The 71263-nt window shown below is 45.1% G+C and overlaps 4 protein-coding genes across 12 annotated transcripts; 2 read left to right on the top strand and 2 right to left on the bottom strand.

The window, feature by feature from the left end:
- Positions 1-20544: 20544 nt before the first annotated feature.
- Positions 20545-28666, bottom strand: LOC118397133 (rho-related GTP-binding protein RhoU-like). Its single transcript, XM_035791621.2, has 3 exons — positions 28180-28666; positions 26337-26395; positions 20545-22993 (listed from the first exon to the last, which is right to left on the bottom strand). The coding sequence occupies exons 1-3, from the start codon at positions 28394-28396 to the stop codon at positions 22538-22540; spliced, it is 732 nt and encodes a 243-aa protein (XP_035647514.1). The 5' UTR covers positions 28397-28666; the 3' UTR covers positions 20545-22537.
- A 5785-nt stretch (positions 28667-34451) lies between these two features.
- On the bottom strand, positions 34452-49983 carry rtn2a (reticulon 2a). Of its 7 annotated transcripts, none has more exons than XM_052467297.1 (10): positions 49965-49983; positions 46097-46150; positions 44873-45514; positions 44100-44312; positions 39596-39803; positions 38735-38873; positions 36007-36076; positions 35666-35712; positions 35506-35564; positions 35075-35272 (listed from the first exon to the last, which is right to left on the bottom strand). In XM_052467297.1, the coding sequence occupies exons 1-10, from the start codon at positions 49966-49968 to the stop codon at positions 35197-35199; spliced, it is 1512 nt and encodes a 503-aa protein (XP_052323257.1). In that variant the 5' UTR covers positions 49969-49983; the 3' UTR covers positions 35075-35196. The 7 variants fall into 7 exon arrangements, with proteins under 7 accessions (XP_052323260.1, XP_052323257.1, XP_052323255.1 ...); XM_052467295.1 differs by lacking the exon at positions 49965-49983 and adding an exon at positions 47275-47422; XM_052467296.1 differs by lacking the exon at positions 49965-49983 and adding an exon at positions 47275-47422 and having other exon boundaries at positions 44100-44309.
- Positions 49984-50100: 117 nt separating this feature from the next.
- ppm1na (protein phosphatase, Mg2+/Mn2+ dependent, 1Na (putative)) lies at positions 50101-59518 on the top strand. Its single transcript, XM_035791620.2, has 6 exons — positions 50101-51282; positions 52056-52627; positions 57951-58068; positions 58303-58417; positions 58548-58611; positions 58737-59518. The coding sequence occupies exons 1-6, from the start codon at positions 50877-50879 to the stop codon at positions 58764-58766; spliced, it is 1305 nt and encodes a 434-aa protein (XP_035647513.1). The 5' UTR covers positions 50101-50876; the 3' UTR covers positions 58767-59518.
- A 592-nt stretch (positions 59519-60110) lies between these two features.
- On the top strand, positions 60111-66269 carry si:dkey-202g17.3 (4F2 cell-surface antigen heavy chain). Of its 3 annotated transcripts, none has more exons than XM_035791612.2 (10): positions 60111-60551; positions 61314-61699; positions 63096-63260; positions 63567-63670; positions 63772-63849; positions 63982-64037; positions 64436-64634; positions 64762-64869; positions 64976-65044; positions 65255-66269. In XM_035791612.2, exons 1-10 carry the CDS (start codon positions 60529-60531, stop codon positions 65651-65653), a joined length of 1587 nt encoding a protein of 528 aa, XP_035647505.1. In that variant the 5' UTR covers positions 60111-60528; the 3' UTR covers positions 65654-66269. The 3 variants fall into 3 exon arrangements, with proteins under 3 accessions (XP_035647505.1, XP_035647507.1, XP_035647508.1); XM_035791614.2 differs by having other exon boundaries at positions 60114-60468; XM_035791615.2 differs by lacking the exon at positions 60111-60551 and adding an exon at positions 60673-60868.
- The last annotated feature ends 4994 nt before the right edge of the window (positions 66270-71263 follow it).

Below are 71263 nucleotides of genomic sequence, written 5' to 3'. Positions count from 1 at the left end.
TGGACGGATGGAGAGAACCAGAGTAGGCCCAAATGAAAGGGAGAGATAGAAGGACGAGAGTTTAAAATGGTGAAACGGTAGAGATTCCTCAGCACAGGGCAAAGGGGACGATTTTCTCTCTCAGCTGATCTTCTTCCCTTTCATGTTTATGAAGCCAGACATGATCCTCCAACTTCATACCGTATGAACCCAGTGTACCTTAGTTTCCGGCGACCGAATAGAATAGAATCAATCACTCAAATGTATTTATAAAGCCCTTTTCACCTCAGCAGATGTCACAAACTGCCATACAGAAACCCAGGACAAAAACCCCAAACAGCAAACAGTGCAGATGTAGAAGCATGAATGAGTTATAGGTATCATAGTAAAGGACACAGACTGTTGCTCCAAGATGTCTAATTGTTGTCTCAGACCATCATAGTATTATCTAGCGAGCATGAAAATAGAGTCTGTGTCAGTGTATCAGATTTACATCAGAGGGGTCACCATGAACTCACACTCATGAACAAGCGCTTACACACCGACCCCTACACTCACGTACGCACCTACGCACACACGCACACTGTCTCAGACGTCCACAGCTTGGTTTAACAGAGAGCCCAGTTGTTCCCCCAGTTCCTCCCTCCCCTCCTCAGACGAGACGGCGCAGGTCTACATTTCAAAGGCCAAGGTCACGGTGGCCTGCATGCGTACACGAGGAAGTCAGACGCTAGTGAGAGTAATTAGGGAGCTGGGGAGTAGAAGCCTTCAATCTCTCTCTCTCTCTCTCTCTCTCTCTCTCTCTCTCTCTCTCTATATATATATATATATATATATATATATATATATATATGCCCAATTTCACCCTCTTTCCTCTTTATTGGTAACTCCTCTAAAGATTCTCCAATGATATAACAATCCAAACATTTGATTTTGGCCATGTTTGAATGAAACATAATGGAATAAATCCTTCTCCTCTCTGTTCAAACTTTCCCTGTTAATTCTCACAGGTCGTTCCAAGATGTGCGTTTTGTCCCGCCGTATCCCGTGTAAATATAGTTTTCCTTTAATATATAATAATAATATATGCCATTTAGCGGACGCTTTTATCCAAAGCGACTTACAGTCATGTGTGCATACATTCTACGTATGGGTGGTCCCGGAATCGAACCCACTACCCTGGCGTTACAAGCGCCATGCTCTACCAACTGAGCTACAGGAAGCCTTTGTTTTTATCCGTATATATTTCGTATATACTTTAATCTCACTTTCCATCTACGGACTGAATATACTCTCCTGCAACCCGTCTCACCCAATGTGGTACGGATCTGCTATTTTTGTACTTTAGAACCAGAACCCCCATCTGAAGCTAGCCAGCTAACTAGCTACTAGCTAGTAGTCAGTTAGCCACTGCTAGCGGTCTTCACCGTTAACTCGGACACCAGCCAGCCTCAGAGCATATTGGACTGCTTTTTCTCTACCACATCTCCGGATTCCAACCGTAAGCTCTGATCCTTTACACCGGATCATCGCAGCTAGCTAGCTGCAATCCGAGTGGCTACTCCTGGCTAACGTTTCTGTCCCGAAGCAAGCACCAGTTAGCCTTGAGCTAGCCTCGAGCTAGGCCCATCTCCCAACTAGCCGAGAAGGTCCACCAGCAAATTCTTGGGCTACAATACCTCTTTTGTCAATTGGCCTGGACCCTTTACCGCCGATCCATCATGACTGGGCAGCCGACGTAATTGACCGAGGTGCTAGCCCCAGCCCGCTAGCTGTCTGAATCGCTGTGTCTCCAGCTCGCCTAGCGTAGGAGCGACTACTGAATCGGCTCCCTGACTCACCTATTGCTACTCATTGGACCCTATGATCACTCGGCTACACATGCCTTTCTCTAATGTCAATATGCCTTGTCTATTGCTGTTTTGATGAGTGATTATTGTCTTATTTCACTGTAGAGCCCCTAGCCATGCCCAATATGCCTTATATAGCCCATTTGTCCCACCCCTCACACATGCGGGGACCTCACCTGGCTTAACTTGGGGCGGCAGGGTAGCCTAGTGGTTAGAGTGTTGGACTAGTAACCGGAAGGTTGCAAGTTCAAACCCCCGAGCTGACAAGGTCGTTCTGCCCCTGAACAGGCAGTTAACCCACTGTTCCTAGGCTGTCATTGAAAATAATAATTTGTTCTTAACTGACTTGCCTGGTTAAATAAAGATTAAATAAAAAAATAAAACTGGTGCCTCTAGAGACAAAACCTCTCACATCGTCACTCAATGCCTAGGTTTACCTCCACTGTACCTGTACATTATAACTTGAAAGCAGGAAGCAGGAAGCAAAAGTGACTCTGTCTATAAAAATAATGGTCAAATTAAGCAGATGCTAAACTACAGGACTGTTTGCTATCACAGACTGGAACACATTCCGGGATTCTTCTGATGGCATTGAGGAGTACACCACATCAGTCACTGGCTTTATCAATAAGTGTATTGAGGACGTCGTCCCCACAGCGACTGTACGTACATACCCCAACCAGAAGCCATGGATTACAGGCAACATTCGCACTGAGCTAAAGTGTAGAGCTGCCGCTTTCAAGGTGCTGGACTCTAACCCGGAAGCTTACAATAAATCCTGCTATGCCCTGCGACGAACCATCAAACAGGCAAAGCGTAAATACAGGGCAAAGATTGAATCATACTACACCGGCTCCGAAGCTCATCTTATGTGGCAGGTCTTGCAAACTATTACAGACTACAAAGGGAAGCACAGCCGTGAGCTGCCCAGTAACAGTGACACGAGCCTACCAGACGAGCTAAATCACTTTTATGCTCGCTTCGAGGCAAGCAACACTGAGGCATGCATGAGAGCATCAGTTGTTCCGGACGACTGTGTGATCACTCTCTCCGTAGCCGATGTGAGTAAGACCTTTAAACAGGTCAACATACGCAAGGCTGCGGGGCCAGATGGATGACCAGGACGTGTGCTCCAGGCATGTGCTGACCAACTGGCAGGTGTCTTCACTGACATTTTTAACATGCCCCTGATTAAGTCTGTAATACCAACATGTTTCAAGCAGACCACCATAGTCCCTGTGCCCAAGAACACAAAGGCAACCTGCCTAAATGACTACAGAACTGTAGCACTCACGTCCGTATCCATGAAGTGCTTTGAAAGATTTGTAATGGCTCACATCAACACCATTATCCCAGAAACCTTAGACCCACTCCAATTTGCATACCGCCCAAACAGATCCACAGATGATGCAATCTCTATTGCACTCCACACGGCCCTTTCCCACCTGGACAAAAGGAACACTTATGTGAGAATGCTATTCATTGACTACAGCTCAGCGTTGAACACCATAGTGCTCTCAAAGCTCATCACTAAGCTAAGGATCCTGGGACTAAACACCTCACTCTGCAACTGGATCCTGGACTTCCTGACGGGCCGCCCCCAGGTGGTGAGGGTTGGCAGCAACACATCTGCCACGCTAATACTCAACACTGGAGCTTCGCAGGGATGCGTGCTCAGTCCCCTCCTTGTACTCCTTGTTCACCCATGACTGCATGGCCAGGCATAACTCCAACACCATCATTAACCTCTTTGGGCTAGGGGGCAGGATTTTGACGTCCGGATGAAAAGCGTGCCCAAAGTAAACTGCCTGTTACTCAGGCCCAGAAGCTAGGATATGCATATAATTTGTAGATTTTTATAGAAAACACTCTAAAGTTTCTAAAACTTAAAATAATGTCTGTGAGTATAACAGAACTGGAATGGCGCACCTGCCTGGTTGAAAAAATGTTTTTCATGCTTTTGTATGCGGGGCGCTGTCCTCAGATAATCATATGGAGTGCTTTCGCCGTAAAGCCTTTTTGAAATCTGATACAGGGGCTGGAATAACTTGAAAGCACTCCATTATTTTGATGTCTGACACTTGTATTTTCATGAATGTTAAATATTTCTGTAATTTGAATTTCGCGCTCTGCAATTTCACAGGATGTTGTCGAGGTGGGTCGCTAGCGGAACGCCTGCACCAGAAAGGTTAAGTTTGCAGACAACACAACAGTGGTAGGCCTGATCACCGACAACGAAGAGACAGCCTATATGGAGGAAGTCAGAGACCTGGCCGGGTGGTGCCAGAATAACAACCTATCCCTCAACGTAACCAAGACTAAGGAGATTATTGTGGACTACAGGAAAAGGAGGACCGAGCACGCCCCCATTCTCATCGACAGGGCTGTAGTGGAGCAAGTTGAGAGCTTCAAGTTCCTTGGTGTCCACATCAACAACAAACTAGAATGGTCCAAACACACCAAGACAGTCGTGAAGAGGGCACGACAAAGCCTATTCCCTCTCAGGAAACAAAAAGATTTGGCAAGGGTCCTGAGATCCTCAAAAGGTTCTACAGCTGCAAGATTGCATCACTGCCTGGTACGGCAATTGCTCGGCCTCAGAGGGTAGTGTGTACGTCCCAGTACATCGCTGGAGCTAAGCGGTATCAGAGTGCAAAGTCTAGGACAAAAAGGCTTCTCAACAGTTTTTACCCCCAAACCAAAAGATTCCTGAACAGGTAATCAAATGGCTAACCGGGCTATTGTGTGCCCCCCCAAACCCTCTTTCTACGCTGTTGCTACTCTCTGTTTATCATATATGCATAGTCACTTTAACTACAGTATATATTCATGTACATACTACCTCAATTGGGCCAACCAACCAGTGCTCCCGCACATTGGCTAACCGGGCTATCTGCATTGTGTCCCACCCACCACCTGTCAACCCCTCTTTTACACTACTGCTACTCCCTGTTCATCATATATGCATAGTCACTTTAACCATATCTACATGTACATACTACCTCAATCAGCCTGGCTAACCGGTGTCTGTATGTAGCCTCGCTACTTTTATAGCCTCACTACTGTATATAGCCTGTGTTTTTACTGTTGTTTTATTTCTTTACCTACCTATTGTTCACATAACACCTTTTTGCACTATTTGTTAGAGCCTGTAAGTAAGCATTTCACTGTAAAGTCAGAGACCTGTTGTATTCAGCGCACGTGACAAATAAACTTTGATTTGATTTTAATATTTTCTTCCACGCCCAGAAATCTTCTCTTTTTACTCTCTGCTCCGAATGCCCTAGACGACCAGTTCTTATAGCCTTTAGCCGTACCCTTATCCTACTCCTCCTCTGTTCGACTGGTGATGTAGAGGTTAACCCAGGCCCTGCAGCCCCCAGCACCACTCCCATTCCCCAGGCGCTCTCATTTATTGACTTCTGTAACCTTAAAAGCCTTGGTTTCATGCATATTAACATCAAAAGCCTCCTCCCTAAGTTTGTTTTATTCACTGCTTTAGCTCACTCCGCCAACCCAGATGTCCTAGCGGTGTCTGAATCCTGGCTTAGGAAGGCCACAAAAAATCTTGAAAATTCTATCCCCAGTTACAAAATATTCCGACAAGGTAGAACTGCCAAAAGGGTCGGAGTTGCAATCTACTGCAGAGATAGCCTGCAGTGTTCTGTCATACTATCCAGGTCTATGCCCAAACAATTCAAATTTCTACTTTTAAAAATCCACCTTTCCAGAAACAACTCTCTCACCGTTGCTGCTTCTATAGACCACCTCAGCCCCCAGCTGTGCCCTGGACACCATATGTGAATTGATTGCCCCATCTATCTTCAGAGTTCGTACTGTTGGGTGACCTAAACTGGGATATGCTTAACACCCCGGCTGTCCTGCAATCTAAGCTATACGCCCTCAATCTCACAAAAATGATCAAGGAACCTACCAGGTACAACCCTAAATCCGTAACCATGGGCACTCTCTTAGATATCATACAGAACAACGTGCCCTATAAATACACCTCTGCTGTCTTCAACCAAGATCTCAGTGATCACTGCCTCATTGCCTGCGTCCGCAGTCAAATGACCAGCCTCATAACTGTCAAACGCTCCCTAAAACACTTCAGCGAGCAGGCCTTTCAAATCGACCTGGCCCGGGTACCCTGGAAGGATATTGACCTCATCCCGTCAGTAGAGGATGACTGGTTGCTCTAAAAAAGGGTTTTCCTCACCATCTTAAATAAGCATACCCTGTTCAAAAAATGTAGAACTAAGAACAGATATAGCCCTTGGTTCACCCCAGACTTGACTGCCCTTGACCAGCACAAAAACATCCTGTGGCATTCTGCATTAGCATCGAATAGCCCCCGCGATATGCAACTTTTCAGGGAAGGCAGGAACCAATATACACAATCAGTTAGGAAAACAAAGGCTAGCTTTTTCAAACAGAAATTAACATCCTGTTGCACTAACTCCAAAAACATTTGGGACACTGTAAAGTCCATGGAGAATAAGAGCACCTCCTCCAACCTGCCCACTGGTCATCTCCAAAGCCAACACTTCCTTTGGCTGCCTTTCCTTCCAGTTCTCTGCTGCCAATGACTGGAACGAATTGCAAGAATCACTGAAGCTGGAGACTCGTATCTCCCTCACTAACTTTAAGCAACAGCTGTTAGAGCAGCTTACCGATCAATGTACCTGTACACAGCCAATCTGTAAATAGCCCACCCAACTACCTCATCCCCATATTGTTCTTTATCTTCTTGCTCTTTTGCACCCCAGTATCAACATCATCATCTGCACATCTGTCACTCCAGTGTTAATGCTAAATTGTAATTATTTTGCCTCTACGGCCTATTTATTGCCTTACCTCCCTAATTCTTCTACATTTACAAACACTGTACATATATTTTTCTATTGTGTTCTTGACTGTACGTTTGTTTATGTGTAACTCTGTGTTCTTGTTTGTGTCGCACTGCTCTGCTTTATCTTTGCCAGGTCTCAGTTGTAAATGAAAACTTGTTCTCAACTGGCCTACCTGGTTTAATAAAGGTGAAATATATATATATTTTTTAAACTCATTGTTTCCATCTTACTACCCCTTATGTAAAAACCACATTAATTTTATGTCATCTCATGTCATTTGTTCCAATATCACATGTGATCTTAGGTGAAGTTAATGTTATCACGTGATAAAGTGTAATGCATCGTGAAAACATGAAACCACATGTGATTTTCATATGGGAAATCATGTGTTTTTGTTTAAGGGCCCTCACAGTCTTCTACGCCATCTCTCCCCTGTCTATCTCTATCTTTCCCAGCTCCTCGTTATATCACTCAATCCTTCACTAACTCCCTCTCTGTCTCTCTGTGTCTCACTCCCTTTCTCGCCCTGCCTCTCTGTCTCATCCTACCCTGACCCCTGTTCTGACCTGATTCGGGGTAACCATGCCCTTGGTCTACGGCTCACTGGCCATTCTTGAATGCTTTACGGAAAACTATCTCCATGGTAATCCTCTTAGGCGGGTCAACATTCGACAATGGACCACCAAGAGAGGCCCAATCCATCCCAACACGCTAAAACACTTACTTTATTGATTTAAATTGGGTGAAAAGGTGGTCCTCCTTGCTCTACTTCTTCGTGTGACTTACGGTCCTAAAAGGAACTGACACACATAGACATCATCATGACTCCAAACCTCACAAACAACAACTCCACAGGCCCTGGTGCTTTATCAGGCCTCACAATGGGAGCAAATGGGAAAGAAACAACAAAAAAACAAACAGGCAAAAGAAAAGACACCGGACAAAAACACCTCGATCAAAGGCATCAAAACCTTCTTTTTTTTCTACGATAGAGAGAGACAGAAAGAGAGAGGGGGATCCTGCTTTTCAATGGGCCGTTCTGGGAAAGCATCGGCCAAACAAGAGAGGGACCAAAAGCAAACGGATGATATGGATTTACGTTGGCCAGTGGAATGACCGAGGGAGTTTGTTCTTACATACTTTGGTGGCAATGACGCATTCACAAAGGGGGGGGGAGGGGGGGGGGTTGAATGAATAAGTGAAAAGAAAAAGGGAGAGAATGGGCTGACGGAAACGCTGGACAATAGTTTATTAATGTTTAAGGGACAAACGTCAGTGTCTAAACCACTTTAAGATTTAACTCAAACATTCAGTTGAAGTTTGGAAGTGATTATTCACACATCCTCATCTAAAATGAATTTAGGGGGGACATTTTCCTGGAAACCTGTGGAGTTGATGACTGCAACATAGAGTTGTCAAATCTCCATTGTCTGTTTGTCAAAGAAAGACCAAACCACCCTTACAAGAGGCTGTTCAGCATAGACTGTACTGTACTGTTTTCAACATTCTGATAATAATCTGCTAACCCCTATAGATTTTAACCAAGAGAATGCAACAAGTAGATTATTAGCAGACTGCAGGGACAAAGTGCAACTCTAAAAGGACACACTGGGAGCTTTTACATCTGTTTAGATTAAACCGGGTTCTTAGTACAGGGGCAACTCAGATACAGCAGGCCAATGGGCCAAGAGTTCACCGAAACTAAAGTCATGAGCACCTCATCACCTTACAGGATTGAGAGTTTGCAACATTCTCATGGTAGAGCTCAACAAAAACGGCCTTTCTGAAAACATAAACAACTCTCTGAAAATAGCCTGAGACCGAACCCTCTCTCTCTCTGACTTGTCATGTTGTCCAGGTACAGACACCAGGCCTGGATAGTGTCTGGGGTCCAACAGAGCCTCCAGAGAGGGCACATCCTGTCCAAGGGGGGACCAGGGGGAGCATCCCTAACCCCGGGAGGTGGGAGGGATCAGGTCAGGGGTCAGGGCTACTCTCCCAGGTTTCAAAGCTGGCTGGGGGCTGGGGGGTCAGAGGTGAGGAGAGGGGGGCTCAAATTTGGGGGGTCCCCCTCTCAGGGGTCAGCTCTAGTTAAGGCTGCTGTGTTTTTGTGGAGCGAGGCGAGGCGGCAGACACACTAATGGCTTCCGCAATTAAACACTAAAAGTGGAAGCGATTAGCTCGTCCGCTTAAAGAGGCAATGAGCGCCTTGACGACGGCCGCATGGACCCAATTACCTTGTCTGTCTCCGAGAGCTTGTTACCCAGCATGCATTGCATGCAGCGGGGCTTAACTCAGTGATTGAAGTTGGTCATCCAGAAATCAATCACTCAGGACCAGGGCACCTCTCCTATTGACCCCAGTATATAAACAAAGTCACTGTGTGGGACTACTACATATGGGACGTGTTTCAAAAGGGGATAAAGAGTAAAGACACTATTAGCTTAGAGAGGAGAGGGAGAGAGAGAGAGAGAGAGAGAGAGAGAGAGAGAGAGAGAGAGAGAGAGAGAGAGAGAGAGATGAAGGGGCATTGTTAGGGAGAGAATGAGAATTGTTGGAAGATTGGTAGGTAAAATACTTTAAGGAGCAGATCACTCTGAGGGGGGCGAAAGGAGGATAAAAGAGAGAAAGAGAAGGCAGAGAGAAAGAAAGTGAGAAACTGAATGCAAATATTTAGATGTGGGCTCCAGAGTGGCGCAGCGGTCTAAGGCACTGCATCTCAGTGCTAGAGGTGTCACTACAGACACCCTGGTTCAAATCCAGGCTGTATCACAACCGGCTGTGATTGGGAGTCGCATAGGGCGGTGCACAATTGGCCCAGCGTTGTCTGGGTGTGGCCGGTGTAGGCCGTCATTGTAAAATAAGAATTTGTTCTTAACTGATTTGCCATGTTAAATGAAGGACAAGACAGACAGAGTGTGAGGTGTAGGGAAAGAGTGAAATAAGCAAAGTAAATGAAGTCAATAAAAGAAAGAGTGGGTGCAAAAAGAAGGATAGACAGAAGCCGCAGAAGGAAGATTAGAGAATCCCTGTGAAAGGCTACAAGCTCAACCCTGCTGTTGTTAGTCTGGTCAGCGGGACTGTGACGTGAAGAGCTTCTGCGGGTGTTATCTCGGAGACAGATGAAGCCTCTTTTTGCTCAACATGGTGTGAGCGAGGAGTCGTACTGCAATGAGAAGAGAGGGGCACACTTATGTAACCCTCTCCATTACTGCCAACAGCTGGGTCTGGGCTTGCTGTAAACCTCCATGGGTCCACAGGCCAGACTTCATGTGTATGTTACTAATAACATCAGAAACTGGACTGAGAACAGACATGGTCCTGGTCTTGATCCTTGGCAAAGACACGTTTTTGGGAAACTCTTATAGAGGTAACTGAGGCAGAGGCAAGTGGTCGGGAGAATGAAGTAGTACAGGCGTCAGAATCCAGCTCTCAATAAGCGTCGGTCCACCCGTTGATTGTAATTTGCATTTGAAAACGTACAGGGAATGAGCAGGCGATCTGGAACAGGGACCGTTTTTGAGCACCCATCACTGACACCGACAACTATTGAAAATATTTCCACAGTAAACACACACGCACAAGCGGAACATTAGACGGAACACAAACAACTGCGTAGGGGTTTACGAAAAATACTTGCGTGTGTCTGTTTGCTCTAAGATCGATTCTGGTCTATTTGACCACTGAGCAAGAAAAACCTAATGCGTCATAGGAGTGAATAATGACCTTCTAACAGTGATGTTATCACTGACCAACAACTCTGTTTACTGGTTTCAATCAGTATCAATCAATCTGTGTTTTCTTTGTGAATGAAACTGCACTTCTGGCACAAACAGCTATGAGATCATTTCTTTTCGGACTCACAAGAAAGATTAGCTGGGCGGTTGTAACATGTCTGGCTTGCTTTCTTCCAAACACACAGCCAGGGAAACGGAGGATAGGATCAGTACTGAGGCCTGGGGGGAGGGAGGGAGGGTCATTAGGTCGGTAGGTAGGGTTGCTCACACAGACACACACACACACACACACACACACACGCACACGCACGCACACACACACACACACACACACACACACACACACACACACACACACACACACACACACACACACACACACACACACACACACACACACACACACACACACACAACTTATCTGTCCCATATGAGAGATCAAAGAGCAAGACCATCAAACAAAGAAGGGGGAACGCCAACAAAAACAAACTACTGTAGAGATACAGGTTGAGAAGGAGGGAACGGGAGAAAGAGAAAAACTGAGCGAGAGGGAGAGAGAGCGGAGAGAGCAAGAGAGAGAAAAACTAACTTGAGCGAGAAACTATCGCATAGCTAAAACAAGGTGAGGTCACCACACCGACCCGCTCAGCGCACACAAAACAAATACTAGGCACCTCCCAAAAGGTCAATCAGACAACAACATCCAAGTGGGCCGCTGCCGTCAGCCAATCATACATTCCGGTTGTGACTTCAGAGGTACAGTTGGATTCAGACCAGGAAATGTGATCTATGCTGGAGAGCAAAATGCTCCAAAGAGTTCCTCTTGGAAATCCCAACCTTATTGAATTTAGGCCCCAGAGCCTCCACTCTCGGGCTCCGGTTTCACCAGCCATTTCATTTACCAGAAATGAGGCGGAGAGAGAGAGAGAGAGAGAGAGAGAGAGAGAGAGAGAACTTTTCATGCCCCAGATACAATTTGGCACCAGGGGCTGAAACTGACTACAGTTCAGGCAACTTGTCGTCAGGAAGCACGTACAGTGTAGACTCGTATGGAAATGTGAAACACACAATAGCATCATATTTAAACTTTCATGTTCGTTACTCAACTTTGAGGGCCGGGTTTCGAAACATCGGGAGAGTTCTCACTTCCAGGTGATAAGCAGACAGTCATTAACTTAGATCCACAATGCAGGGGAGTTTCTACTGTCCATAACAGCCAAGGTAAGGCTGAGAGATATTATTCTTCTTCCGTCAGATGGTCTATTTTAGACAGCACAGCATGAATTGCCTTTTCAGCTGGGTGCGCTGTAGCTTACACACTGGGATTACATCTCCTCCTATTCACAGGAGGTGGACAACAATACAAAGCCCACATGTGACCAGCACTCACATGACAGCATACTGTTTGCGTGCAAACGTGCTCAAATTCAAAGAACAACTGGAATAACAACAAAAGGTCCACACTGAGTTTACATACAAACGCATACAGACATGCATGTATGCTTGCATACACTCACACAAACGCATACACACATTAATGCACACAAACTATGACACGTAGTACGTAGACCAGCGACCAGCTGGTCCAGAGTCAGAGATAGCTATTTTTATGGCCTATCAACCAGAGGGTGTTCAAAGGCTGAGCCACTGACCTCGGACCTGGGAAAGTGAGATGAGTTCAATTAGCTCTCTCTAACTAGACAGAGAGAGATGTCTAGAAAAGGTAATCAAACAATCAACGAGCCCAGAGCTGACCTGACCAAAAGCACATGTTGCTTCATGTCGGCTTTATGGCAGTGCCCATGGTCTATGGGACTTTATGTTGTCTTTATTACAGTGTCCATGGTCTATGGGACTTTATGTTGTCTTTATTACAGTGTCCATGGTCTATGGGACTTTATGTTGTCTTTATTACAGTGTCCATGGTCTATGGGACTTTATGTTGTCTTTATTACAGTGTCCATGGTCTATGGGACTTTATGTTGTCTTTATTACAGTGTCCATGGTCTATGGGACTTTATGTTGTCTTTATTACAGTGTCCATGGTCTATGGGACTTTATGTTGTCTTTATTACAGTGTCCATGGTCTATGGGACTTTATGTTGTCTTCATGGCAGTGTCCACAGTCTATGGGACTTCATGTTGTCTTTATTACAGTGTCCATGGTCTATGGAACTTTATGTTGTCTTCATGGCAGTGTCCACAGTCTATGGGACTTCATGTTGTCTTTATTACAGTGCCCATGGTCTATGGGACTTTATGTTGTCTTCATGGCAGTGTCCACAGTCTATGGGACTTCATGTTGTCTTTATTACAGTGTCCATGGTCTATGGGACTTCATGTTGTCTTTATTACAGTGGCCATGGTATATGGGACTTTATGTTGTCTTCATGGCAGTGTCGACAGTCTATGGGACTTCATGTTGTCTTTATTACAGTGTCCATGGTCTATGGGACTTTATGTTGTCTTCATGGCAGTGTCCATGGAATATGGGAATTTATCTTGTCTTCATGGCAGTGGCCATGGGACATTATCTTGTCTTTATGGCAGTGTCCATGGTCTATGGGACTTTGTGTTGTCTTTATGACAGTGTCCATGGTCTATGGGACATTATCTTGTCTTTATGACAGTGTCCATGGTCTATGGGACTTTATGTTGTCTTTATGACAGTGTCCATGGTCTATGGGACATTATCTTGTCTTTATGGCAGTGTCCATGGTCTATGGGACTTTATGTTGTCTTTATGACAGTGTCCATGGTCTATGGGACTTTATGTTGTCTTTATGGCAGTGTCCACAGTCTATGGGACTTTATGTTGTCTTTATTACATTGTCCATGGTCTATGGGACTTTATGTTGTCTTTATGGCAGTGTCCACAGTCTATGGGACTTCATGTTGTCTTTATTACATTGTCCATGGTCTATGGGACTTTATGTTGTCTTGCTAGAATCCTGACTAGAACCAACAAATTTGATCATATTACTCCAGTGCTAGCCTCCCTACACTGGCTTCCTGTCAAAGCAAGGGCTGATTTCAAGGTTTTACTGCTAACCTACAAAGCATTACATGGGCTTGCTCCTACCTATCTCTCTGATTTGGTCCTGCCGTACATACCTACACGTACGCTACGGTCACAAGACGCAGGCCTCCTAATTGTCCCTAGAATTTCTAAGCAAACAGCTGGAGGCAGGGCTTTCTCCTATAGAGCTCCATTTTTATGGAACGGTCTGCTTACCCATGTCAGAGACGCAAACTCGGTCTCAACCTTTAAGTCTTTACTGAAGACTCATCTCTTCAGTGGGTCATATGATTGAGTGTAGTCTGGCCCAGGAGAGGGAAGGTGAACGGAAAGGCTATGGAGCAACGAACCGCCCTTGCTGTCTCTGCCTGGCCGGTTCCCCTCTTTCCACTGGGATTCTCTGCCTCTAACCCTATTACAGGGGCTGAGTCACTGGCTTACTGGGGCTCTCTCATACCGTCCCTGGGAGGGGTGCGTCACCTGAGTGGGTTGAGTCACTGATGTGATCATCCTGTCTGGGTTCGCGCCCCCCCCCCTTGGGTTGTGCCGTGGCCTTATTATTATCCGACCATGCTGGTCATTTATGAACATTTGAACATCTTGGCATTGTTCTGTTATAATCTCCACCCAGCACAGCCAGAAGAGGACTGGCCACCCCACATAGCCTGTGTAACAGTATAATTTTACGTCCGTCCCCCTCGCCCATACCCGGGCGCGAACCAGGGACCCTCTGCACACATCGACAACAGTCACCCTCGAAGCATCGTTACCCATCGCTCCACAAAAGCCGAGGCCCTTGCAGAGCAAGGGGAACTACTACTTCAAGGTCTCAGAGCAAGTGACGTAACCGATTGAAACGATATTTAGCGCGCACCGCTAACTAAGCTAGCCGTTTCACATCCGTACATCAGCTGATGTACGAAGGGCTATATAAATAAATTTGATTTGATTTGATGTGCCAGTGTCGGTGAGAAGTGCTGAAGACATGGCGGACATAAAGACCAAGCAGAGAGAGAGAAACCAAGCAGTCTGGGCCCATCACCCTCACCTCACACTCACTATGTCAAGGCGTGGTCATGTGGCCATTCAACTTTGTGAGAACTCCTCACTATGTACATGTCATAAGCCTTTCTAGCAAGAGAGAAGCAATCGTTGCAAGACCCAAGGCCTTAAACATACTTTGAAATCCTGTGGCCAAGGCTTCTCATTAGGCCCAGACACATTGCATCTCATTACAAGTGCTTGGGTAATGCTAATCCCAAAGACAACGCCTTTACCAAGAGGACCACATGGGGCGAGACTGCCTGAGATCGCCCAGGCCCCTGAGTCCCGACGTACATGACAAAGTCCCTGTTCAACTCTAATCCTGTTCCCATTGGCTCATGCCTAATGATTCTGGTCATAATCATGTAAGGAGGGCAAGAGAAATACTTCACCAACTTTAAGCCATCCCAACTGATTATGGAACAACTCTTTCATGTGGAGTCAGAGTTCATCTGTTACCTAAACGTTTCCCAGAACGTCACATAAGCAGTAGGGAGAAGGTTGAAGGTTCCTTTTCTGAACCTAACCGCGCTGCAAAGCTGCTGTAGACTTGAACTGGGCAGGCTATCCACTTCATGTGATTTCTCAGAGAACATAGGCTACTGTACCACAAGGCCACATATGCTGAGTGACTTAATGTACTTTTCTTTCTTCTAGGCTACAGTCTGCTTATTAAACTATTTGAGTGTAGGCACTTAGTCCAGAAGATACAATTGAAGTCGAGAGTATACAAACACTTAGGTTGGAGTCATTGAAACTCGTTTTTCAACCACTCCACATATTTATTGTAAACAAACTATAGTTTTGGCAAGTTGGTTAGGACATCTACTTTGTGCATGACACAAGTAATTTTTCCAACAATTGTTTACAGATAGATTATTTCACTTAAAATTCCCTGTTATCACTAATTCCAGAAAATGATGTCATGGCTTTAGAAGCTTCTGATTGTCTAATTGGCATAATTTGAGTCAATTGGAGGTGTACCTGTGGATGTATATCAAGGCCTACCTTCAAACTCAGTGCCTCTTTGCTTGACATCATGGGAAAATCAAAAGAAATCAGCCAAGACCTCCGCAAAATTGTAGACCTCCGCAAGTCTGGTTCATCCTTGGGAGCAATTTCCAAATGCCTGAAGGTACCATGTTCATCTATAAACAATAGTACACAAGTATAAACACCACGGAACCACGCAGCTGTCATGCTACTCAGGAAGGAGACATGTTCTGTCTCCTAGAGATGATTGTACTTTGGTGGGAAAAGTGCAAATCAATCCCAGAACAACAGCAAATGACTTTGTGAAGATGCTGGAGGAAATGGGTACAAAAGTAACTATATCCACAGTAAAACGAGTCCTATATCAACATAACCTGAAAGGCCGCTCAGCAAGGAAGAAGCCACTGCTCCAAAACCGCCATAAAAAAGCCAGACTACAGTTTCCAACTGCACATAGGGACAAAGATCGTACTTTTTGGGGAAATGTCCTCTTGTCTGATGAAACAAAAATAGAACTGTTTGGCCATAATGACCATAGCTATGTTTGGAGGAAAAAGGGGAGTCTTGCAAGCCAAAGAACACCATCCCAACCGTGAAGCACGGGGGGTGACAGCATCATGTTGTGGGGGTGCTTTGCTGCAGGAGAGACTGGTGAACTTCGCAAAATAGATGACATCATGAGGGAGGAAAATTATGTGGATATATTGAAGCAACATCTCAAAACATCAGTCAGGAAGTTAAAGCTTGGTCGCAAATGGGTCTTTAAAATGGACAATGACCCCAAGCATACTTCCAAAGTTGTGGAAAAATGGCTAAAGGACAACAACGTCAAAGTATTGGATTGGCCATCACAAAGCCCTGACCTCAATCCCATATAGAATTTGTGGGCAGAACTGAAAAAGTGTGTGTGAACAAGGGGGCCTACAAACCTGACTCAGTTACACCAGCTCTGTCAGGAGGAATGAGCCAAAATTCACCCAACTTATTGTGGAAGCTTGTGGAAGGCTACCCGAAACGTTTGACCCAAGTTAAACAATTTAAAGGCAATGCTACCAAATACGAATTGAGTGTATGTAAACGTCTGACCCACTGGGAATGTGATGAAAGAAATAAAAGCTCAATTAAATCAGTCTCTCAACTATTATTCTGACATTTCACATTCTTAAAATAAAGTGGTGATCCTAACTGACCTAAGACAGGGAATTTTTACTAGAATTAAATGTCAGGAATTGTGAAAAACTGAGGTGTATGTAAATTGGATGTAAATTGCAGTGGGTCTAGGGTGTCGGGTAGGGTGGAGGTGATATGATCCTTGACTAGTGTTTCAAAGCACGTAACAAAAGTGAGTGCTGTGGGGCGATAGTCGTTTTGCTCAGTTACCTTCGCTTTATTGGGAACGAGAACAAGAACAAGACTTGAAAATGGTTGTCTAGCAATGATCAACAACCAATTTGACAGAGTTTGAAGAATTTTGAAACGAATAATGGGCTAATGGTGCACAATCCAGGTGTGGAAAGCTCTGAGACTTACCCAGAAAGACTCACAGTTGTAATCACTGTCAAAGGTGCTTCTACAAAGTATTGACTCAGTGGTGTGAATACTTACCGTGCATTCAGAAAGTATTCAGAACCAATCAATTTTTCCACATTTTGTTATATTACAGCCTTATTCTAAAATGTATTACATTGTTTTCCCCCATCAACAATCTACACACAATAGCCAATAATGACAAAGCAAAAACAGGTTTAGACATTTTTCCTAATTTATTTAAAATTAAAAACTGTAACATCACATTTACATAAATATTCAGACCCTTTACATATTACTTTGTTGAAGCACCTTTGGCAGCCTCGAGTCTTCTTGGGTATGATGCTACAAGCTTGGCACACCTTTATTTTGGGAGTTTCTCCCATTCTTCTCTGCAGATCCACTCAAGCTCTGTCAGGTTGGATGGGGAGCATAGCTGCACAGCTTTTTTCCGTTCTCTCTAGAGATGTTCGATTGGGTTCAAGTTTGGTTTCCGGCTGGGCCACTCAAGGACATTCAGAGACCGAAGCCACTCCTGCGTTGTCTTGGCCATAAGGATGGTGCCAGATTTCCTCCAGAGGTGACGCTTGGTATTCAGGCCAAATAATCTTGTTTCCCATGGTCTGAGAGTCCTTTAGGGGCCTTTTGGCAAACTCAAAGTGGGCTGTCATGTGCCTTTTACTGAGGAATGGCTTATGTTTGGCCACTCTACCATAAAGACCTGATTGGTGGAGTGCTGCGGAGATGGTTGTCCTTCTTGAAGGTTTTCCCATCTCCACAGAGGAACTGGAGCTCTGTCAGAGTGAACATCGGGTTTTTGGTCACCTCCCTGACCAAGGCCCTTCTCACCCAATTGCACAGTTTGGCCGGGCGGTCTTGGTGGTTCCAAAATGATGGAGGCCAATGTGTTCTTGGGGACCTTCAATGCTGCAGAATATTTTTGGTACCTTTCCCCAGAAAAGTGCATGACACAATCCTGTCTCGGAGCTCTACGGACAGTTCCTTCGACCTAATGGCTTGGTCTTTGCGCTGACATTCACTGTCAACTGTGGGACCTTTTACAGACAGTTGTGTGCCTTAAGAAATAATGTCCAATCAATTCAATTTACTACAGGTGGACTCCAATCAAGTTGTAGAAAGTTGTAGAAACATAAATAAACTTCAGTTAGTGCTAAACACGGCTGCTAGAATCTTTACTAGAACCAAAAAATGTCACAAGACGCAGGCCTCCTTATTGTCCCTAGAATATTTAAGCAAACAGCTGGAGGCAGGGCTTTCTCCTATAGAGCTCAATTTTTATGGAATGGTCTGCCTACCCATGTGAGAGACACAGACTTGGTCTCAACCTTTAAGTCTTTATTGAAGACTCATCTCTTCAGTAGGTCCTATGATTGTAGTCTGTCCCAGGAGTGTGAAGGTGAACGGAAAGGCACTCGAGCAACGAACTGCCCTTGCTGTCTCTGCCTGGCCGGTTCCCCTCTCTCCACTGGGATTCTCTGCCTCTAACCCTGTTACAGGGGCTGAGTCACTGGCTTACTGGTGCTCTTCCATGCCGTCCCTAGGAGGGGTGCATCACTTGGGTGGGTTGAGTCACTGACGTGGTCTTCCTGTCTGGGTTGGCACCCTCTTGGGTTGTGCCGTGGTGGAGATCTTTGTGGGCTACACTCAGCCTTGTCTCAAGTTGGTGGTTGAAGATATCCCTCTAGTGGTGTGGGGGCTGTGCTTTGGCAAAGTGGGTGGGGTTATATCCTGCCTGTTTGGCCCTGTCCAGGGGGTATCGTCGGACGGGGCCACAGTGTCTCCCAACCTCTCCTGTCTCAGCCTCCAGTATTTATGCTGCAGTAGTTTATGTGTCAGGGGGCTAGGGTCAGTCTGTTATATCTGGAGTATTTCTCCTGTCTTATCCAGTGTCCTGTGTGAATTTAAGTATGCTCTCTCTAATTCTCTCATTCTCTCTCTCAGAGCCCTAGGACCATGCCTCAGGACTACCTGGCATGATGACTCCTTGCTGTCTCCAGTCCACCTGGCTGTGCTGCTGCTCCAGTTTCAACTGTTCTGCCTGCGGCTATGGAACCCTCACCTGTTCACCGCACGTGCTACCTGTCCCAGACCTGCTGTTTTCAACTCTCTAGAGACAGCAGGAGTTGTAGAAATACTCTGAATGATCGGCTATGAAAAGCCAACTGACATTTACTCCTGAGGTGCTGACCTGTTGTATCCTCGACAATCACTGTGATTATTATTTGACCCTGCTGGTCATCTATGAACATTTGAACATCTTGTGTTCTTTTATAATCTCCACCCGGCACAGCCAGAAGAGGACCCCCCCTCATAGCCTGGTTCCTCTCTAGGTGTCTTCCTAGGTTCTGGCTTTTCTAGGGAGTTTTTCGTAGCCACCGTGCTTCTACACCTGAATTGCTTGCTATTAGTGGTTTTAGGCTGGGTTTCTGTACAGCATTTTGTGACATCAGCTGATGTAAGAAGGGCATTATAAATAAATTTGATTGATTGATTTCAAGGAGGATCAATGCAGGAACAGGATGCACCTGAGCTCATTTTGAGTCTCATAGCAAAGGTTCTGAATACTTATGTAAATAAGATATTCCTGTTATTTATTTTTAATACATTTGCAAAAATGTCTAATAAACAGTTTTAGTTTGTCATTATGGGGTATTGTACGTAGATTGATGAAGATTTTTTTTAAATGTAATATATTTTATAATAAGGCTGTAACATAACAAAATCTGGGAAAAGGGAAGGGGTCTGAACACTTTCCGAATCCACAGCATTTTTTTGCATAAATTACTAACCGTACTGCCTCATCTCTACCGTACTGCTTATCACCATTACCAAAGGCTGGAAACAATGCAATGCCTCCTGAGAGAGACAAAAACAACAGCTTTGTGTCAAACTACCAGTGCAGCTCCCAGGAAACATTGTAACTATTATAATTAAACCACTGGCTCAATGCCTACCTCCGTTTCACCCACACAGTCACCAGAATCTGCATGCACACCAAACTGCCATCCACACACAACAAATCTCAAGATATCATTACGGCATCAAAAGACTATAACCAGATGTAATTATCGACCCATTATCTCCACTGTGGTGATGTGGAGGAAGACTTTCTCTTCTTGCAATTCTCCTCCATTTATGATAGACAGCACCAAAAACACTGACAACTACCAACAGTTATAATAGGATATATTGATGGATTGTCATAGATAATATTGGAGATCTGTGTTTGCTCAGGAGAACCAGAGTTATTCCTTTAAAACAATGATCGTCCACAACAACTCAGCACATTCTCAAAACAGAGGGTGTGATGGGGAGGAGACTTACACAATGCTCCCTCAACATAAACACAATGCTCCCTCAACATAAACATTAACATAGTGTGCTTACTTTTGACCTCACACGGAGTGTCACCAGTATTCATTTTTGGACCCAATGGGAGATCGGATTCATTCAATCCCTCACATACTCCACACGGGGTGAAAGATGACATTTCTCTCATTAAAACGCTAACAAACACGGCATGTTTTTGTTAAGATTTCACATTTATTTAGATTTCCTTGACGGAAACCAGACAAGTGAAACGCATCTGTCATTCTGTACCATTTGAGGGTGTTTTCAGGGCAGCTTGTGACAGACCACAATGTACACAAAATGACCCTGATAGATATCACATTATAGAAACATTGTTATACAAAATATACATGCCATTTCTCATACATTTGTTTGTAGGGTTGATCAGTGGCTGTGCATTTTGATGGCTGATGCCCCAAATAAAGGGATACACAGAGAGAGGACACAAGACAGGCTTCTGAAAAATAAGAAGCAAATACAAAAATCGGTTTCTTTGGCAATTCACCCTGTCATCGTAAGGTTGCTGGAGAGGAGAACGAGTAGCAGTGAACTCAATATTTAAGCGTACAGTTCTGTAATTACAAAAATATAGTGACCAACAGTGGGGTGAAAACCTTTGCGACTCTCATGGAAGGGTGAACATCTAACGTTTTAAAATGACAATAGAGAGGCATCAGACCCTGTAGAGTCTAAAGGACATTGGATGGCATCATTGGCACGACTCCAACAAAGTATTTGGGTTAAGTGTAACTTACAGTGGCACCACTCAATGACCATGTGTTCCTCAATCTAAACTCCTCACCCCGACAGAGTGAGACGTCGCTCTCAGTAGCTCTTAGACTCCCACCAGTTGAGATGAGTGGCTATTGGATGGAGATCGGCGAGCTCGTGACGATCAAAGTTCTCCGGCTGAAGTAGGCTGAGTGGAGATCAATGGGGGGGCATTGTTGAACGCTCTCCAAAAGGTCTGACCATTAACATGTATTGATGAGGAGCTCTTCTCTGTCTGGGGAGCCCAGTCCCTCACTGTGTGGTCTGCTGACAGTGGCCGCAGCTGTATCAACAGACTCCGCTGAAGCAGACAGGCCGACATACACAACCTGGGCTAGGGCCCTCAGTCGGTCATGTGTTTAAACACACACACACACACACCAGGCGTAAGCCTCCACCCCCTGACTTAAAGACCACTACCAGAGGACCATGGGGCCAGGTCATGCTGCTGACAGTGACGATTAGGGCCAGATGGAATCTGTGGGAAAGCATCTTATCAATACCTCTAAAGTCTGTAAATGTAATCGATTGTAGATATGAATGTATTGTAGCTGTATTAGTATTGTAGCGGTATTTGGTTTGAGTTTAATTCCATGTTAATCCCTCAATTTATTTTCATCTAGCTCTGCCAATGAGATCTGCTGGCTGTTTGATTACAGAGTGGTGGATAACATAAAATAAATGAACATGTATAAGGACAGGAGGAATACATACAGCACATTAGGATATAGTATTCTTTAAAAAAAATTAAATGCCGTATTTGGCCAATTCATGAGAGGGAGAATAAAAGTACATGACGACCCCAGTCTTTTCCCCTCCCCAGCCATTAGTTTATATAGAAGTCATTATTGCTCAGAGTTCAACTCGCTCTTTGCTCCATTATATTGACAATCATGCTGATGGGTTTACTCCTTGATCTTCTCTGATAGCACTCTGCTTAGACGTTAAGAGTTCAGACCAGCTCAAGCAGACACGGAGTGGATGGAGCCCAGTCCTGTCAGTCTCTTCACAATCCATCAATCAGTGTCTCTCACCCCCAGTCCCCAGTCCATCCTCTCACTCTACTAAGCCGTGGGTCCTTGGTCATTCCTTTTGACTAGGGTTGCAAAATTCCCGGAACTTTTTAATAAATTCCCTGGTTTTCCAGAAATCCTAGTTGGAAGACTCCCGATTCCCTGCTTATTCCCTTCTGATTTCGGGAATACTCCAACTGGGATGTCGGGAAAACCAGGGAATTTATTGAAAGTTCCTAGTATTTTGCAACCCTAATCTCGACCAAAGTGGGGTCATGTGAGCGGAGCTAAGACAGAAGTCCTTCAGTCCATATGAACAACAAAGGCTTGTCCGAGCACGTTTCCAGTCCCAGAGTCAATATCCTCGCCTCGTTGTTCTCTACGGAATACAGAAGTACTTCTTCCACCACGACTTGGACAGGGTCTTCATCTTATCGGCCGTGCTACGCACCTTCCTCTCCCGCCGCGCCCTCCTATCGGCGTGCTTCATCCCCACGGCGATGGCCGCGTCAAACACCTCCTTCAGGTTCTTCTGGGTGAGCGCCGAGCACTCCACGTACGCCACGGCGTCCACTTTGTCCGCCAGGGCGCGGGCGTCCACCTCGGCCACGGGCCTCTCCCTCCGGCGGGCCAGCTCGATCAGCACCTTGACGTCCTCGCGCAGGTCACACTGGGTTCCCACCAGCAGCATGGGCACGAGCGGGCAGCGCCGGCGGATCTCCGGGACCCACTTCTCCCAGACATTCTGGAAGGAGGCAGGGCTGACCACACTGAAGCAGAGGAGGAGGGTGTCGGTGCGCGAGTAGCAGAAGTGACGGAGCTTATCGAATTCATCCTGAGGAGAGAGGAGGGAGAGAGACACACACAAGAGACATGGGGGGGGTTTAGTGAGAGGTTGACATTCAGCAGTAACACAGGGCCAGTGCCATTATATGTGAACCCAAACAAATGGTGAACTGAGTATCTTGAAAAAAGTTGACTTGGTATAAACATTGACAAACAAATGTAGAAGGGGGGAAAAAAAGCATATGGGGGAAGTTGTTTAGGCAACTATATTTCCCACCAAAAAAATGTATGTTTATAGAAGCCTGAAGACCGATGGAGTGGGAGAGTGGATAGACCAGCAGTGACTTTTAAAATATTCTATAAAAACTGCTGGATCCTGAAATTAATAGTCTTTAGGTTTTGCAGAGCCAAACACGGATGATGTTACATACAATCCATCAAGGTCAAGGTCTTAGACACTTTCTAAAGCACCTAATCCCTAGTTAGTTGAGATTTACCAACTCTAGTGTGTGATGCATTTCACGTCAAGGTTCACACAAACAAACCAGTTTCAAACCAACACATTGCAGTAATCGCTTTATAGGTCAATGCAAACCAAGCGGACAGAATGTCAGTGGAAATAAATGGTGGTGATAATCTCTCCATAACAAACTGTGTGAGAAAAGTCTGTTTATGTTGAGCAGTAAAGCCCAACCTCTTATATCACACTGATTTGGATAACATGGGCCTCCCACATCCTTGAGTACACAGATTAAGGCTGGCAGAAACTTGACACAAACCCCTCTCTCTTTATCCACTTTCAGAAGCCTGACATGGAAAGGTACTTTCTTTTCTATCCAGGAGCCTCTGAGTGGAAGTCTTTTTTTTATATATATTTTTTATACATACTTTTCCTTTCCACATCATACTTTCGCCTTAAGTGTTTGCAAACTGAGGTGATGGCGCAGAGATATTGGTTTACATACAAAACGCATCAATCTTTCTGAGCGGGGAGTGACTGTTTAATTAACAGGGTAATTCTCATGAATCCAGTTTTAAAATGTCTGTAGCAAATTGAGTTACAAAACCATGATGCATCTGCAAGAATCATTCTGAGGACTAAGATGTTTAGTTTTGGGAAAAGTGTCTTATTTTAAACACATTAGACATTTGCGGCTGAATTTTGTACAGTTTCACCCAAAATTCACATTACCGAAGTGCATCCAGATTAAATTTGGATAATTTAAAACATTATTTAGAAAAACATTATTTGAATAAAACACAATATATGTTTGTAGTTTGACAATAAATCATAAAAATTGTATACAAGTTGAAGTTCACAAACACCCCCTTTACCCAACTTGGCCTTCTCATTAAAGAAAAAAAAATGACACTTGATGGTTCTTTCGTGAGAATGACCAAACAGCCACGTTGCTATTGTTTATCTCAGGCTTTCTCAGGGTGTGGTATCTGTTCTCCTGTTATGAAAGTACATATATGTACAATAGGTGTTTGTTGACTTTATCTGCTTGTTTTTCCCCCTATGTCTCTGATTGGGAGAGTGGGGGGATTTTAAAGTTGTGTGCAAAGTGGGCAGATCCGTGCAGGCCTAAGACAACAGTGTGGAGATCACTACAGTGACGTACGCTGTGAAGTGTTTGGGCCTTGTGTTCGTTCCAATGGTTGTGAACTCTACACTCAACCAAACACAGTCAAGTCTTCTTAGGCACTGATGAAGACATGAAATGAAAAGTATGAAATAACACATACGGAATCATGTGGTCCTTCTGTAGCTCAGTTGGTAGAGCATGGTGCTTATAACGCCAGGGTAGTGGGTTCGATTCCCGGGACCACCCATACGTAGAATGTATGCACACATGACTGTAAGTCGCTTTGGATAAAAGCGTCTGCTAAATGGCAAATTATATTATATTATGTTAAACAAATGACCAGACCAAAGGCCTTCATGTCTTAAAGTAATGATGGACTGTCATTTCTCTTTGCTTATTTGAGCTGTTCTTGCCATAATATGGAATTGGTATTTTACCAAATAGGGCCATCTTCTGTATACCACCCCTACCTTGTCACAACACAAATGATTGGCTCAAACGCATCATGGAGGAAATAAATTCCACACCTGTGAAATGCATTCCAGGTGACTACCTCATGAAGCTGGTTGAGAGAATACCAAGACTATGCAAAGCTGTCATCAAGGCAAAGGGTGGCTACTTTGAAGAATCTCAAATGTATTTGGATTTGTTTAACACTTTATTGGTTACTTCATGATTCCATATATGTTATTTCACAGTTGACGTCTTCACTATTATTCTACAATGTAGAAAATAGTCAAAAATAAAGAAAAACCCTGGAATGAGTAGGTGTGTCCAAACTTGTATTAATAATTATACATTTTGAATTTCATATAATATCTTATGTTGTTCTTGTCTATTACAGTTTGGTACATTGTCATGTATTTGTAAGCTTTATGTGGGCCCCAGAAAGAGTAGCTGCTGCATGTGCAGTAGCAAATGGGGATCCCAGTAAACTAAACTAAACTATCCTCTCTGGGTTGTAGCCATAGAATGAGATTACGACACCACCCATGCCCAGAGATAAAACACCAGGGCTTTCACAACTTGTTCCCTTTCTAGAACAATCTAACCATGTTAAAAAGGCCTGGCATGATGCTCAGAGCTCAGGGGCACAACTCTCAGTTACACCAACCGTGCCTGCCTATGCCTGCCCAACTACAGAGAGAGGGGCGAGGCGAAGAGAGGGAGAGAGAACAAGATTTTTTTTAAACATGCATTAACAGCTACCTGCTAAGACTGCGTCATCTCCCTCCCTCTTAGTGGTTGCCACACAACGCGGCTTCATCCCAGATCTGTTCTAATGAGTTCACAGCGTTCTATCGCCTCTCACCATTCCCCAAAATCCCTCCTCTCAACCCCCATCTCCAAAAGTTACTCCAATGACTTTGCCTGGTTGCAGCAGAGCCCAGGAATTCAACTCTCTATGGGGGGGTGTTAGAGAGACATTCCCAGGAGACACCAGCGGGCCCCACAGCTGCCACAGAGTTGTGGGAAAGCCTGGGAAATAAGACGGTGCCCCCAGAATTCTGCCCTGAGCGATACCCGCCAGCAAAGACGGCATGCAAGAGTGGTGGACGAAAGCCAAACACGGTCTCTGACACTACCTGACATATATGAGAACCAAGCAGAAGAAGGAGAACGGCCGTCGGGGGAGTTCAGTGGGGCTCGGCATCCTTTCTCCTCTGGGCATACATGCATGTGACAGAGAACGATGGACGCAGCGATGCAGCACCAACTGGCAAAGCATACTATGTGGAAGCACTGCATGTAGTATGTGGAGGGTTGCTCTGCTGCATGTTGATGTGCGGCTGTTGTTCTCACCTGTCCAGCAGTGTCACAGAGCTGTAGTCTCACAGGGTGTCCGTCCACCTGCACCACCGCTGTAGGGGAGAGAGAGAGTTAAATCACCTGCTGTCAGCAGAGCTATTGTCCCATCTGCCTCCCCATTACTCCACCAGACACTTTAAACAAACATGCACACACAGAGAGGGAGAGAGAGAGAGACCTCTGACAAGCCAGTTTGACATACTTCATACCTACTGGACACACAGTGGACAGAAACCTCACCCATCCCCCTAACTCAGAGTGGGGGCCTTGTCTCGACCACCCACTCGCCCAGTTAAAGTAGAGGCTATAACTACTCTTTCATATCACATTCTGTGTTCTTTCAAGCTTTGAAAGCCCCTGCCAAGCTGTCTACAGAGGAAAACAAAGCCGATCTGTTTGTTTAGTGACTCTCCCAATTACCCTCTCCAGATTGGAAGAGTGCTATGAGTCATGCCACTAGCAGTTTCATTATAGGCCATGTTTCAAAAGAGCCCAATGTGGTGAAGCTTATGGAAGCGTTTACAACGCGCCCGGGGTATACGGTCACGCCCCCTGATCAAAGAGCTGCAGGGACTACTCCTCATTAAACCCAGCGCGCATTGTGCAAACCTTCCCAAATCTCTGACATGTGATCTTCCTTGAATTCTACTTGGGCCCAAAACTCTCTGCCCTCCCCCTCTCTTTCCTCTACCTCAAGTGTCACCTGTGAAATTGCATAACTGCCCAGAAATCAGCTTTCAAAAGAGGGCTCCGATTCCAGGGACAGATACATGACATCATCAAATGGGGGCCCCAAACTGCACAATCCCTCTCTGTCACTGGGGCAAAAAAAGACAATCTCAGCTCAGAGCCATTGCAACAGATGTCCCCATTACACTATAGCAGAGACGTGGCTTTTAGGTCAAGGCTGACAACAATGGCCAGAGTTGTGCAATCCAAAACCATGTCGGCACATGTTCAACAAGCATGTTCTGTTCAGTTTAGGCCTACAACTTCAATTTCTGAGGGCAGTGAGGAAGGGATGAATATTAATGATAGTGTGTATAAGCCTATCAAAATATGCAATATTCTCATTCAAAACCTTCCAAGGCAGTTGGAAGAAGTCTAGTAAGGTGTTCAGCAATATGCATCTATTACAACCATTCTATTATTCTGATGCACGCATAAGGAAGGGCAGCTGTGTCGAATTATCATTTTGGATGGGCATAAAGAGGGTGTCACATTTTCCTAATCAAGCCTCATCACGTCATGCAAGTTTAGATGAATTCAGACATTGTGTTTTTGGTGGAAAACTTCAAAAGGAAGGATAGGCCTCTCCTGTGATAATGACATCACGTCATCGTGTGCCGCGGTTTTCATCACTTGCCAAAGGAGGTTAGTTTCAACTAGTATACTGTTGAAGTTTTCCACTGTTGGTGGCAGCATTTTGGAAAATGGAACTCTGCCAACTGGAACATACAACAAGCCAGGACGTATAGTTTGCGTGAAACAATACAAAGACCTGCAACAGACAGACGCTGCTGTTAGCCTCCAGGGCAAGTCAAGTTCGGTGATTCGTTCCGCAGAATGGGTGGCTGCAAGGGAGAGCCAGCGCGTTTCACCTTTACAATATAACAGATGTTCATTCACTATGGTCAGTTAAGGCTTTATTGCAATGTGCAATATAAGGGTGTTGACCCATAGTCAAAATCAAAACTTAGCAATGTGCAACAGAAAACAACATGTTTTATGTTTATTATTTTATCTGGCTGGGAAGTTGCAGATGTCATGTCGACAGGAGGAACATTTATCATTTTTGTCCAAGAATAGTGCCACGATAAATGGTTAACTGACTCACCTGAAAAGTCATCAAACGCCGTGGGGACGTATTTCGTTGGATAGCCATTTGTTGTGTAGCTGACAACCAGGCTGGTCTTCCCAACCGCTCCATCGCCGAGTAGTACGCACTTCAACACCCGCTCCTGAGCCTCGCCTGGCCGGGTAGTTTGGTGTTTGTGAGGCGGCACTGGAGGAGCCATGGTCTTGTTATAATCCATTGGAACTGGAGGTGACATTCGGCACTTGTTACAAATACCTTTTCCTTACTCCAGTAGGAGCAAATAAAGAGAGCACCATGAGAATGTCTTCTGTAGCCTATAATATATTTGTCAAGTAGACAGGTTGGTCTATAGCATTTTTTAAAATATATATATATAATTCAAAAGTAGCGGTCTTGTGATCTCCCAAAGAAGTAATAATAACTGTGTAAAAACATTGAAAACAGTCACTTCTCTTGGGTTGGAATACTCCAATCCGTTACTCTAATCTGTTAGACATTGGAGGAGGATGGTCTGCTTTATAACATCAAGCGTGATTAGACTATTCCCTCCCCTCTCCTCCACTACTGCGTTTTGAAAGGAGCGAGTTGATAGACACGCCTTCTTGCCAGTGGAAAAATTTGCACATGCATGTACCTGGAGGTTTGTGTACTGCACTGGTGGTCTCCAATGTTATTCAACCGGGGGGCCTGGACATAGTTATCAATAATTTGTACACTTGGGAAGATATATTCTAAATTAAAATAACTTTGAGCTGATTTCCTGGTGATTTTACAGTCTTATGTCTAACAACGAAAATTATAAAAATTAAAATGTTTTTTGTTTCTTTGCTCACAACCCTGGTGTACTGTATTCACATGTAGTATATTGAACACCTCCAATAATTAATAGAGATGCATTGTGTAGCCCACCATTCCCTGTTCCTATTCATTTTAGAATATATAACAGGAAGGGAAAACTTGAAAGGCAACTTTTGGAGGACTTTGACACGCATTTCCCCTTTGACAATTTACCTACTAACTATTTAAAATGAGGGCCAGTAACACAAAACATCATTCTACAAAAAAATGAGGCCCAAACCTTCAACTGTTCACATTCATCGGCTTTGTCAAGCAGCTGGTTTGAAAGTGAACTGTGGCACACCTTCAACAGATTTAGGCTGATGCAATATTATTGCGATGTCCTACAGTGAGAACAGACTAAACCAAAAGACACAGCCAATATGCCTACAACCCGGAACTAATACACATTTAACGCCTAGTTTGAGGTAAGGGCATGTTGAGACTTGTCAAGGTAAACCAGTTTAAATGCCCCAATTTCCTTCTGTCAGGTGTCGATTTCTTTTAGAAATGCACAAACTGAAACGCCAGTAAGGCCCATGGTCGAGTTTGCTCTCGGCTCATACATTATGTCACCTACTGCACTATATTTGAGGCCTGGGCAAGCAGTACTGCACTTCCAGTCAATTTCGTAATTTCTGGTTAATTTTACCATCATCAATTCTAAAGATATCTCAGCCTCGTGGATATTTGCACATTTAGGTTCTGCAGAGTCACAGTCAATCAAGTGTAAATGTCGTATTCAAAATCATAATGGAGTGACACCTTCACTATTAATCTGTGACACGGTATTACTGTTGCAGTACATGGATTGGCTTTTGTCGCCTCCCTGTGGTAAAAAGCTAGTCATCAAATGGCAACGATAACACTCCCTCTTTCTTTTAGTTTAGCTTAAAAACGTGTATATAAAAAACTCCGGAGTCTTAACGCTCTCTCTTTCTCTCTCTCTCTCTCACACACACACACACACACACACACACACACACACACACACACACACACACACACACACACACACACACACACATACAACGTGGTGGGAAAACACATAAAGGAATCAAACACGACTCATAAAAATGTTGATTTGTTTGTCAAGATTTTGTGTTTAATATCTTATTGCAAAATTAAACGTTTGGGTACCCATTTGATTTTTGATCATACAAAATAATGAATGTTGGTCTATGTATAATACAAGTAATGACATTTAATTTGAGGTTTGATAAGACTTGCTCTCCTGTCCTTGCCTCTTCTAAGGGATTAGTTATTAAAGTCTTCCTGTGAACCATAACCCATCTCACCTCTCATCCTCCAATTCACCATCTACCAAGGGTTCAGGTCTCTGGGCCATCAGGCATCCCCAGGATTGTGTAGTGAGATCAGTGCAACATACTATAGAAGGGAGGGCGATGTCAAGTGTAGGTGATCAGCCACATCTAATCATGTCCTGGGATAAAGTTCATTCTTAACATACAAGTCCAACATTATTGCACAGAGTCAGAACATACAATAATTATAAGGCAGAAGAAAATGTACCCATAAAAAAAAAGGTTTAGTGCACGACTAAAGCACACTGCCAAGCTGTGGTGAGGACCTTAAAGTAATAGATGGGGGGGCATTTCAGTGGCAGCATGTTCTGAAATATTTCTTTACACCAAAATGGGTGATGATGATGATTTTCCATTATTGTGAAATGACTCAAAAAAATGATTGGTTTTAGTCTAACTTGAATGGCTTGTTACAGAAGGTGTCTAGAATCTGTTATCTAGCTAGTGATTCATTCCCTGACAACTCAAATTGAATTGTTCCACTGCTCTATGTCCGCTACATACTTCAGTCTGAGACTGCCATCGTTTAAGTCATTTGTGGTGACTTCAAAACGAGGGGTGTTGAACAAAACAAAGTCATCAGCGATTGGATCGTCTCGAACCCCCAGTATCAAAGTCAATGACACATTTTCCAAACACCGCTTTACCCATGTGTGTTCTGGCTCTGGCCCAACCCATCGGTTTCTGGGACCAATCACAATGGTTAGAATGTGTTTACGTTCTAAAAAATGTCGGGGAGGTACTCATTACAGAGAAGAAACTAACATCTGTGGTAGTGGCGTAGTGTTTGGAGTTTGGGTAGCTAAGCAAAGTCATTCACGCATTAATGCGACTGTTCTTAGAAGGACACCTATTGAGTCATTGCTCCCAAACACACTGTCAGGCTAGACGTAATCTTGGAAACCCAGAACTAATATTTAACGTAAATTGTGCCAGATGCTCAATTAGGTTCTTGGGGAGATATAAAGTCAGCAAAAAAAGAAACGTCCTCTCACTGTCAACTGCGTTTATTTTCAGCAAACTTAAGTGTAAATATTTGTATGAACATAAGATTCCAACAACTGAGACATAAACTGAACAAGTTCCACAGACATGTGACTAACAGAAATGGAATAATGTGTCCCTGAAAAAAGGGGGGAGTCAAAATGAAAAGAAACAGTCAGTATCTGGTGTGGCCACCACCTGCATTAAGTACTGCAGTGCATCTCCTCCTTATGGACTGCACCAGATTTGCCAGTTCTTGCTGTGAGATGTTACCCCACTCTTCCACCAAGGCACCTGCAAGTTCCCAGACATTTCTGGGGGGAATGGACCTAGCCCTCACCCTCCGACCCAGCAGGTCCCAGATGTGCTCAATGGGATTGAGATCCGGGCTCTTCACTGGCCATGGTAGAACACTGACATTCCTGTCTTGCTGGAAATCACGCACAGAACGAGCAGTATGGCTGGTGGCATTGTCATGCTGGAGGGTCATGTCATGATGAGCCTGCAGGAAGGGTACCACATGAGGGTGGAGGATATCTTCCCTGTAACGCACAGCTTTGAAATTGCCTGCAATGGCAACAAGCTCAGTCCGATGATGCTGTGACACACCGCCCCAGACCACGACGGACCCTCCAGCTCCAAATCGATCCCGCTCCAGAGTACAGGCCTCGGTGTAACGCTCATTCCTTCAACTATAAACGCTAATCTGACCATCACCCCTGGTGAGACAAAACTAAGAGCACTATTTGCCAGTCCTGTCTGGTCCAGCGACGGTGGGTTTGTGCCCATAGGCGACATTGTTGCCAGCGATGTCTGGTGAGGACCCGCCTTCCAACAGGCCTACAAGCCCTCAGTCCAGTCTCTCAGCCTATTGCGGACAGTCTGAGCACTGATGGAGGGATTGTGCGTTGCTGGTGTAACTCGGGCAGTTGTTGCCATCCTGTACCTGTCCCGCAGGTGTGATGTTCGGATGTACCGGTCCTGTGCAGGGGTTGTTACACGTGGTCTGCCACTGCGAGGACAATCAGCTGTCTGTCCTGTCTCACTCTAGCTGTGTCTTAGGCGTCTCACAGTACTGGCATTGCAATTTATTGCCCTGGCCACATCTGCAATCCTCATGCCTGCTTGAAGCATGCCTAAGGCACGTTCACGCAGATGAGCAGGGACCCTGGGCATCTTTCTTTTGGTGTTTTTCAGAGTCAGTAGAAAGGCATTTTAGTGTCCTAAGTTTTAATAACTGTGACCTTAATTGCCTACCGTCTGTAAGCTGTTAGTGTCTTAACGACCGTTCCACAAGTGCATGTTTATTAATTGTTTGTTTCATTGAACAAACATGAGAAACAGTGTTTAAACCATTTACAATGAAGATCTGTGAAGTTATTTTGATTTTTACTAATTATCTTTGAAAGACAGGGTCCTGAAAAATGGACGTGTCTTTCTTTGCTGAGTTTATAAGAAAACCCTAAAAGGAAACTCTCAGCTCAATCATGGGCCAAATGTCTCCTCCCCTTCCAAAATTTGAAAGATATGAACCCCCTTGAAATCTTGTTTTGTCCAAATTATTAGTGATGAAAAAATCTGCACACTGGAACAAAGTTCCTTGTTAGTCGTTGCATCCCGCAGTCTGTTGACAGACTACAATACCATCCTATGAACCTCGGCAAGACGGAGCTGCTCTTCCTCCCGGGGAAGGACTGCCCGTTCCATGATCTCGCCATCACGGTTGACAACTCCATTGTGTCCTCCTCCCAGAGCGCTAAGAACCTTGGCGTGATCCTGGACAACACCCTGTCGTTCTCAACTAACATCAAGGCGGTGGCCCGTTCCTGTAGGTTCATGCTCTACAACATCCGCAGAGTACGACCCTGCCTCACACAGGAAGCAGCGCAGGTCCTAATCCAGGCACTTGTCATCTCCCGTCTGGATTACTGCAACTCGCTGTTGGCTGGGCTCCCTGCCTGTGCCATTAAACCCCTACAACTCATCCAGAACGCCACAGCCCGTCTGGTGTTCAACCTTCCCAAGTTCTCTCACGTCACCCCACTCCTCCGCTCTCTCCACTGGCTTCCAGTTGAAGCTCGCATCCGCTACAAGACCATGGTGCTTGCCTACGGAGCTGTGAGGGGAACGGTACCTCCAGGCTCTGATCAGGCCCTACACCCAAACAAGGGCACTGCGTTCATCCACCTCTGGCCTGCTCGCCTCCCTACCACTGAGGAAGTACAGTTCCCGCTCAGCCCAGTCAAAACTGTTCGCTGCTCTGGCCCCCCAATGGTGGAACAAACTCCCTCACGACGCCAGGACAGCGGAGTCAATCACCACCTTCCGGAGACACCTGAAACCCCACCTCTTTAAGGAATACCTAGGATAGGATAAAGTAATCCTTCTCACCCCCCTTAAAAGATTTAGATGCACTATTGTAAAGTGGCTGTTCCACTGGATGTCATAAGGTGAATGCACCAATTTGTAAGTCGCTCTGGATAAGAGCGTCTGATGCACTATTGTAAAGTGGCTGTTCCACTGGATGTCTTAAGGTGTATGCACCAATTTGTAAGTCGCTCTGGATAAGAGCGTCTGCTAAATGACTTAAATGTAATGTAAAAAATGACTTAAATGTAAAATGTAAATGTAAATATGTTGCGTGCACCTGTCCACGAGATGATAGGCTAGAGGTACCGTCTGTGTGGGTGATGGGGGTTCAATGTTTGGGTAATACTACCCCCTTCATAGGTCTTCTGATTTTTCCACCTTTTATTTTTTAAACTCCTTTGCATAAATACTTCTGATGCATGACCAGAAGAACATATGTGCGCCTCTGCGATGAAGGAGATTCATATAATTGTTTCAATACTCCATCATCAGAGATCTGGTTTTACCTTCAATACTCAGTACTGTATTGTCCAAATTCATTTTTACCTCAATCTTTGTGTACATTTTCACTCATTCATTCATCCAGATAAGGCATTTAGAGGCCTGGTTCTGACTGTGCTGTTGCATCCTCCAGTTGAAGGTGGGGCTAATTTGAGAAACTTGACTGGTTGTATAGACTGGTGAAATGAGAATGGAAGACGTTCAACGTTGATGAACACAAATCTCAGACGTGTGGATGATTCATGTGGGCAAAAAGAAACAGAACATTTGAAATTAAAATAACAAATTGTGGTTTTAATAGCTCTCAGGTAACAGGTTCAGATCAGCAAGCTGCATGTCAACTCACACATACTGTGTACACACACACACACACACACACACACACACACACACACACACACACACACACACACACACACACACACACACACACACACACACACACACACACACACACACACACACATCCTGATTCCAAGTGTTAGGCTGCCATGAATAATGATGAACTCTCGTTTGGTGAACTCTAACCTCTGACCCGGGCCTGACCCTGTCCTAGCTCCTGGTGAACTCCAGTCCCGCTGGACTCTATTCTGAAGTTTTTACTTCCCTCTGTTCAGATATACAGCTGTCAATAAGGAACACACAGGTCTCCTAGAGTTCGAGGTTCCAATCAGTCTTATAACTTTACTGGACTGCAACAGTCTCGATCATTCAAGCCACAATCACCCATGTAGGTCATTTAACACTGAGCTGTGTCTTAAACCTTCCTTCGAAACAGCAACAACTCCCGTCCAGATATCACTCCCGTTCCCTCATCCTCACCCACTAGCAAGCTACCCTATCCCACCATACAGTATACAGTATCATCATGTCCCAACCCCATGGTTTGACCCCCCATCTCAGAAACTCCACGTTCTGGAGCTCTGAGAACAGACTGCTTAGTAAGACATCTGAGTGACAGCCCGTAACTCCTCCTCTTCTCTGCTCCTCATCCTCCTCTCCTGTCCGCCATGACTCTTCATTGTGTTTTGGGCTTGGCACCGCCAGGGGTTGTGTCAGGGGTGGGACCACCACCTTGGGCAATTCTGTGGAGACTGTATTAAAGAGAGGGGTCAATATCACATGATCTCATTTACTTTGGTCATTTGACAAAAGGTTATAGGTTTTTTCCATACCATTTCTCCAATACTGCCAGCCATTACAAATTGAGTAAATGTCAGTTATTCAGAAATAAGTTCAGGGTCTGCAGAGCTGCAATGGAAAACTACAGGAAGGAAAGAGGAATGTTGCATTCCACCGCCGTGACGAAAGATGGCGCCATACTCACATGTCCTTGGCGTTGTCAACGTTAGCCTGAATTCCTGCAACGAAGCCGTCCACTTTTGCCTGGAACGTCAAAAGAGGTATTGGCGAGAAACTCACTTCATTTGAACAACTCAGTGAATAAATCAGGAGAGCAGTTGTCAGCAGCGTGAGTGAGGTTTTACCTGGTGCTGCCTGTAGACCAGCGGTAGAGAGAATAGAGCGATCACACCTGGAGAAGAGGACAGAAGGGGAGGTGATGGCATGTGTTAAGCTTTCTGATTGAGTAAGTAGCTTCTTCAGACTAACAACATGGCATGCCCTTTTATTCAAATCAAAAGGCTGTTGATAAAGCAATATAAGCCCCGTCTTCAACTGAAATACTAGAAGTGCAATATTCGACAATGTTGGCATGCATCAGCCAATGGTATCAGTCTCTGCAGGACAAATGGCCATCATGATTATTGAATGGCAATTCAATAAAGTTATTTCGAATACTGATTCCAACTGTGTCTGTGATTCTCACCAATGATGAGCACAGTAAGGCCATTACACAGGTCTCCCAGGAAAGTCACCAGGTACATCAGAGCCAGGAGCTGAGAAGAACGGGAGGAAACACAGTGAGCTCCACATACACAACGCACAATTTGAATGTACTCTCTACAATAAGCAAATTCCATCAAAATATAAATATATTTAGCAAGCGATTTTTATCCACAGCAACTTGCAGGCATACATTTGAAGTATGGGACGGCCCCCGGGATTTGAACCCACTACCCTGGCGATGCAAGCGCCATGCTCTACCAACTGAGTGGTACAGGACCGCCAAAGACTTAGAATGCATAAGCTTGTGGTAAATGTGTTGCAAAGAGTATCTTAAATAATCCCACAACAACTCCCCCCTCAAAACCTTTCGTGATCTAACACTCACACTTGACTTTCCCCCCCTCCTTACTTGCTCTGACTTTCCCGATAGCTACTTTATTGAGGAAAAATGTACTTACTAGGACTGAGATATGTGGTTGTCCCACCTAGCTATCTTAAAATGAATGCACTAACTGCAAGTCTCTCTGGATAGACGCGTTTGCCAAATGACTCAAATGTAAAACGTCAATGAATGCACGCATCATACAAATGAATGAGTACATATTTCCCAGATCATCCAACATAACCTTTGTGGAGTTGGTGTAATATAGCGCAGTTGGGTTGTCACTTAGGGCCCATGCCCCCATCCTGAAACGGGACACCCCCTTCTCAGAGAAGACGAAACTCCTCTCGTACCCTGTAACTGGGTTAACAGCCACCTGTGTCCCATGTCACATACCGGCCAGGTCAGGGTTGAGACCAAGGGGGCTCTGCGGCTTCTGGGGCTCAGGCTTAAGGCTACGTGGTACAGTCACACTGGCTCTCACTAACTGTGATAAGTCACACTAAGAACTCCTGCTGTAAATTTACATTTAACCCTAAAGCAGTATGGTGCAAGTCACATGACTGTTGTTGATTTAATGTGCCAATGTTTTCCTTCTACTGTCCCGGGAAAACTGGAGAGAAAATGAACAAAGTCTAAAAAGAAGGTTTCTAGCAGAAACGTTGTATCATTTCATAACGAACTGAGATTCAGATTAGAATTGAATTTGATTGAATTACTAGTCGGAAGTTTGCCGTACATGTTGTGTGACTCCGACAAGGGAAAACGCTTCATCAATATGTCAGGACTGACCTAGAGTGTAACTGAAATACACACAGAGAAATGTCATACATGTTCTGTATGAAACACATACATAGGATGGGGAGAGGGAAAGGACGAGAACCTTTGGCAAACTGTTAAAAGTAACCTTTGCGTGAGCACTATGTTGTTTTAGCCTCCCCCCAAAAAATGACACTGTTGCAATGCTTTGAGTGCTCTCAGGTACACTGGTAAGGGGACGATACAGTTGGACTACTTTCTTATTGCTACCCTTACAATGTGACGCATCGTCCCCGATGCCAATTCAATAAAATCCCAACGTTCTGCAAACTTGCAATTGCGCTTGCTGCCAGTTTGCTTGCATCACACTCCGATGCCCACAGAAACCAGGGAACGCTGAAAGCGGCGGGACCATATGTACACGATAATCACAATCATATGAACCACAGTGAGTTGTGGGTATGACAGCAGCGGTCTTTGATAGTGGTCTTGTTAGGAAACACAGTCGTCATTTGACATTTGACGACGGTGGGCATGACAACGTCGTCATCTCCAGTGAGCGGGGAGGCAGGCTCATGCCACAACAGAGCAGAGGAAGAGAAAAAGGTGGATAGAGAAAGAGGAGGGAGGGATGTCTGCTCGAAGGAAAGAGAGTCGAGAACAGACAGCTAGATGTAGTAAGGTTGAAGTAAATCCACAACGACAAGATGGCCTCATGGACTGGGTTCAAGAGACAAGGAGGAGAAGGGAAGGAGATGAAAAGAGAGAGCAAGAGAGGCAGAGAGAGAAAGGGCATGTTTTGAGGGACAAAAGGTCTATGCCATTCTGAAGAGCTTCCTTGTGTAAAAAGTTATTTGAACCTTAATAAGGATCGGCCCCTTTAATTTTCGCCTAAAATGACATACCCAAATCTAACTGCCTGTAGCTCAGGCCCTGAAGCAAGGACATGCATATTATTGGTACCATTTGAAAGGAAACACCTTGCAGTTTGTGGAAATTTTAAAGGAATGTAGGAGAGTATAGCACAATAGATCTGGTAAAACATCTGGTACCATCATATTTGAAATGCAAGAGAAAGGCCAAAATGTATTATTCCAGCCCAGGTGCAATTTAGATTTTGGCCACTAGATGGCAGCAGTGTATGTGCCAAGATTTAGACTGATCAAATGAACCATTGCATTTCTGTTCAAAATTTTGTATCAAGACTTATTAATAACTTTTCATGTTCAAAACGGTGCACTCTCCTCAAACAATAGCATGGTCTTTTTTCACTGTAATAGCTACTGTAAATTGGTGCAGTTAGATTAACAATAATTTAAGCTTTCTGTCAATATCAGATATGTCTATGTCCTTGGAAATGTTCTTGTTACTTACAACCTCATGCTAATCGCATTAGCCCGCGTTAGCTCAACCGTCCCGCAGGGGACCCACCAACCCTGAAGATGTTTTAAGTGAATGAATGATACTTGAGAGGAGCTCTTGAAGGAGAGCATATAAAAAAGGTACTGCCATATTCTGGCCCTTTCTAGACAAAGATCGATGAGATCCAATACCTAGGCAGCCTCACCTTGAGAGAGTTGAAGAGGTTTCCAACCAGGAAGAGATTCTTGAGTGAGTTAGCAGCAGAGACGACTGCAACGATGACCTTCTGCGTGTATTGGTCAGCCAGCTCCCCACTGAAACTGATATCCAAATCTAGATACGCCCTGAGGACAGAAAGAGAGGTGGGTAGAAACGGAGGGCGCATTAAAAGACAGAGTGATAGAGGGGGAGTGATGGAGAAACAGGGAGATAGAGTTCAGGACCAATGGGAAAGGAGGAAAGAGGCAGTGTTGGATAGAAAATGAGCGATTGTCGCCACGAGCGTCATGACGCAGAACGCGGTTTGTCGTCTTATGCCTCAATGATTTTCATCAGCACAGATATTCAAGTCAAAATGTCCTTTCGGATCACGATGGATGAATTCTATCAACTATTTTGTCACACAGCAGTGGTTAACCTAAAAGAAACCTGCCGTTTTCTTAAAGACAAGCCCACCGGACTGTGATCCCAGACAGGATTTATTTTGGGAGGTGAGGGAATCCAGCCAATAAAGAACCTATTCCTGAATGCCACTCCCACAATGTTATTAGAGAAGAGAGGAGATAAACAAGAGTGGAAGGGAGTGGGGGGTGAGAGGAAATAGGAGAGGAAATAGGAGAGGAAAGGCGAGAAGAAATAGGAAAAGAAGAGGGAGGGGAGAGGAAGAAGACAGGAATAAAGGACAAAAGAGGAAATATTTTTAAAAGAGCAGAGAAGAGGACAGACAACGAGAATGGAGAGGAGAGAACATGATTACATTGAGAGAAGAGAACCCCCTCCAGGTGTAATAGGAACACTTCCCCACCCCCATTCTATCCCATCTCATGCCAGGTGGCCAGCCACTCACTTGAAGGGGGGCACTCCGTCTCCCATGTTGAGCATGTGCAGGATCTTATAGTAGAGGCTGACTGAGACGGTGAAGCACAGGGCCCCCAGGGAGATGGTGGAGATGACTGTGATGATGCTGAGCTGGAACAAGGACAGCAAACCCACCACCAGCCCTGTGAATACCATGCCTGTACGCTCTGTGTCCTTCCAGTAGATCAGATCCATCACTGAGGAGAGGAGGAGGAGAAGAGGGGAGAGCAGAGGAGCCAGAGAAGGATAGACAGTAAGAGGGACGGAGAGGGGAATTGAGGGACGGAGAGGGGACGGAGAGGGGAATTGAGGGACGGAGAGGGGACGGAGAGGGGAATTGAGGGACGGAGAGGGGAATCGACAAGAGGGAGAATAGGTGGAAAAATAAGAAAGTTAGATGCATTGTCTACATGTTCAATTCAAGTATAAACCAATGAGAAACAGAGTGGAAGCCAACATGGTCTTCATTGAGGCAAGGTGAGGGAGGGGACAAGCCCATGCATCTGACACTTCCTCAGATTATTTTAGTTGGTTGCTAACGGCCGCAGGGACAGTCAGAGCTGCAAGAGTCTCTCCTCCTCCCTGTTCCTGCCTATGTGCCTTTTACAAAAAAACCCACAGCATCACCAGCCAGTCAGTCCATGTTTGTCTCTGACTCTCCAGTGCTCAGTGGGCCAGAAGGCCTTTCAGCCGTGCGTAGGCAGAGCAGAGGGACAGTGATCACCAGGCAGAGAGAAAACACAGACAGGAGCAGGGGGAGATGTCAAGTCTAGGCCTGGGCTTAATATAGCCTGCGCACTGTGTAGATGAAAGGAGAGAGAAGAGGAAAGAAAAGAGGAGAGGAGGGAGCAGGAACCCTGAATTTAAATGTTGCCCCGGAGAGCACCTGCTGACAATCTTCAAGCCCGCTTCCACCCCCTTTCTGCACCCTGTCCGTCTCCCTTGATCAGTCACCCAGCAACTGGAGCCACTGCGACTGGGCCCTCTCAGAGCCAAAATGGAGGCTCCCCTGGCCTGATCCCTCCATGGAATAAGTAGCAGTAGCTCCTAACCAACAGAGTAATTACAGCCAAAACACTGATAGCACAGTGTAATGAAGCTGAACTCGGAGGTGGTAAACTGTAGTGACAAAGACATGTGGTCGTTACTCCAGGGCTATCAGTGTTATGAGTGAGCCTGGCCCTGGAAATTAGAATAGAGTGCACTGATATACCTGACCAGCAGGAGGACTATTTATAAACATTACCACACACTATTAATACCCTCAAAGCCTCTGGTACACACACACACACACATCTGCCCACTGTCCCAACAGCTGGAACTACAGTACAGTAGCATACAGCTCTCTGATGTGTTGGCACTTTGCGACATTGACCAGCACATTGTAACACTGTTAAATGCACAGACTAAGTGCACTAAGAAAAGGAAGACATACCACAACAAGTTATACTGACGCCGGGGCAAAACAAACCCCTCATTTGACGGTCCAATAGATTAACTATATACTAAGTCACGACTATATTGGTTAATGTTAATATAGTGATATAATGAACTCTCTGAGAATAGTAGAGACAATATGAAGTGGGAAGGGGGGAGTCACACGCTCGCACACACACACACACACACACACACACACACACACACACACACACACACACACACACACACACACACACACACACACACACACACACACACACACACACACACACACACACACACACACACACACACACACACACACACACACACACCAAATTAAAAGCCGTATTTGCCATAATCTTAGAGAAACCTCTCTATCTATGCCAAGTTCCGTATACTCTTACACCATGAGGAAATACAATGCAGCCCTCCTCTGACTGATCTAACCACCACAGAGCTGAGCACTGAATAACCGAATGACCGACCGACCGACTGACCGACTGAATGACTGAATGGCTGACTGAATGACTGACTGACTGAATGACTGACTGACTGAATGACTGAATGACTGAATGAATGACTGACTGACTGACTCAATCTTTACTACAACATAATAAAATCACCAGTCAACCAATTCACAGCCTGACCTGGCATTTTATTTACCACCACAACCAAAACCACCACCCACCCATTTTAACACTATGGGGCATGCAGGAAGTCCCAGAGTAGCCCTGTGAAACACCTTGGCTCTGCCAACCCTGCTGCCCAAAGAGGTAACCCTGTCAGATGGGGCACAGATCAGCTCATTACACTACTAGCCTCTTACCTACACACAAACAATCACATATATGGTCCCTACATGCTGTAACAAGCTATAACACAACTCTGGATGGTCACCACTAAGGCCAGAATGAGCAGGTTTTCAAAGGATCAAAGAGTTGAATTTTTGTGCCATGGAAAAAATGTTGCGATACTGGTATCGTCAAAACCCTAGTCGCCACCATCTAAAACACTCCTTAGGACACTCTTAACCCGCCTGAAACAATCCCATCAATATGCAGGCAGACACACACACCTCTGCAAAGTTGGTCAGTGAGGGGTCAAAATCTCCCCAAAGACCCTCGGCTGTAGCTGGTCTCCTGACGTTCAGACTCCTCTCCAAAGCCACGGTCACTAAATGCACAGCTCTACACTGGACAGACAGTCAGTCCCGACATGTGGAAACGCCCCGACGGCTGAGGACGACAGGTACTGTAATTCTAACTGTGCCAATGTCTGAAACGAGACACTGCTTTGCCCATTCAATAGGTCACCTGCCTCCCCACCTAGTCCATTCACTGATAGATCTCATTGTGCCGGCTGACACAGTCTCATAATATCTCCATCTTGTCTCTCTGAGCCCAGGGTCTTACCGTTAATGTTGGCCATTTTGGTTGCTGCTCAGGCGATCCCCCCTTCTCTCTGTTTGTCTCTCTCTCAGTCCCCCTGCTCTCTCCCTGCCACGCTGAGCTGTTTTTGGCCTCCCCTGCCCCGTCAGCAGTACAGAGACTTTTCACTCCAAATAGGGCCCGCCCCCCTCAAGACTCATGTAGACTACAGCATAGATAGATAAGATAGATATATTCACTTATTCACACGTAGTACATGCATATACTGTATATATTGACCTGAGACAGAGACAAATCTTGAGACACACACACACACACGTTGGCATACACATAGATAGCCATGGTGGATAACATAGAGACGCAAAGAGACATAACCACAGACAACGACGACACACAAACCCATTCAGAGGAAAAAACACTCACACAGAGACGGAAAACGGACATTACGGAGAATTACATAACACACTTTATGTAAGCAGAGACAGGACAGACAACAGCTAGCAAAGGAGAAGGTATAGGAGTAAAAACACATTATTGTGAGATACAAACAGTACCGTCCTACCAGCGGGTACAAACTCTTAGGGAAAAAGGGTTCCAAAAGGGTTCTTCGGCTGTCCCCATACGAGAACCCTTTTTGGTTCCAGGTAAAAGCCTTTTTCGGTTTCAGGTAGAACCCCTCCGTGGAAATGGTTCTACGTGGAACCCCAAACGGGTTCTATATGGAACCAAAAAGGCTTCTTCAAAGGGATCTGCTATTATGACAGCCAAAGAACCCTTTTAGGTTCTAGATGGCATGCGTGCGCAAATAACCTCTATTCAGATATGCATAGCGGTAGTCTAACCTGTAACCAGCTAGTCTAACCTCACAATAAACATGGGGAGTCAAATGTGTTCTGACATATCTGATACAGAAACCAGATGGTTCGCTTTACATGATCTAGAAACACTTGATCTAGAAACCCTTAAAGCCTGTCAACAGCTTGACCAGTCATTAATCACCCAGGGTCAGTGAGAGGGGGGTGGGCAGTACAGTACACCCAGCCCCCAGTCCACCCAGCCGCCGGGCCAGCCACCCCCCAGTCCACCCACTATAATAAGATTGGAGGATATGGCGGAGGTCTATATTGAGTGGCATCCCCCTTGAAGAGTCAACAATATCGACCATGGAGGCCAGAGAAGATAGATTTAATGTCTCACACTTGGTCTCTCTCTCTCTCTCTCTCCCGCTTTCCTTCACTGCCCTGTCTCACATTCTCTTTATCATGTGTAAAGTGATCCAAGGGATACGGAAAGATTAGGGTGTCAGTGTGTATATCCCAGCAGACATACATACAGACAGAGCAGGAATGATTTTTGGTGGAATTAGCCCATTACCCCTTGACACAATGGAACACACAGGGCTCACAGCAAAAATATATTCCAGGGTCTATGTTACTCAGGCAGTGGGAGGGAATGCTTTGTGCTCTCAGCAGCATATCGAGGACAGAGATGGGAGGGAGGTAACGGGGTAGGGGTCACTGTCTTCCGGCAGATGGCATCATTAGTGCAGACGCACTATCGGACGTAAGATAATGTAGCAGAATGATTCGGGCAAGGGGATGGATGGTAGATGCTCAAATTGTAAAGGTAGTTCCAAGATAGGAAAGTCACATAAAAATAGGTAAGATGTGCTACAAACGTTACCTGCTATGTGGGTGCATATCGTAGGGCCTGATAGGTTGAGCACCGAAAACCACTGTTCGCTAAACAGCTCTTCCTGAGTGTTTCGACCAATGGAGGTGGAGGAAGTGGATGACACGTCATCGGTGAGGCCGCCTCTTGGTCGCACAGCCGTGAGCAGTGGGACGGTGGTTTCCATGGTTACGAGGGACTCAGGCTCAGGGGGTGGTGATGCTGCTGAGAAACAGGACACAAGGTAATTGTGACGAGGTCATTGCCCTGCATCAAGTTAGTCTACAGGCAGGTCGCAATAGATCAACTACAAATGTAATTTATCTAACGACGTCATTATTTACCTGAACCTCACCTACCTTACAATGAGCAGTGATTTAGCAATCTTATTAACAAAAGTGTTCATCCTGATCCTAAACAACAGGAGAGAGCATGCTGTCCAGGGAGTCTAAAGCACAGTGGTGTCTGACTTCATCTTTGGTCACACACGCGCACACACGCACACACACACGCACACACTTACACACACACACTTACACACACTGTCACAGTTATGTACTATCAAATGGGACACACTTCCCATTTTCAAACATGGAGGTTACACCCATTTACCCTGGAGCAATATGCTCGCCCACAGTGTGATTTCAGGGTCTAGAAAGCCTGAAAAGATGCAGTATCTCCTGCTTTTATAAATGTAGCTCCATGCAGGTATATCTACCCTGATCCCATCTACCCACTCATCTAGATAGCTCCACCCCATCCCCACTGCCCCATAGTGGGCTCACCCTGGTGGCTGTCAGAGGGACTGTAGTGCTGGGGCTCCAGGGGCTCTGTCTCCTCTCTCTGGGTCTCTGTGTCCCTCTCTTGAGGTTCAATCTCAGTATCTAGGAGAGAATCCTGGACTGTCACAGGCGGTCTGTGGACGTCCCTCTCCCTTTCCTCCCTCTCCTCCTCATCCTCTAGGGTGAGGAAGATGTGGGGGTCCCTCTCCCTTTCCTCCCTCTCCCTCTCCTCCTCATCCTCTAGGGTGAGGAAGATGTGGGGGTCCCTCTCCCTTTCCTCCCTCTCCCTCTCCTCCTCATCCTCTAGGGTGAGGAAGATGTGGGGGTCCCACTCCACGTCGGGGGAGTCCAGGGGGGGGAGCGATTCCACGGTGTCCGTGCGGATCAGGGAGGTGCGGCCTCCCCTGGCCCCGCCCCTCCGCCGGCTCCCTGACGATGAGTCACGATGATGTCGTGAGGCTCCGCCTGCCTCGGCCTCGGCGATGGCGATGTAGGAGAAGGTGGGCTCGAAGGAGTTCTGTCTCGGGGTCCCCCAAATGGAGGGGGATGAAGCTCCACCGTCATCATCCTCCGGACCCCCGTCTTCTTCGTCAGACCACTCCCTGGCCGTCTGCAGGTCGTACAGCTCAGACTCCTCATTCCCACCTGGAGAGAACAGGCCCACCAAAAGCCTTAAAGTAAAACCTATATTGATTTTTATATTTTTTTATCCGGTCCTGTGTCAATGTAATATGTTGAAAATTGTGTCGGCTTTCATTACAGAAAACCTATACATTTAGCTATAGACTACAGCGAAATCGTTCATCCTAGGAGAAAGCTATACAAGCACGCAATGTCATTCCATAGACACATCACATGTTCTGTGGCGTTAATGTTCATACGGAGGAGCCGTTTGACGTCGCTTTCTCAGCTACATATCCTCTGATGTCTTTGAGCGCCGAGTTGAAAGCCCAATGAAGCACAACATGCTTTGTCTGAATGAGAGGGCAACATCCAAAAAGGTGCAAGACACATTTGATGGGAGTAATCTTTCCAGATCTCATTATTCCGAAAGGCTACAAAAGCATTCAAGCAAACAAATGGACACAATCAACTTCAGGTTAGACGTGTAGACATGTCATAGTATGCTTTTTTTCTCTCCAAATGATGATTCTCACATACAAAGTCCAATCATTCACACGGTCCATTTCTAAACCTCTACTGTATGTATGCATTGTGTGATGTTACCGTCAGTGCAGGGAGGTGTTGAATCAGGCGTGGAGGAGACAGAACCATATTCCTCTGGAAGAAAAATAACAAGATTAATCAGAGACATGCCTATTACCATTGGCTGGGGAACTATCATAACCACAGTTGTGAAATGTACAGTGCAAAACAGACCATTTGTACCTTAAAAACTTATTAAGGACTGCCGTTTGGCCACTCTTATGTGAAACTGGAGACACTTCTATAACCTCTATGTCTACAACTCCTCTCTTCCTTCTATTTCTATGTCTGCAACTTTTCAACAAGGCCTATTTGCATGTAAGGCTGGAGAGCAGACACTACCGAGATAAGTTTCCCTCTCAATATAAAGCATTGTATCACATTCGAAAGCATTACCACACATAGCCTATTCTCAGACAGATTACGTGCTTCAAATCATGTAAATGTGTTTCTATAGTGTCTCAATACATTAAAATGAGATTGAGAGAATGAATAAAAATGGTTGCATTTGTATTTTTAGGAGAATCCATGGCTCAAATCCAGGTATTTGAGTAGCCTTTTTCTAAGCCATTACCCAGTCTTTAAAAGCAATTTCATTGGTGTTTGTATACGTTATGCTAACAGCTAACTATGTCCCCTCTCCTACAGTAGAGATCAGCTCTGGCAGAGCAGGCAGGGGGAGGTCTTAACTACATACATCCAATAAATCAAGCAGCTGGTAACTGTAAAAGAAGCCCTGGCTAAAATGAAAACACCTGCATACACACACACACACACACACACACACACACACACACACACACACACACACACACACACACACACACACACACACACACACACACACACACACACACACACACACACACACACACACACACACACACACACACACACAACCGGTGCTCAGTCAATGAAAACACACACACACACAGCCTACACACCCCGAGAACACACACACACACACACACACACACACATATCTGCAATAGGTCTCTACAAAGGAAAAGAAAAAGGTGTGTCTGCTACAACACTGCATCAATCCATCCGTTCAACCGTGTGTTCATCAAGGGAGGGAGCGAGAGAAAGAGAGGGAGAGGGGAGATCGATGGCCACGCATATGGCTATTACAGATGCTGTACAGATATATGGGGATGCGAACAACAGACAGACAGTCAGAGAAAAGCCGACACACTCACTGCAGTGGGAGAATCCTAGAACCTGGCCCATGCTCCATCAAGGCACTGCTGGGCCCATCCAGTCTGGAAGCCCCCCTCTCTTCCTCTGGATCTCTCTCTCTCACTCTCTCTCTCGCTGCTCTCTCCCTCTTCCACCTCCCTCCCTCCCTCGTTCCACCGATGCAGCACTGCTGTTTCTCTCTCTGGCTCTCCCTCTATGCACCCTCCCCTTCCTTCTCTGGCTCACGGGCCCCTCCCTACCTCCTTCTTCCTGCTCTCTCTTTTCCCCTCCCTCTCCTGCTCTCTCTTTTCCCCTCCCTCCCTCTCTTGCTCTCACATCACTATGACGGCAGGGGAGAAGCACAGGCAGGGCAGAGCCAGAGAAAGAGTGTGTGTGTGTGTGTGTGCGTTTCCCTCCTTCCATTCATGACTAATCATTAGTGTGTGCATCCAGCCGAGTGGAGTATATCTCTATTTGCATTTTATGGGGCGTTGTATTTTTTAATTTGTATTTATCAGGGATCCCCTTCCTGGGGTCCAAGATGATTGGTAGTGGTGGTGATAGTGGGCATGGCCTTGTTGCATACACATGACAAAGGGAAACAGAGAGCTCACTACAAATACATGTCCTTTTGCACCCTCCCACACACAGACAGACATACTGTATGCCTTACTGGGTGTTTTGAATAACCATCATGTGTTAGACTGCTAGGTAAAGCAGAAGGGTGCATTTGTAGATTTAACTGGCGGCAGTAAGCAGCCGTAGCAACAGCACATACTGTAACCCGGCTCGTTGTAGCCCTGGTGTGCTGCCTGAAGCTGCTTCTGCAAATGAGTGGTCACATGACGTGTCAGCTAAATCATCCTGCTCCTGTACGTCACTGACTGTTCAGGCTTGGACAACATATAAGGGGGAAATGACATGAAATATAGACATTTTCTCCATTCAAAAACCACACATTTAATGAGGCTATAAAGTGCACTTTCTGGCAGGTGCAATACACTGAGTGTACAACACATTGTGTCAGCACATTCCTAATATTGAGTTATACCCTCTTTTGTCCTCAGTACAGACTCAATTCGTCAGGGTATGGACTACAAGGTGTTGAAAGTGTTCCACAGGGATGCTGGCCTGTTGACTCCAAAGCTGCCCACAGTTGTGTCAAGTTGGCTGGATGTCCTTTAGGTGGTGGACCATTTTTGATACACAAGGGCAACTGTTGAGTGTGAAAAAAAGCACGGGGTATAGGTCCAACACAAGTCCAACACCATCATTAAGTTTGCTGACGACACAACAGTGGAAGGCCTCAATGACAACGATGAGACAGCATATAAGGGAGGTCAGAGACCTGGCAGTGTGGCAAAAGAACAAGACAAAAGAGATGATCGTGGACTGCAGGAAAAGGAGGGCCGAACATGACATTCACATCGATGGGGCTTTAGTGGAGCGGGTCGAGAGTTTCAAGTTCCTTGGTGTCCACATCACCAACAAATGATCATATCAAACACACCAAGAAAGTTGTGAAGAGGGCACGACAATGCCTTTTCCCCCTCAGGAGAAAAGATTTGGCACGGGTCCCCAGATCCTCAAAAAGTTCTACAGCTGCACCACCGAGAGCATCCTGACCGGTTGTAATCACTGCCTTGTATGGCAACTGCTTGGTATACAACCGTAAGGCGCTACAGAGGGTAGTGCGTACGGCCCAGTACATCACTGGGGCAAAGCTTCCTGCCATCCAGGACCTCTATACTACATGGTGTCAGAGGAAGGCCAAGAAATGGTCAAAGACTTCAGTCACCCAAGTCATAGACTGTTCTTTCTGCTACCGCACGGCAAGTGGTACCAGAGTGCCAAGTCTAGGTCCAAAAGGCTCCTTGGCAGCTTCTACCCCCAAGCCATAAGACTGCTGAACAATTAATGAAATGGCGACCTGGACTATTTGCATTTCCTCTGTAACTTTCTCACTCATCATTATTCACAATACATTCAGGATTATCCACATTAATGTAGAAGTGTTCAGAAAGATCTTCTCTTCTTATGACACAATACATTATTCACCATTCAGTTCCTATTGGGCAAAACATAATCCGTGTCACGTGTGCTCCCTCTCCGGCCTCTAGGTCACCAAGCTGCTCGTTAGAGCACACCTGTCACCACCGTTACACGCATAATGACACTCACCTGGACTCCATCACCTCCTTGATTACCTGCCCTTTATTTTCTTCCCCAGTCGTCATTGTTCCTATTTCATGTCGATGCGCTGTTTGTGTTTCTGGTTTTGTTCATTTATTTCTTAAACGTATTCACTCCCTGAATTTGCGTCCCGACTCTCAGCGTACATCCGTACAATCCGAAACGCAACCAAAATAAACTGTAAATACATCCAGGTTTGTAGAGCCACAAGCTTGATGTAGTCACATGCTAAGAATATGGGACCAAATACTAACGTTTCGACTACTTTAATATTAAAGTGAATTTGTGTAAAAAAAATAAACGTCTTCAAATGGTGGGAATAGATAAAGCGCGCTCATTTCTAAATGGTAAAACACGTGAGAAATACCCTCAAATAAAAGGTGACATTCTGTACTGTCACCTCATCAGAAACATTTGATCTCCAATCCAAAACGTGGGAGTATAGAGCGAAATTTACACCGTTTAGCTTCACTGTCCAAATAAATACAGAATGCGAGTGCACGTGTAGGTTACTTACTCATTCACTTCTGTACCTCACGACCATAGAGCGGGTCCCCCACCTGAACACATAACGCGACATATACCGGGCTCTATAGATCAGCTCCCAACCTCATGTATACACAACTTTAAATCCAGTAATCTACAAGACCACGCCAGAATGACTGCATCTAAAATAGGTCAGAAACTGCAAATGCACGCCAGGTAATTATTTTAAGAAAAACAGCAGAGGTGGATGAGGAAATGCCTACACTTATACCATGTGTGTGTGGCATCGTGTTAAAGAGGAGAGCAAAGGAGAAAGAGAGTTACGGACTATATTCAGTGAATAAATTGCTAACATTTCTGAACATAAACTGCAGGGATCTAGTTAGAATGAGCTCTCCCAACTCTCTATCTGTCCACCGTGCTGCTATGGAACGCTGACAGGCTCATAATCCATACGGTTCATTCCGTCATGCAGTGCTAATCTAAGATCCCTCGCAGGTTGGAGATTAACTGGTAGTAGAGAGAGTGCGAGAGAGAGGCAGTGACCATAGATTTAGGCCAATAGCATCACAGGGCAAACACTGGCCAGGGACAGGAGAGAAAGAGTGGTAGAAAGACAAGAGAAGGAGAGAGAGTGGGCGCCATACAGACATACAGACAACACATACACATTGAGACAAACGCTAGGAATCCAGAAACTACGCCCACAAGCTAGTTTTACAAAGACAAGGATGGCCACCATGATTTCTGCCAGTATCTAGTGAAGCCCACCTGAACACAACTCTATAGTCCGGAGTTGACACATTGTCCACCTGCTCAGCGTGTCCAGCGAAAACCCACTGCCCTGGACCTGCTGCGGGGGACACAGACTGGGAGAAGGAGGAGAGAGGGGAACAAGAGGACCAGGTCAGGAAAGAGACTCGAGCGGCACCTCCGAGGAGCCATGAGGACAGCCAGGCGGGCCAGCACCGTGGAGGTGCCCTCCTTCCTCCGCCAGCTAGCCAAGGAGACAGAGAAGATGGTCACCTTCTTCTTTAAGGGGGGACAGAGAGATGGCCAGGAGGGGAGCGAAGAGGACTTCAGTGATGAGGATAACGGGCCGAGCGTCTACCTGGACCGGCCCGTCCTGGATAAACACACGGCCGAGGGGAGGTCTCAGTGGGGGGTGAACTATGCAACGGCCAGCATGCAGGGCTGGAGGGCGCAGATGGAGGACGCCCACGCCTGCATGCCGGAGATGGGAGGGGAGCTGGCGGAGTGGGGCTACTATGCAGTGTTTGATGGACACGCTGGCAACACGGTGGCACAGTACTGCTCCCATAACCTGCTGCAACACATCCTCGCTACAGGTACCAAATTGGGCCACGCACTTTGACCAACTGATGGATAATCATTGTTGGCAGCCTCATTTATTTTCACTTGAAGGGAATATGTGCAAGCATTTATTTGGGCAAGCAGGGAAGTATTTTACGACACCTATTTCCAGTGTGTGTTCCACAGACAGATATTGTTTGATAAATCAATGAGCAACTTTGTCCTAGGCATGGGTGTCTTCAATTTGAGCAATGACAAGGTGCCGTTGTGCTGTAGGCTATGTGTATGGTGTATGAGGGAGAGCGTGATCTTGATCTTGAATACCAAAGACATTATCTCTCTTGGTTTTACTTTCTAAACATAAACATGGTAGCACAACATGGCTAACAGCTGTTGTTGTTGAAAACCTCTTGATCCTTATTCTTGGCCCGAAGTATGAGATACTTAATCTGACACTTGAGCCTACAGTGTCTGCTACTTAACTCAAGACAAACGTTTAATCCTAACCTACATGGCATTAATTAAAAATAATGCCACGAGCAAGACAGACAGACGGTCACCTCAGAGGACTACAACACAATCTGAGCTCTGAGGTTTGGGCTCTGGCAGGGCACAGTGGGCATTTGTCCCCTAGAACCAAGCTGGTAAGGCTGGGGGTCAAATAATTGTATTGTAACTATGTGTAGTTATCCTGTAGTTGGCCAGACTGTAGTTAACTTCTGCATGTCAATTTTAGGCAGCAAGACCTAATTATGCTTATTTGTCACATATAGGCCAGGTCGTTAACTCGTATTGATCTCTCCTCCAGGGCGCGTAAAGGCACAGGAGGACCCTGACGACGTGAAGGAGGGGATCATCGAGGGCTTCCTGGCCATTGACAGCCACATGCACACACTGACGCGCCAGGAATGCTGGGAGCGCAGCGGCTCCACGGCGGCCGCCGTCATGCTCTCGCCGCAGTACGTCTACTTCGTCAACTGTGGCGACTCGCGGACGCTCCTCTGCCGCGACGGCCAGGTCATCTTCTACACGGAGGACCACAAGCCCTTCAACCCCAGGGAGAAGGAGCGGATACAGAACGCGGGCGGCTCGGTGACCCAGCATAGGGTGAACGGCTCCCTCGCCGTGTCCAGGTCCCTGGGAGACTTTGACTTTAAGGAGGTGGACTGGAGGTCCCAGACTGAGCAGCTGGTCTCCCCAGAGCCAGAGGTGTACGAGCTGGAGAGGTCCCCGCAAGACGAGTTCCTCATAGTGGCTTGTGACGGAGTGTGGGACGCCATCGGCAACGAGGAGCTGTGTGCGTTCGTCCACAGTCGCCTGCAGGTGTGCGATGACCTGAGGGAGATCTGCAACCAGGTCATTGACCTCTGCCTCTATAAGGTTAGTGTATAAATGATCAGATCCCACTACATGCAGAGTCACACTGATCCTAAACCTGCCTTCTCTATATGGGTACATATGCAGGACCAGAGTATACAATTCAAAAGGGGTACACTCACACTCAATAATCGTCAAAGTGAGTAAATTGATGGATATTGTATGGAATGTCAGAGGGTGCTGGAGGTGAGAGGGTTAAGAGGACTTTGGCAGTATCTTCAGGCAGTGATATCATCCCCACGGCCTTGGCTGTCCTCTCCCTTCCTGGAGTCCTGGAGACTAATACCATTCCAATTCTCAGTGTTTAGATCAGGCAGAGGATTTAACAGCAGGACACAGCCAGGTTGGTACAGCAAGGTGACTTACGCTGCACTGCCATTTTTCTAAATACAGTCTAAATATTGTCTTTGATTCAAGATTATTCTTTTTTGATTCATTTTATCATGGAGTCCTACTGAGACAAAGGTCTATTTTACAGAGGAGCCCCGAATGACAGAAATGACAGAAAATGTACACATCAAAATATAAATACAAAATGCAAGCAGAAAGAAAAACGCGGTCATAAAAAAACAAGACATTGATCAGTAATAACATCCTCAATCAGCTCTCTGAATTGCCCCAGAGGCACCATCACATCCCATTTAAGAACATTCTCAAGATTCTTCCACAAATGAGGTGTAAGAAAAGTAAAAGCAGATGTACCTAACTCAGTGGAGACCCGGGGGTGGTAACTCGAATGTCTAAAGTTTAGTAATGATGTCCGGTAGAGTGGGACCTTTTTGTGAAAAGGGCTTTTTTAAATGAAAACATAGCAATGTATGAACCTACGTGACATCACAGAGGGCCAACTGACTTTCTGGTAGAGAATGCAGGGATGACATCACAGAGGGCTAACCGACTTTCTGGTAGAGAATGCAGTGATGACATCACAGAGGGCCAACCGACTTTCTGGTAGAGAATGCAGTGATGACATCACAGAGGGCCAACGACTTTCTGGTAGAGAATGCAGTGATGACATCACAGAGGGCCAACCGACTTTCTGGTAGAGAATGCAGTGATGAGTGCTAAAATTGTCAGCCGTCATAAAGCGCGGTGCGTCATGACAAACTGCATCTAGCGGCTTTAATGGAGTGGCAGCTGCGTTCATCTCGATGATGTCGCAATACTCTAGGACCCAAAGGAACTTAGACTGAATGTTCTGCTTTCTACTATTTAGCCAAAGAGAGGCAGGACCCATTTCTGTCGAAGAAGACCACTTTTATTCTCAGCGTCTTAACTAACACATCAATATGCTTTTTAAAAGACATCCTTTCATCTATCCAGGTGCCCAGATATTTCTAAGGGACACGATCAATTTGGACACCATCTAAAGTACATATTCTTACATTTTTATGCACTCTACACAAAAGGGGTCCACAAATGTTATTCGGCTGTCCCCATAGGAGAACCCTTTTTGGTTCCAGGTAGAACCCTCTGTGTAAAAGGTTCTACATGGAACTAAAAAGGGTTCTACATGGAACTAAAAAGGGTTCTACATGGAACTAATAAGGGTTCTACCTGGAACCAAAAAGGTGTGTTTTCAAAGAGTTATCCTATGGGGACAACCAAAGAACCCTTTTAGGATCTAGATAGCACCTTTTTTCTAAGAGTGTAGAGAACAATATGTACTTTGTTTTACCTGCACTCGATACTAATTTCAGGTCAATAAAGTGATTCTGTAATACAATGAAGGCAGACTGTAGTTCACAGTGAGCCTGGTCAACCGCGGGGGTAATAGCATACACAACATCGGTATACAGCGCAGGTAACACTTTTTTTTTTTAACAGACAAGTTGATTTTGTTAACGTAAACAGTTAAAAGTACACAACCCAGAATTGACTCCTGCAAGACACCTTTCGTAATATCCAGAAAACCTGATTTAACACCATCAGTAGATACATATTGAGTTCTATATATCATTTCATTTTTAAACCGGTTACATGCAGCCTGGTCTAGGACAATTGAGGAAAGCCTCCGAATTAGCAGTGAGTGATCAACAGTATCGAAAGCATTTGACAGGTCAATGAATAGGGCAGCACAATGTTGCCTTTTATCCATATAGTTAACCACATCATTTATAACTAGGGTTGCAGCAGAGATGGTGCTATGACCTGGTCTTAAACCTGACTGATGTACATTTTTAGAATACATTTGAAAGATAAGAAAGATCTTAGCTGAGAATTAATCAAGGATTCTAATATTTTAGCTAGGCAAGAAAGTTTAGAAATTGGGCTCCAATGATTTAGGTCACAAGGGTCACCACCTTTGTGAAGGGGAGTATATGATGGCACTCATCACTGGACAGGGTGTGTGTTGAAGGGCCTACATCGTTACATACCTAATGTACCAAGCATTATGTAAGCAGTTATCTTATTCAGGTCTGCTTAGGCTGGTTAGGACTTACCTTGGCACAACCTGTGCCTGTCCTCTAAATAGCAGGATTATGAGAGGGAGCTATAGAGGGAGGGAGAGAGGGACAGAGGTGAGGGCAACACAGTGGATTATGGGTGAGTGTGTGTGTGTATGTGTGTTAGACTGTCAGGGTCTCAAGGCCACACCAGCTGGGAGCTAAGGCCTATTAACCTGGCCAAGAAGAGCCTCACTTTATCAATGGCAACAGAACAGGCTTACCTCCTTGGAGTCTGTACTTCAGCTAGGTGGGTTTTTTGTTGTAACACACAGCGAACCTAGCTTCTCAGCTCTGTGACATGACATCACAATAACCAATTAGTCCCCATAGAGATCCTATTAAATTACTAGAGAGGCTATGTCATGACCAATCACAAGTCCAGAATGGGGTGAAATGGCAGCCATCTTGATCAGGGAGAAATCCAAAACCAGTCTAATGGGAATGAATGGCAGTAGAGACATAGGTGATGCATTTCCTGCTTTTACTTATGAAGGAATGTAAATGTAAGACGTGATGTTTCATAAATTGTGTAATAGAATCATAGTCAACCTAAAATATTGTCATATAATTATAAATACTGTTTATATGGGTTTATACAAATGTATGAATAGACTCTAAAATATATGTAAACAGACATAAATGTCTCAGATTTCGTTTTTGGGGAAAGCTGTGAGCGCTATTATATGATACAATATCAGTACTTGTTGAGTTTACAACTTGTATAAGACCTATCATCAACTGATTTGAACCAGTGTATGGCTGTGGATTGACTGCATTGTTTGAATGGAATATTGGCATATAATGGAATCACTCCTCTAAAACAGGCTGGCTAGCTAGCTAACACACATACAGTGCAGATACATTCTTCACATTCATTGTTTTACACAATATCTTATCACAGCACTGGCAAACCATGGCTGAACTTTGGACCATCGTTATATTTTAGCCATTTAGTATCCATAGCGACTTATGTCCATTCTGGTATTCTAATTCTTAATTCTACGTCCCACTGTTCCATTGTGACCCGTTTACAAAATTCTAATTTCTGCTCTCTGTCAATACACAATTATGACATCACAATTTCCCTCCACCTGCAGGGCCATGTACAAATCTTACATTTACATTTAAGTCATTTAGCAGACGCTCTTATCCAGAGCGACTTACAAATTGGTGCATTCACCTTATGACATCCAGTGGAACAGCCACTTTACAATAGTGCATCTAAATCTTTTAAGAGGGGGGTGAGAAGGATTACTTTATCCTATCCTAGGTATTCCTTAAAGAGGTGGGGTTTCAGGTGTCTCCGGAAGGTGGTGATTGACTCCGCTGTCCTGGCGTCATGAGGGAGTTTGTTCCACCATTGGGGGGCCAGAGCAGCGAACAGTTTTGACTGGGCTGAGCGGGAACTGTACTTCCTCAGTGGTAGGGAGGCGAGCAGGCCAGAGGTGGATGAACGCAGTGCCCTTGTTTGGGTGTAGGGCCTGATCAGAGCCTGGAGGTACCGTTCCCCTCACAGCTCCGTAGGCAAGCACCATGGTCTTGTAGCGGATGCGAGCTTCAACTGGAAGCCAGTGGAGAGAGCGGAGGAGCGGGGTGACGTGAGAGAACTTGGGAAGGTTGAACACCAGACGGGCTGCGGTGTTCTGGATGAGTTGTAGGGGTTTAATGGCACAGGCAGGGAGCCCAGACAACAGCGAGTTGCAGTAATCCAGACGGGAGATGACAAGTGCCTGGATTAGGACCTGCGCCGCTTCCTGTGTGAGGCAGGGTCGTACTCTGCGGATGTTATAGAGCATGAACCTACAGGAACGGGCCACCGCCTTGATGTTAGTTGAGAACGACAGGGTGTTGTCCAGGATCACGCCAAGGTTCTTAGCGCTCTGGGGGGAGGACACAATGGAGTTGTCAACCGTGATGGCGAGATCATGGAACGGGCAGTCCTTCCCCGGGAGGAAGAGCAGCTCCGTCTTGCCGAGGTTCAGCTTGAGGTGGTGATCCGTCATCCACACTGATATGTCTGCCAGACATGCAGAGATGCGATTCGCCACCTGGTCATCAGAAGGGGGAAAGGAGAAGATTAATTGTGTGTCGTCTGCATAGCAATGATAGGAGAGACCATGTGAGGTTATGACAGAGCCAAGTGACTTGGTGTATAGCGAGAATAGGAGAGGGCCTAGAACAGAGCCCTGGGGGACACCAGTGGTGAGAGCGCGTGGTGAGGAGACAGATTCTCGCCACGCCACCTGGTAGGAGCGACCTGTCAGGTAGGACGCAATCCAAGCGTGGGCCGCGCCGGAGATGCCCAACTCGGAGAGGGTGGAGAGGAGGATCTGATGGTTCACAGTATCGAAGGCAGCCGATAGGTCTAGAAGGATGAGAGCAGAGGAGAGAGAGTTAGCTTTAGCAGTGCGGAGCGCCTCCGTGATACAGAGAAGAGCAGTCTCAGTTGAATGACTAGTCTTGAAACCTGACTGAATCTTCCCAGCTGAAAATATTTTTCCATGACACAGTGCACTTTGAGACCTCACAGTCCTGTTCTCCATTGTGATGTCATAATGACACTTATTTTATTCTCTGTTCACATTATCATTAAGCATGCAAAGAATATTCCTCATCGTCACATTATTCCTCAAGTAAACCAGCAATAGTGGCAGCAATATGACAGCAATATGACAGCTTTTTCTCCCCCATGACATTTCATTTAGCTTTTCAATGTTTGGGGTAACAAATGACATTATTGAAATGAATCATACGCCAACAATGTTTCCTATTCATATAAAATATTGGCTTATGCTTATCTTACAAGAGCTCATAGAACTGTGCCTATATCCAGCAAAGGCATTATTCCTGCACTGCCTCTTTGTCGCCCCCCACAGGGTAGTTTGGACAACATGAGCATCATCATCGTGACCTTCCCTGGTGCACCCCAGGTGTCACAAGAAGCCCTACAAAAAGAGGCCGAGCTAGAGACAATCCTCGAAGCCAAAGTGGAAGGTAGGTATTTCGATGGGCTTGAGTTGCGATTAAGCTTACTATGCGAATCGAAACCATCTTGGCTTGGCCTCACTCACAGTAGGCTTCCATATTAATATGGCATCACACCACATCAAAACGAAACTTAATAACAATAACAAGAGCGCTGAGACAATGGCAGCTTAATTCTCCCCTCTGACAACAGGGACCGATCATTACATAACTCTCTCCCTTTCTCTCTGTCTGTGTGTGTAGAGATTGTCAACTTGCTAAAGTCGCGGGACAAGGACCCGGACCTGCTGTACGTGATGAAGTTTCTGGTCTCTGAGGACATACCTGGCCTGCCACCAGGGGGAGGAGTCACCAGCAAGTAAGTCACTCAATCACATGACTCACCAGTAAGTGGTCAAAAAGTGACCAGAGGCCTAGATCCGTGTGAATAAATGAGTAATTGTTTATGTTCATCATTTGTCATAAATGTTTCTCTTTTTCCTTTGCAGAAGAGACTGTGTCATCTCTGCATATCAGAAGTTTGTAACGCCCTTCAGATCTCTGGAACCAATGGTAGGAGAAGACCAAACATAGAGGGCACGCTCTTGCACTCACTAAACACATAAGCGCAAACTGGACTACAAAAGTAACTAAGTTACTTTCCCCCCCTGACACGTAATTGACGCGTCGCATTCCAGGACATCGGAGGATCTGAAGAGTCCAACTAGTCGTATCCATGGAAATGTATTCTTCAGCCTCTTGTATCCATGGCGACCATTTAGAATTGGGGCCTCCGCTTTTCAGCTGAGCAAACAACCAATGGCTAAATAAAGAACTATGGTGGGAGGGGGTGTGACCTGGGCCTGTCCTTAGCCAATCATCTCTTCTCTGTTCCTCATTTGCACTGTCTATCAATACGTCTACTGGAGCATCAGAGAATATCAAATAGTTAGCATTATTCCAGTAAGGGAAGAATGACATATTCCAAAACATGATAATTAGATATAATATTTATTAACTTTCTTACTTTACACTTTACAGTGCCTGGGTAGTTAATTTTCTTCAAGACTAGAAGCTTATGAATAAGGCTGATCATGTTACTTCATTTAAAATGCCGCATCAAATTCAATTGAAAAAAAACCTAGTGAAGGCTCCGATATGCATGTTTCCTGTGATGGCATGGCCTACACTAAATAATCTGCATAATCCTGTGAGGGACCATAGGTGACAGGAATAGATGTGTGTCATGACGATGATGGACACCACATCATATGTCCAAGGGTGTGTGTGTGTGGATAACATGGGCTGTGGGATTATTAGAACACACATTGTAACCTGTTGCAGTTTGGAGCACAGACGCTGACAGTTAGACACGATTGAGACCCGTGTGACAGGTAAAGGAGTACAGCTACAGGTAAAATGTTCTTCTGCTTTTGAAAATAAGCGTGTTTTTGCCGTTAGCACGTTTTTTCTTTTCGATTACATGTCATTGTGCTGCCTTACAAAGCTCTCTGTTGCTGTACGGTTACTTAATTCCTCCTTTCGGATCACACCAAACGGGTGGACATAGTAGCTGTATTCCGTGACAGAGGTCAGAGGTTGAAAAGAGCTAGACTCGAGATCAAACACTGCTGAGGCATGTCCGTGTGAATTCTATGAAATCGGGAGGAAGTGGGATCCAAGAGTGCAACAGATTACCATGAGGACTTTCACAAATGTATGTCAGTGATTTGATGACTGTATGGGCATCGCATTTTAAGCCCTTAACTGACCCAAGGGGCAATAAATGAATGAAATAAAATGACATTCTGGGATTTTTGATAAGAGTGGAGTGGGCTCTTACTGCTAAAATGTTTGATAGATACAGCACAGGGTTAGACTAAGGACCAAGGGAGAAGAATACAAGACCGTTCCAGAACTGTCTTTTGGCCAGCTGTATGCATCTCAACCAGGGGCGTCGAATGCGGGTTTTTGGTTTTTCCTTTCAATTAAGACCTAGACAACCAGGTGAGGGGAGTTATTTACTAATCAGTGACCTTAATTCATCAATCAAGTTCAACAGAGGAGCAAAAACCTGCAGACACTCAGCCCTCCGTGGAACGTGTTTGACACAGTGATATAAACAAAGTAGGGAGCCCTTGCTCTAATGAAGCCCTAACAAGACCTCAGACCCGTTGAGCACGGGTTCTCTGGGAATGTGTTGTCAGGGTGTGTCAAGACTCAACACCTCCACCCTAATTGCTCCGGCCAAGATTGACAGTGTCCCTCTCACCTCCATACCCCTTAAACACTAACGGGCATAAAATAAAAAAAACACAACCAACTGGATAGAACTGGTCTGCAGAAAGCACATGCAGCAGAAGAGGATAAATACTAAAAAGAACAGTAGAAAGACAAGAAGTCAAAGACCAGACTGTTGCCAGTTATCAGGTGCGTTATGATGCTTTTAGAGATCGTTGCATTGGATTTGACTGATATTTGGGGAGACCGATGCGGATTGCCACTTTACTCTGGTGTGTATTTCTCAGCACCAAAATCTTGCAAGACTCTTTTCAACAGTAATAGAAATACCAATGTATTGTGTTAATGGGAACCTTTTTTTTTAAACCATCAAACTCACAGGGTTGGATGTCAGTCTGGTGTTGGTTGCCACAATGTTTACTAGCAGTTTATGCCTTTTGTAACAAGAAATGATGCGATGTAATTAAATAGCCAAGATTTTCTATAAATCGATCAATATTATAGATAAGATAATTCAGCATTTTATGCCTCGAACATACGTTTAGCAAATTATTCACATACATGTGGGTGTGACATGTGAGCGCCAAGGGTAGGTCATTTTATGTATTAATCTTTTAAAATGTTACAATTGTTCTATTGATGTAGGGAAATTGCGTTGTGTTTGTCAGGTGGTCAGACTATTGCTTTGTCCAGGAAAATAGACCTTTGCCCAGGAATTGTCTTATGTCATCTGATCAATATTGGTTAAATTAAACGTTGGTAAATTTAACTAATGGATGGAGTTAGAATTCAAATTGACAAGGTAAATTGGCTAATTTTTTTTTATTTTTTTAACGCATGGTTGGAATTTTTCAAGATGACATGGGAAGTGTGTGCCCTCACCCGCCACGTTAGAGACGACAGGGTCACTGTCAGGACATACCTTAAAAAACGTGTAATTAGTTGTAGGACTATCAACTATTTGATAGTTTCGTTGTAATGTAAATAATATTGGATTATGGCATTTTTCTAAATATCTGTAATTGACACTGCAGTAGCCGAATTGGAGTGCAATTGAACATGGATGGTGGCTATGACAGCACGGCAGTGGGCTCTGGGATGTCGGGCAGTCTGGGCGGCTCTGAGACTGACCCACTGCTAATCACGGACCCCGAACCAGAGACGCCGAAATGGCAGCCCATGTCCAAGGAACAGCTGGAGCTCGAAGCCGGGGGCCCGGGGTGGAGGAAAATACGCTCCTGCCTGGTGGTGGTCTTCTGGCTGGGTTGGCTGGCCTTGCTGGGCGCCTCTATCGACATCATAGTGCAGAGCCCTCGGCCGGTCGCACCGCCGCTACTGTGGTGGCAGAGGGCGCTGTTTTACCGCATACAGCCCATACTGCTCATGGACGCACAGAACGAGGTGCCAGATGGTATCGACGGTGAGTTAAAGGAAGAGGGCGTTCAGGCGACCTAAACACCCAATAATACAATGCCTGCACTATATAGACTACTCTGTCTACACAATGTAAAGTAGTGCCTTCAGTTCAAGCACTTTATTTAATGCACTAAAAATGACAATGCAATCTTAAAACGTTTATATAAGGCATCGGTAGAAATAAATTAATCCAAAATTGATATACACTGATTAATTCTACTGATATACACTATTTATACAAAAGTATGTGGACACAAATTAGTGGATTTGGTTATTTCAGCCACACCCGTTGCTGACGGGTGTATGAAACAGCCATGCAATCTCCATAGACAAAAAATGGCAGAATGGCCTTACTGAAGAGCTCAGTGACCTTCAACATGGCACTGTCCATAGGATGCTAGCTTTCCAACAAGCCAGTTCATCAAAATTCTGGCCTGCTAGAGCTTCCCCGGTCAACTGTAAGTGTAGTTATTGTGTAGCGGAAATGTCCAGAAGTATCAACTGCTCAGCCACGAAGTGATGGGTCACCCAAGCTCACAGAACGGGACTGCCGAGTGCTGAAGCGCGTAGTGCATAAAATATTTCTGTCCTCGGGTGCAACAAACACTACCTACTGAGTTCCAAACATCCTCTGTTTTTCATGGTTTGGGTTAGGCCCCTTAGTTCCTGTGAAGGGACATCTTAACCCTGCAGCATACAATGACTTTCTAGATGATTTTGTGCTTCCAAATTTGTTGCAACAGTTTGGGGTAGGCCCTTTCCTGTTTCAGCATAACAATTCCCCTGTGCAAGAAGCGAGGTCCACACAGAAATGGTTTGTTGAGATCGGTGTTGAAGAACTTGACTGGCCTGCACAGAGCCCTGACCTCAACCCCATCGAGCAACTTTGGGATTAATTGGAATGCCGTCTGCGAGCCAGGCCTAATCGCCACAACATTAGTGCCGACCTCACTAATGCTCTTGTGACTGAACGGAAGCAAGTCCCCACAGCAATGTTCCAACATCTAGTAGAAAGCTTTCCCAGAAGTGGTGGCTGTTATAGCAGCAAAGGGGGGACCAACTCTATGTTAATGCCCATGATTTTGGAATGAGATGAGCAAGTGTCCACACAATTCTGTTTGGGGTGCTGCAAAAAAATATAATTTGCAGACCTGCTGTAAAAACTTGTTTGTCCTCACTACAGACAGTTATATCGTCCGCTAACACAAGACTACAGGCCCAGTACACTACTTTTGTGGAAAATATTTTATTTAAAAAAAAAAAAATCTGGGGGGTGCTACAACACCCCTACTTCCCGCGGCTATGCTGCTGCGAAAATTCTCCTAATCTGCTACAAAAAGTAACTTGTCATATCTGTAAAGCTAGTTTCTGAGCTTTGTGGTATTCTTCTGCTGGGTCAGTGGTGTGTGAGCAGCTACCATACCTGAAGTCCCTGGGTGTAAAGGCTCTGCTTCTGGAGGGGCTGTTTCACCAGGACGTGTCCCCACTGGACCTCCGTAACATTGCTGAGCGAGTGGGTACAGTGCCTCAGATACAACAACTGCTCATGGAGAGCCACAACGCAGGTATGTACCCAAGAAATCATTGCCCTTACCAGGGGCACAACTTTCACTGGGGTTGGGGGACATGCCGCCCCCCCCCCATTCTGAAATTGCGTTTTTTTTTTTTTTTTTTGCTATGATACAAAAAGTTATGCCCCCCCACACTTCTAAAACCACAATTGAGCCCCTGGTCCCCTGGTGACTAATGCCAGACCTAAACCCGAGGCCAGCTAGCCTGTATCCTCACACGGACATTTCCAGAGCTCTTGAAAGATGCACTTAACTTACTGCATGTTCTGATCCACTATTCACATGGTCTCCCTCCTTTAGGCATCAAAGTAGTGTTTGACTTCTGTGATCTGGACCTGTTCGGACCCAAAGACTCAGTAGGCAACGACTCTGCTGTGCCCTCTGACCTCACTGGCTCAATACAGGTAGGATAGGTCTTGCATGACACCATGAGTAGAATGGCTAGATCTTGGTTTCAAATGTTAGACTTTTTAATGGAGTAAAAATAATTGTTTTGTTTCCCCAGTATGCACTCCGATTTTGGTTGGAACAGGGTGTGGCAGGATTTGGGATCTGTGACACAGATGCTGCATATTCCGAAAAGGTCAGACTGTTGAGCAATGCTCAAACTTGGTTGCCATCCAATCAAAGCCAGACCAATTTATTTCACGTTCATTTGTTATCAGCACAGACGTTTAACTGAATGTTATCCATTCATGCCTTCTGTTTGTTTTAGATCCTGACCGAGTGGAGAGTTCTGGTCAAGGAGTTCAGCACATCAGATCATGAGAGGTGCTGTGGCACTGCGAACACTTCTAACATACAGTACAGACCAAATGATAACACAACTCTCATACTGTTAGACAAGTGTTGGACTAGTAACCGGAAGGTTGCAAGTTCAAATCCCCGAGCTGGCCAAGGTATAAATCTGTCGTTCTGCCCCCTGAACAAGGCAGTTAACCCACTGTTCCTAGGCCGTCATTGAAAATAAGAATTTGTTCTTAACTGACTTGCCTAGTTAAATAAAGGTAAAATAAAAACACCTGTGTTCGTTAAAAGGCTATCTTTGTTTTAGTCATTAACATTGGTTGATATATGTGAGGAATCTGTTTAGGCTTGAGGAATATGTAGTTCATGTTTTATAGCAAAGTCGTTGAAGTTGGAATGAAACCTGTGTGTCGTCTGTGCAGGATTGTAGTGGTGAAACAAACAGGAGAGTCTCTACCTGCCCTGAATACCTCTAGCACGTCAGTCAACAGCTCATTGGTTGAGCTGGTTATGATGTCACTACTGCCGCACGAGCAGCACCTCCTGTCCGGACAGGAAGTGGCCATTGCTGTGGAGAGACACCTGTCGACATCCCACGGCGAACTTTGGCCCAGTTGGACGGTAATGACCCGACATTCTTTCTGTTCATTCTATCACAAAGTATAGGCTGGTGAGGATGGTGTCCAACTCCTTATTTATTGGCAAAATGACATCAATATGGTGTGTGTGTGTGTGTGTATGATGCCAGGTGGGCGGTGAAGCATCACCGATGTTGCACAGAATACTCCTGGTTCTGATGATGACACTACCTGGATCACCTGTTGTCAAATACGGAGAAGAAATAGTTAATTTGCCGGTAAGAGACCCGAGTCCTAGGGATGCAATACAGACTAACTGTGTCTGATGTGCTCATGCTTTAGTACAGTGGAACACCATTGAATCGTTTTCTTTCTGTGGTGAAGAATGCGTCTGCAGACATGAGCTGGGAACGTGAGGCAGACAAGACCATTGGACTGAACCACTCTGTTGGGGTGAGTTTTCTAAGTAAAATAATATCAAATTTGTTAGTCTTCATATACACACAGTCTTCATATACACACAGTATTACCATATCTGAGCTCAGTGGTTGTAGGAAAGTTGGCAAGTGGGTTTAGGGTGTTTACCACAAAGTCTCTCAATGACAGGCCTATTTTTCCTTTGATCTGTTCCTCCATTTATGACACCTCTGTTCTTTCCTTCAGGAACAGAGGAAGCTCAAACACTCTGCTTTGGCTCTGTTCAGCTCCCTCAGTGGCTCTCGCCTCAGAGAAGAATCTCTCCTTTATGGGAGCTTCACCTTTCTCCCCTTCAACATCACCTCCCTCCCCCCCTACTCCAACTCCACCCTGGCCCCCCCATCAGCCCCTGTGCTAGCCTTCCTGCGCTCTTGGGGCTGTGTCCACTTCCTGGTGCTGCTCAACCTTGGGCCTGAGGCCCAAGCCCTGGACCCAGCATGGGCTCCCAGCCTTCCCACTGCTGGGGTGTTTGTGACCAGCACAGGGATGGACCGCCTGGGCGGCACCTCCCTGGAAACACTGAGGCTCCAGCCAGAGGAGGCCATAGTTATCAAACTGTTTGAGTCTAACAGCTACTCCTCCTAGGGCCTGTGGTATGGGGCATTAGGCAGAGTGAGAGGGGCTAGGACTGGATGCAGGGGAGGATAACTAGGCAGAAATGGTAACTATTTAGCCAGCTATTCTTTTTTTTGTTGAGGCTATATCAAAATGTTCTTAAAATAATAAATAAGTGTATCATTTGTTCTGATGACATGGTCAACTTAAGAGGGTGCCAAATATTTGGACTACAATGCAAACACTTGGCAGAGAATTTAAAGGCTGTGGCTGAGATTAGTCACCCCTATTCAATATTTTTTCCACCAATTGGTATTTTGACCAATAACAGCAGATCTTTTGCAGAGCTGATCTGATTGGTCAGAAGACCAATGGGTGACAAAAGAACACAATTGGGCTGACTGTGTATGAACATGGGCAGTTTACTGTAAATTAGCATGAGTAACAAACACTTGACTCAACAGTTGATTTCAACATCTTTCACTTGAGAAACAACATTGTATGATGTATCCTGAGATATGTAGCTGGGTAATGTGGTGAAACGCACAGTAAATCACTGAATCAACCACAATGATTGGTGGGAAGGTCTCACATGTTTCTGGTTATTCCATTGTACCTTACTGCTTTGAGTGATTTTATATATTGGTGCCAAAAAGCAAAGCAGTTTGAAACACAACCTAACACATACACTTGCTTTTTGCACTATCATCCCTTCCAATTCTTGTTGTGGATAAAATAGCTAGAAATAAATATGACGACGAGACGAGCTCCGACTAGGATAAATTATTTTTGAACTGTCATCCAACTCGGAATTCCAAGTCGGAAACATCTTTCTGAATTGAAGATCACTGACATTTGACCTCGTGTTGAACTCTACTTGACAGAGACGCTGAACTGCTAGCCATCAAGCTAACGAAATTGGTACCAGATGAGTTTTGCAATGGAGCTAGCTCTCTTTGGGGAAATAAATTAACTGTTCCAGCGCTGTAGGAGCTGTATCTACTACACTTTGTTTCAGGACAAACCGGATCACTCGGGAGTTCCAATACAGAAATTGTTCACTTGCCGAGGATTATAGGCTTGAGGTGGCTTCCTTGATCACGGAGGTAGCAAGCCTATGTAAGAAACGGGAAAACCCCGAGTGGGACGCTATTCCACATCAAGTAACTCATGCAAGCAGTAAAATGAGATTTTAAAAACATGAAACACCTCATGGAAGGGGGCTGTGAAGCAACACCAACATATGCACATGGGTTTTGTACTGTAGATATGTGGTAGTTGTGGAGTAGGGGGCCGGAGGGCAAACGGTGTGTTGTGACATCTGTGAATGTATTGTAATGTCTTTAAACTTGTATAAACTGCCTTAATTTGGCTGGACCCCAGCAAAGAGTAGCTGCTGCCTTGAAGTCTTTCACTGTGTTTGGTGTGAGTTGGCCAGCCACAGGGGGGTGCTATTGCACAAGTCAGGGCACTGCCATAGTATTCACACTTTGTGTTGTGTGGCGCCAGGGGTATAACGTGTTAATGGTACATTTATGATTTTCAAACGAGCCAAAGCCATTAATTTAATATCAGTATCTAAACAATCATGAATTAGTAGAACCTGGTAAGAGTGCTTTCAAGAAACAGCCTTTCGGCTGTGTTTAGACAGTGTAGTTATTGACAAAAGAGCTGATCTTTATTTTACCAGGTAGGCTAGTTGAGAACAAGTTCTCATTTGCAACTGCGACCTGGCCAAGATAATGCATAGCAGTGTGAACAGACAAGAGTTACAAGACCAATTAGTGGAAGATCAGCATTTTTTTTTTTAAAGTTTTATTTAACTAGGCAAGTCAGTTAAGAACAAATTCTTATTTTCAATGATGGCCTAGGAACAGTGGGTTAACTGCCTGTTCAGGGGCAGAACGACAGATTTGTACCTTGTCAGCTCGGGGTTACTAGCCCAACGCTCTAACCACTAGGCTACCCTGCCGCCCCACAACATTAGGATGCCTGTGTAAATGCAGCCTTATACAGTCACATGATCAAGAACTACCTGCTGTAAACCCAACTATTCTTACCTTTAACCCAAACTGCTGGCACTCATCTCTGACCATTACTTCTCAATTTGTTAATTAACACTCCTTTAATTTCTTAGGTAGTAATATTCAAGGTTTCCATTAATATCTGCCTCTTTCTGTGTACAATTAATATTTTCCAATCACCAACCAGGTCTACAGACATAGTAAAATCCCAAAACCATATTGTACCAGCTAACCCACAACCCCCTCCAATTCCTCAGAACTGTATATTGAGATATACACTGAGTATACAAAACATTTAGAACACCTGCTCTTTCCACGACATAGACTGACCAGGTGAAATGGTCAAATCCACTTCAATCAGTGTAGATGAAGGGGAGACAGAGAAATGGATTGTGTATGTGTGACATTCAGAGGGTGAATGGGCAACCCAAAGGACATCCAGCCAATTTGACACAACTGTGGGATTGATTGTTGTTATTATTAACAAAATAGCTGAACTTTTTTTTCAAAAGACCAAAAAGTGGGAAAAATAATCAGAATTTGGCTGCCTGTGTAAACGCAGCCAATGTGTCTGGCATTTCCCTACAGTTCTTACATATCACATACCTACCTAAACCCAAAACCCAAGGGGTCAATATGGCTGTGTTTAGACAGGCAGCACAATTCCGGTCTTTTTTCACTAATTGGTCAGATCAGCTCTGAAAAAGATCTTATGTGATTGGTCAAAATATTATTTGGTGGCATAAAATATGTGACTGTTAATGTAAACGCAGCCGTTGTGACCTCAATTTCTCAGGAAGGATAGGTTTTACATAATGGCATGCCTGTTCTCTCTCTCTCTCTCTCTCTCTCTCTCTCTCTCTTATGTTTCAAATCAGGCGAGCATGTGATATGGAATCCAATTCGTCACATTGTGCGTCGTCGTCGTCCATAACAAACTGCGCTCCCAGAAGAGGTCATTGTTATACACAAGGCATGTTATTTTGATTGTACTTTCTTCCTGTTGGGAAAGCTACATTTGTATTTTAAAAATTGCATTGCTATTTGAATTAGACATGGCCAAGTGAGGCTGGCCTGGCTGAATCATGCCAGTATTGTATGGAGGAACACAATCTGCGTACCATCACACATTAGAAACATGGGTCTCAGGGCCAGACCTGTACGTTCTGCAGCCCTAGGAGAGACAAAAATCTGCCGATGTTTAACACATCTGGTTAGTAGGCTATATAATCAGTTCAATGTAAATATAACAGCCTAATATTTTCAATCTGATTACATTGATAAAATCACCAATGTCTCAATTAAATTAGTTTTTATATTTCTTTGTGTGTGGATTGGGGGATAACAGTTTTGCAATCAAGATAATGTTGAGCTGAGAAAGTCTCAAAAGAAAGGTGGATAATGGAAATAGAAGTTTCAGGGAGTAATGGACAGAGAAATAGGCATTCTTACCATATTTCTCGATGTCAAGCCAGAGTGTCTTGTTTGCAATGCTGTTTGCAAATAATTGCATCTTAAACATCCTTATGAATCTAAGCATGGCACTTTCAAAAGTTACCTTTACACCCAGACAGAGGCTCTACTGACGCAGAAAAATGTAAGCTTCAACTGCTGGCTACTCGTCCGTTGTATAACCAAACAACAAAAGTGCTTCCCTAAAAGCTGCCCGGGTTTAAACAAAAATATATTTTCAGAAAGAGAAAAGGTAAATTAATATGAATAGAATAGCAAAGTGCATTGTTTTTATCTCCTTGAATATTATAGGCCGCAGTTTAACTTCAGATCGTCATAGATGGGAATCAATATATTCCCATATGCATCGGAGTCATGTCTTTCGCAGGCATTCGAGCTTGTTTATACCATTAAAAACATCACAAGTTAACTATTGTTACAGAACTGTCACACCCTGATCTGTTTCACCTGTCTTTGTGCTTGTCTCCACCCCCTCCAGGTGTCGCCCATCTTCCTCATTATCCCCAGTGTTTTTGTACCTGTGTTCTCTGTCTTGTTGCCAGTTCGTCTTGTCTTGTCAGGTCTTACCAGCGTGGTTTCCCGTCTCCCTGCTTTATCAAGTTCTGTTGCCTAGTTTCTCTTGTTGTGACCATTCTGCCTGCCCTGACCCCGAGTGTGCCTGCCGTTCTGTACTTGCCTGACTCTGACCCGTTTACGAACCGCTGCCTATCCTGACCCCGAGCCTGCCTGCTGTTCTGTACTTGCCTGACTCTGACCCGTTTACGAACCGCTGCCTGTCCTGACCCCGAGCCTGCCTGCCGTTCTGTACTTGCCTGACTCTGACCCGTTTACGAACCGCTGCCTATCCTGACCCCGAGCCTGCCTGCCGTTCTGTACTTGCCTGACTCTGACCCGTTTACGAACCGCTGCCTATCCTGACCCCGAGCCTGCCTGCCGTTCTGTACTTGCCTGACTCTGACCCGTTTACGAACCGCTGCCTATCCTGACCCCGAGCCTGCCTGCCGTTCTGTACTTGCCTGACTCTGACCCGTTTACGAACCGCTGCCTATCCTGACCCCGAGTGTGCCTGCCGTTCTGTACTTGCCTGACTCTGACCCCTTTACGAACCGCTGCCTGTCCTGACCCCGAGCCTGCCTGCTGTTCTGTACCTTATTGACTCTGCCCTGGATTATGGACATCTGCCTGCTTTTGACCTGTCTTTTGCCTGCCCCCTGTTTGGGTCAGTAAACATCGGTGACTCTAGCTGTCTGCATCTGGGTCTTATCCTGAGTTCTGATAAGAACGCTTGATATATTCTGGATACGTTTTAAGTATTTATTTCAAAATATACAGCAAACAATAGATTTAATTTTTGCCCTTTTCTTTAACAAAAAGGGTATGTGATAACCTCACTCAATTCAAGCCCTGGTTTTAGTCAAACACAATATATATGTAATTCTATGTTTATGCCCGTAAAAAATGTTTGTGCACGCGTGCAAATATACAGAAGTTGGACGTTTACATACACTTAGGTTGGAGTCATTAAAACTCGTTTTCAACCACTCCACAAATTTCTTGTCAACAAACTATAGTTTGGCAAGTCTGTTAGGACATCTACTTTGTGCATGACACAAGTAATTTTTCCAACAATTGATTACAGACAGATTATTTCACTTATAATTCACTGTACCACAATTCCAGTGGGTCAGAAGCTTACATACACTAAGATGACTGTGCCTTTAAACAGCTTGGAAAATTCCAGAAAATAATGTCATGGCTTTAGAAGCTTCTGATTGGCTAATTGACATCATTTGAGTCTATTGGAGGTGTACCTATGGATGTATTTCAAGACCTTCAAACTCCGTGCATCTTTGCTTGACATCATGGGAAAATCAAAAGAAATCATCCAAGACCTCAGACAAATTGTAGACCTCCACAAGTCTGGTTCATCCTTGGGAGCAATTTCCAAACGCCTGAAGGTACCACGTTCATCTGTACAAACAATAGTATGCAAGTATAAACACCATGGGACCACGCAGCCATCATACCACTCAGGAAGGAGACGCGTTCTGTCTCCTAGAGATGAACGTACTTTGGTGCAAAAAGTGCAAATCAATCCCAGAACAACAGCAAGAATGTTGTGAAGTTGCTGGAGGAAACAGGT

Source organism: Oncorhynchus keta, chromosome 18 (genome assembly GCF_023373465.1).
Source record: "Oncorhynchus keta strain PuntledgeMale-10-30-2019 chromosome 18, Oket_V2, whole genome shotgun sequence".
Lineage (NCBI taxonomy): Eukaryota > Metazoa > Chordata > Actinopteri > Salmoniformes > Salmonidae > Oncorhynchus > Oncorhynchus keta.
This window is presented reverse-complemented; position numbering and strand designations above follow the sequence as displayed.

Bases quoted from the DNA above. Each gene is read 5' to 3' on its own strand.
- LOC118397133 (XM_035791621.2), bottom strand. From the start codon at position 28,396: ATGTCACCTCCAGTTCCAATGGATTATAACAAGACCATGGCTCCTCCA. The intron at 26,396-28,179 runs GTGAGTCAGTTA...TCTCCCCTACAG, and splicing joins GGCGTTTGATGACTTTTCAG to CGGTGGTGCAGGTGGACGGA. The intron at 22,994-26,336 runs GTGAGAACAACA...CTCTCTCCTCAG, and splicing joins TCTGTGACACTGCTGGACAG to GATGAATTCGATAAGCTCCG.
- rtn2a (XM_052467295.1), bottom strand. From the start codon at position 47,305: ATGGGCCAGGTTCTAGGATTCTCCCACTGCA. The intron at 35,713-36,006 runs GTGAGAATCACA...CCTCTTCTCCAG, and splicing joins CCTTACTGTGCTCATCATTG to GTGTGATCGCTCTATTCTCT. The intron at 35,565-35,665 runs GTAAAACCTCAC...TTGACGTTCCAG, and splicing joins TGGTCTACAGGCAGCACCAG to GCAAAAGTGGACGGCTTCGT.
- ppm1na (XM_035791620.2), top strand. From the start codon at position 50,877: ATGAGGACAGCCAGGCGGGCCAGCACCGTGGAGGTGCCCTCCTTCCTC. The intron at 51,283-52,055 runs GTACCAAATTGG...TCTCTCCTCCAG, and splicing joins GCAACACATCCTCGCTACAG to GGCGCGTAAAGGCACAGGAG. The intron at 58,418-58,547 runs GTAAGTCACTCA...TTTCCTTTGCAG, and splicing joins GGGGGAGGAGTCACCAGCAA to AAGAGACTGTGTCATCTCTG.
- si:dkey-202g17.3 (XM_035791612.2), top strand. From the start codon at position 60,529: ATGCGGATTGCCACTTTACTCTG. The intron at 60,552-61,313 runs GTGTGTATTTCT...TTGACACTGCAG, and splicing joins CGGATTGCCACTTTACTCTG to TAGCCGAATTGGAGTGCAAT. The intron at 63,261-63,566 runs GTATGTACCCAA...TCCCTCCTTTAG, and splicing joins CATGGAGAGCCACAACGCAG to GCATCAAAGTAGTGTTTGAC.